Source organism: Mustela erminea, chromosome 5 (assembly GCF_009829155.1).
Source record: "Mustela erminea isolate mMusErm1 chromosome 5, mMusErm1.Pri, whole genome shotgun sequence".
Taxonomy (NCBI): domain Eukaryota; kingdom Metazoa; phylum Chordata; class Mammalia; order Carnivora; family Mustelidae; genus Mustela; species Mustela erminea.
The window spans coordinates 103,168,052-103,240,140 of NC_045618.1; the positions used below are offsets into that span (position 1 = coordinate 103,168,052).

The window sequence follows — 72,089 nt, forward strand, 5'->3', positions numbered from 1 at the left end:
TATGCTGTATATGTTTTTTTCTGTAATAAAGACTAAAATAAAGCAAGTGCCTCTGGAGGGCTGGAGCTATTGGGTATTTACACTTGGCATTGAACTCATCTACTGAGACTCCCTCTTCTCACCATCAGCAACTTCAGGATGAATCTAAGTTTGTACTGATGACATTCTCTCATACCTTTGGTGTTTGCAACTGCTCTTCCCATAAGTTAAAAAACAAGGAACTTGGTCAATCTTTTGTGAAAAAACTCAGGAGCAGCAACTCAGGCTTAGCTGAGCAGCTCATTGTTTTACTGACACCTATGAGTTGTGGTTTTAGGAATGTTTATACAATAAGCAACCCTAGTTTGGGTGACTAGATTCACTACCCAACAGTCTACGAAGTCCTTTGAGGGGCAGCAGGTCACTCCAGAGCCCTGACACCTGGGCGTGCTGACATCAGCGAGTGCAGGGGCCTCTGCCTGGGTAGAGCAGAGAATGGGCAGAAGAACAGCCCAAAAGAGGGACTGACGAGGTCACCAGCAACAGACAGAAAAGAGGCAGCAAAACCTTCGCATTTACTCAGAAGTCTTGTCCAGGTCAGGTTCTTCCCTAGAAGAAGGAGTGAAAATCTCTTCCATTTCCTGCACTGCCCGGCTCCCTGCCCCAGTCTGCTATTCCTTCTCCAATAGCTCCCACACAGATCAGTGCCAGTTCTCAGAAGGCTGCAGCTTCCCAAACTTAGATTTAGGATAACAGAGGCATGAGGGCCACTCAGATTCCTCACTCTTACCCCAGACCTCCTCGTCCTTTACCAGCCAGAGGGTGAGAACAGTAATAGCCAAACCAAATACCAAAGGAAGACAGAGAACCCCAGGTTAATTTCTACCACTACTGGGATTTACATTCTAATAGCTTGATGACCATCAGGGAAACCCTTATGATGGGTATCTTTGGTAAAAGAGAATACAATTAAAATAATCTAATTTATTGGCATATTTATACAAATGGTTCAAAAAGAAACTACTTCCACAAGAAACTAAGTTATAACACTTTAATAATTTCAATAGAACCAACTTCAGGAACAGATACACACACACATTAAATTCAAACAATTTAATTGAACAGTGTACTTAAATGCATCAACTTTTTAAAAATCTCCAAAATGGAGTCGAGGCCATGGATATGAAAAGGTAATTCTGAAGTACTACAGACTAGAGTAAAACAGACAAGGTTATTACTTTGTATTTACCAATAAGACGACAGCCTGCAGATACATTAGACCTTTATGAGAACACTTCCAGGCAATGTTAGAACAGAGACTCATTAAAAAGAAATACAATTGATCTCAGAAAGATGAATTTATAGCTAACAATTTCTTTGGTCCTCCAAGTCACATCTGTTTTTACTTTAAAATACCAAACATGAATAGAGTGTTTAATTCTACTTCTAAGTGTCTATTAAGCAGGATAATGTTTATATCACATTTGATTTTAAAGAGAACGCAAAATAAATTACCACTGTACTTCAGAAACTCCATAGAAAAATATAGAAATAGACGTAGGGAAGTTTAAAAAACAAACAAACAAACAAAAACGGCACTTCTGCCACCTTGTCCGCATCCTAAGGTAAATGACATCAAAATGGCAGAGGCAGGACTACCAAAGTTAGAGTAATCACTGTAGTTAGTTCTTCTTAAGGTAATAGCATAAATTTGAAGGATACAATGTCAACCAAATAAGAGACTTTTCCATGGAATGACTGTAGCTTTGTTTTTACAGGGAGTTGGGTTTGGTTTTTGTTTGTTTTAATTTGGCCCACACTGCCCCAGTGGAGGAAATTTTAAGTAGTCATTAATAAGGCAACAGCTTCCTGGACAAAAAGACTTGTGTATCACTTGAACAGTTACACTGAGGACGAGACCCATATGGAGCACAAGAGGAACCAGTATGGGGTTTCTAATAATTTCCAGTAATTCCAGAAAATTATAAAGCATTTTCACAGATACCAACAATGCAGCTTTCATTGGACATTGGCTATCACTCACAGTGCAGTCCACAGTTAGTTCATTCTGCATGCTTTCCTCTACACAGAAGCTATGTTTCTGCAGACCTGAAGTGATGAACATTTTCAAAAGTTTCTGGAAATACTTAGAAAAATATTTGTTAAGGTAAAAAAAAAAAATGTTTTGCGACATCTCCAAGGAATACACAAAGTAAGCTTGCAAGAAACTCCTAAAGGTAAAACTGTGAGGACTAGTTATTTGCAGGGTCAGTACTGAAGTCTCATAAAATAATGGCTTTTTAAAAAAGGCAAAGGTATCTATACTCTAAGTGGTGTGATATTCTCATCAAGGCACAGAGAGTTAAATGTCTAAATCCCTGTAAGTTCACATGAGAATACACTTGTAAACAATAGGAACCAATTCCCTGTACTTGAATTTAAAAAAGAATGGAAAATAGAAATGTGCCTTTTTAACTCACAAAATCAAAAACATAGATATTCCACCACCTTCCTTTGGTGACTAACGTCACAGCTGGAGAGTCAAAAAATAAATATATAAAAAATAAAGTGCCCTGGCAGTTTCATAAATTTGACTAAAGTGAAGCCTGTTGGACTCTGAGTTTGCAGAGCAATGCTGCACAGTGTACAAAAATTCTTTTAAGCACTACACCATTTTTGTTTGGGGAAGGAAAAAAATAGTATTGGTCATAGTTTTCCCCCATTCCCAACATTCCTATGCTTAGGAACCCCGTTACCATAGTATTTGAACAAAATACTTGAATTTTTCTTCCTTCCCAGCACCCTCAAGGTTATCCAAATGGCAGTGGTTTTGTACATGTAACTTACACGATGGGCAGTTTGTTTGATAGTTACCACTAAAAGGTGGCAAGAAGAAAGTAGAGGTCTCACCCCTTTGCTAATTATTTTTATTTGATTTGCTATAAATAATTATTAAACACCATTAGTGACAAGGAATAACGTTCACGTCTGAAACAATTGAAAATGCAATGTACAAACAATTAAGACCAAACAATGCTACTAGTGGCACAATCCTCAAAGCACATGACACACGCTGAAGTTCAGCTCTTAATGAGAGTTAGAAACTCTTCCCGAGTCTTTGGGTCTTCCCGGAACACACCCAACATCGTGCTGGTCACAGTTTTGCTGTTCATTTTCTGTACCCCTCGCATTACCATACACATGTGTCTACAAAACAAGACAACAGAGGTGGCTTAAAGGAATAGACAGTTACTGGTTTGGTTTTTGAAGTCAAAAGCAGCTCCCCAAATTAAATCTGGTTATATTGAGTTCACCGCTACCAACTGTACCCAAAGGTCACTTCTTGGACAAACGTGACCTAAAATGTTTTATTTATGTTTCTTAGTTCCACGGCTCTCATTCTCAGCAGTGGTTGAATCTTTGACGCATCTAGCAGAAGGGGAAACAGGGGAAATTTCTCCCTAGGTGAAAATAATACAAGGGGTCCATAGAGATAAAACAACTTTGGTATAAAAAGCAATTCAGAATTCTCACTTGCTCCATCTGTAAGACCCAAAGAGCACAATCTTAGCTTAGGTATTTGGAGAAATACTGAAGTATGTGGTATCACCAGGCAGAATCTAGAGAACAGTGGCCCCAGTGCACGTAAGCAAACTGGGGGAGCTAGATGGTGAGCACAATACAAAGCTCACGCCCTGTCAGAAGAATGGATAAGATTTGTGCAATTCTCGCAATTCATTCTAACTTAAAGAAGTGTCTTCAGATGCCCTTTATACCCAGTTTTTGCTCCATTTTTAAAAACGTGTAACAAAATATTAGGAAAAGTCTGCTTGGAGCAATGAAGAGCTAAAGAAGAAATTAAGAGAAGACATAAAATGCTTCTGGTTGCACACATCACTCCGCTTAGGCTGATGACTCCCGACATGGCCACCAGCCCCACAGAAAACAAAACAAAACCAGTCTCCCATTTGGTTCCTGTATTGGCCACACAGTCAATGTAAGAGGTCAAGAAAGCTTCAGGTCAGAGGCAGAAAACATGACAGTGTCAATGATGTGGCATCACAGGGTGCTGGAAAAACTGAGCAACGCTAAATACCACTTCCGGGCACCACAAGGACAATTGTTAAGGGCAAGCGTGGACTTACGTGGCTTCCACCACCACCCCGACTCCAGCAGGCCGCAAGGCTTCTGTGATTGCTACGGCAATTTGTTTCGTCAGCCGCTCTTGAACTGTGGGGGTGACAAGAGGCTCCGTTGAAGAGTCTGACACAAACAGCAGTCTTGAGAATATTTGTTATCTCTAGAATATTTGAAATCTTAAAAAGCAGACTTCTGTGAGGCTTCAGAACCCAGACGCACCAGTTCTTACAGGTCTGCTTTGTCTGCGGCCCACAGGAGGCCACTGTTCAATTCCCTCACCTGCAGATCCAGTACTGAAGAGCGTTTGGCACCTCCACAGAAAACGGGTGCAAGTGACAACTGTCCCAGGCGTGCAGGAAGACCAACTGATAATGAGCTCCTCCGCACAGATGAATAAATCGCTCGCAACAGGATTAACAGAGACACTAAACCCAATTATTGAACTGTACATGGAGCTCAAAGCCAACAATCTAACCTAAACAATGCGGTCCCTGTGCTGAATAAACAGCTCGTCTTTAAAGACATATAAAGAGTGTTCACTGCAGCATCGTGTTTATTTGAAAACTGACAAAAATCTCCAAATGTCTATTAGAGCAGGGACCGGTTAAATCAAGTCCCAGCACAGCTGGACAATGGAATGCTAAACAGCCAGCAAAATGAATGAGATAGTTACATGCATATAGGGGAAAAAAAAATGTTTGATTTGTTAAGTGGAAAAAAAAATAGGGGGGAAAAAAAGGCCATTACATACAATATGAGCCCATTAAAAAATGTAATATATTGATTTTAAAATGTTGGTAGACACACAAAATATGAAGGAATATGCAAATACAACAATGATTTCTTCTGGAGGCCTGAAACACTGCAGACTTTCCCTTTCTATATTATATTCCTATGAGGTTTTAAGTCATATGTATTACATGTGAAATAAGAACAACAAAAAATACTTTTTCCTTAAGAAGAAAATGTTTTTCTGTAAATAAAAGTTTAAAAGTTTACCTTGTAATCGTCTACTATAGATTTCTACAATCCTAGAAAAGAAAGAATTGTTTTAGTTAATCATAAATTTGTTTGAGAAATGGAATTGGCTTCCTCAAAGGGCCAAAAGGACTTTATTGAAGAAATCGTAGGGTGTGGGCAGGAGATCACTGCTTCTAAGAGGAAGAAAGATACAAAAACTACATGGAAATGAGAAGAGGGAGGGTCTTGAGGAAACCACCAAGAGTGACACAGAGTGCTAGTACCCTATGTCTCCAAAGAGAAAGAGAATTACAAGAATATTCACTAAGGTTGGGGCGCCCGGGTGGCTCAGTGGGTTAAAGCTTCTGCCTTCGGCTCAGGTCATGATCTCAGGGTCCCAGGATCAAGCCCTGCATCAGGCTCTCTGCTCAGTGGGGAGCCTGTTTCCCCACCTCTCTCTGTCTGTCTCTCTGCCTACTGTGATCTTTCTCTCTGTGTCAAGTAAATAAATAAAATCTTAAAAAAAAAAAAGAAGAATATTCACTAAGGAAAAACACAGTGATTTTAGAGCTCCCAAGTCATCAATTTTAGACCAAGTCTCAAGTGTTCTAATTAGTCATATTGTTTAACTAGAGCTTAAAGTTCAAGTTAAAAATAAAAAGTCTATTTGTTAATTAATAGCAGGCCATTGTCAGCTACTGTACCCACTAAACCTATTAGGGTAATCGGATTAGGACTGAACAGACTTCTTCAGACATCTCTTTATAAGCTACGTCTATATAAGCACTCTGTATGATTAATTCCCCAAAATAAGAGCCTCCTGATCTTGGCTTCTAACACAATCTGTCAAGTGACAGATTTCCCCCTTTTAACACCTTTCACTCTAGTTGTGAAATGTAAAGATGGTCACATGAATTACATATTTGAGGATAACAATTTACATTAAGGATTTTTTTCTTAAAATTTGGCCTTCTAGTCATGAATTTGGACTCAATTTAAGGATCACTTCACCGAGGAGGCATTTTACAGCTCTTCCTCTGCACCCCCCTCCATATGGTGCTCAGATAAAATTACAAAGTTGCTCCTTTATACTCATTATAACCAATAAAGTCAGTAACAGATACGGTGGCCTGTTTACCACTCAAACTGAAGGCAGGATGCATTCTGACTCTTCTTGTTTCTAGGAGATTTATAACATTGAATGAATACAATTATATATTTTTAATTTTGAATAAAAACCTGAAGAAGGATACTGTTCAAGCTCCTGGATAGGAAATATGTCTTATTTCTTCTGAGTCAAATCTCTATATATTACTTTTTATAGTTTTCCAGGTAATTAATTTCTGTTGTATGACCAGGAGATGCCATTGATTTAAAAATTAGTAATATTTTTTTTTTTCCTCATAGTCATCATTTCCTTCTCTAGAGTAGAATTTCAGGTACAACATTAGATAGCATTGGCAATAGTGGACACCCATATTTTGCTCTATACTTTAACAGGAATGTCTGTAACATTTTACTATTATCCATGATAACTATTTCTCATAGACAGCCACTCTCACACCAAAGGAAGGCCATTCACACATATCATTATTGAGTGCCTTCTACATATATGATTATGGGATAAACAGGATCCCTATGCTCAGAGTTTATAATCTATTCCTGGTTTATTCAGTTTTCCAAGTAAGCAGAAGGCATTGAAATTTTGTCTTCTCAGCGCTAAAGATAATTATATCGCTGAATTTAAAAAACAAAACAAAACAAAAAAACAAAAAAGCCCCCCAAACCTCAATTTTGCCCTCTTTCTTGAAGATAATGTGTTTAGAGGTATTTGTTGGAAATAGAATTCTAATTTGACACTAACATTCGTCTGCCTTTTAATATTGACATTGGCAAATAATCGTCAGTCTAATTGCTATTACTTTGTAGGTTATGTTTTCTATGAAGCTGCTTTTATGATATTTCAGTATGTGCACACTGAGGTTTTCTATGTCGTATCTAGGTGGGGATTTAATTTTTTTATCCTGTTCAGGATTCATTAGGGTTCCTAAATCTGAAGACTGATTTTTTTGCATGTGCTCCAGAAACGTTTTTAGTCATCACCTTCTCTAATACTGCACCTACTCCATGGCCTCTGTTACCTCCAGGAATTTCAATTAAGGACATAATAGAGCTGCTCAGTCTTCCACATCTCTTACATTCTCACCCATATATTCCACTGAGCTCTGAACACAATTGCTTCAGACCTTTCTTCCAGTTCACTATTTTTGGCTGTGTCTAACCTGCTATCTATCGATCTGTATTTATTTGTATTTATTTATTGGAGAGAGAAAAAGAGTGCACGAACCTAAGGAGAGGCAAAAGGAGAGAGAGAATCCTCAAGCAGACACCCCACTGAGTGTGGAGCTGGACTCGATCCCAAGACCCTGAGATCATGACCTGAGCCAAAGTCAAGAGTCTGCTTAACTGCCTGAGCCATCCAGGCGCCCTTCAGGATTATTATATTCTAACATATTTGTTGTATGTTCTGTATGTGTTAGCACCAGCCTCTGTCCTCTTTGACCATTTGTTTCAGCTGACTCTGCCTCATGGTGGCCTTTCTTTTACTTTTGGTGAATTCATGCTCCTTAGAATATCATTTGTGGGGGGGCGCCTGGGTGGCTCAGTGGGTTAAAGCCTCTGCTTCGGCTCAGGTCATGATCCCAGGGTCCTGGGATCGAGCCCCGAATCGGGCTCTCTGCTCGGCAGGGAGCCTGCTTCCTCCTCTCTCTCTCTCTGCCTGCCTCTCTGCCTACTTGTGATCTCTCTCTGTCAAATAAATAAATAAAATCTTAAAAAAAAAAAAGAATATCATTTGTGGGAATTCTCTGAAGTCAAAATAAAAGTGCATCAGAAAAAGAGCACTTGTTTCTGCTAATTGCTAAAAGGCTACCTCCTTGGCAACATTTTAAATTAAATTACTGCCCTGGGTGTTCTGAGGACCACCCATGGTGATATGAATTCTGAACCTAAACCCTTGTGAATTTATGGCTATGGGTTCTTTTTCCTGCTCTTCCCAGAACAAAGCTAACAGGTAATATCTCTTCCAATTTGGGATTGAATAGGGAGGACAGAACCCTACCTTTGACTCCAGTGGCAGCTAATTCTTGTAAATTCTCACTGGAATTTCCCCCAGTGTTTGAAATGTTCATACACTCTAACTTTGTATGCTATACTAGGAGGGATATCATTACCATCTAGTTGACCACGGTCCCAGAATCAGTAGTTCTTAATTTTAATCTAAGCCATTTCTGTATTCTTAGACTAAATCTCCCTGGGTCGTGATGGAAAGAGTACTTGTGCCTACTAAAGTAGGAATTGATATTTGGAATTCTGCAACTATATTAATAAGTGGGATTAGTCTATCATCTTTTTAGATGCTAGTTTTATCAGACTTTCATCAGGGATATACAGCTTCATCAAATTAATGGTGTAGCTTTTCAGGTTTGTCCATGCTCTTGAATAATTTATACAACACTGGAATTAGTGGTTACTTGGAAGTTGCCTCTTAAATTGACCATCCACCCCCTTCCCTCCCACCCCACTCCTAACATTAATTTGACTTTTTCCAATGGTTACTAATTTATCCAAGTTTTCCAACTCTTGGTTCATTCCCTTCTCTCTCCAACTTTTTAAACTAATTCATAAAGATTGAAAGTTCCTAAAAACATATTTTTAGTTACACAGCCTCTCATTTCTAGATGTATTTCTTCTTCAATCAGACCACTAAGCAATCTATGATATGTGATATTTTGGATTTATGTTTTCTGTTTTTTAAATTTTTATAATTTAATCATTTTATTTTTCTTTCTTCTTTCCCATTTGTCCTATTAAGCTTGGTTTTTCTTTAAAAAATATTGAAGTTTAGTTTACTTGTTGGGTTTCTTATTCAATAATGAAAGCATTTGTGGCTATAAATTTATCTCCAAAGCACAGGGGTTTTTTATTTTAAAATTTAAAATTTAAAATTTTTGAAATACCATTTTAATTAATTTAATTAAATTTTAATTTAATTTAATTTAATTTAAATCAATTATACCTTTACTGAGCTATAATTGACAAAGATTGTAAAGATAAAGAGGTATTATTGTAAAGATAAAAGGCATAATTGACAAAGATTATAAAGTATACATTGTGATCTAATATATGTATACATTGTGAAAAAAATCCCCCATCTAGTTAATTAATATACCCATCACCTCACATATTTATCTCCCCCACCCCACCCTAGTGAAAATAATAAACACTGAAGTAGAGCTATCTCTTTAATATCCTATCTTCACTTCCTCAAGATATATACCCAGAATTAGGATTGCTGGATCATATGTCAGTTCTAGTCTTAATTTTTTGAAGAATCACCATACTGTTTTCCATAGTGGCTGCACCAATTTATATTTCCACCTACAGTGTACAGGGTTCCCTTTCTTCCACAGCCTCACTGACACTTACATCTTATCTTTTTTATAGTACAGCAGCAGTAGTTGTGCAATGATATCTCATTGTGGTTTTGATTTGCATTTCCTTATTGATTAATGAAACTGAGCACCTTTTCATGTACGTGTTGCCCATCTGTATATATTCTTTGGGAAAATGTCATTCAGTTCCTCTGCCCATTTGGATCGATTCTTTGCTATTAAGTTGTATGAGTTCTTTATATTTTTTGCACATTAACCCCTTACCAGATATGTGATTTGCAAACACTTTCTCCCTTCTGTAGGTTGCCTTTTTATTTTGTTGATGGTTTCCTTTGTTATGAAGAAACATTTTAGTTTGATGTAGTCTCACTTGTTTATATTTTATTTTGTTGCTTTTATGTTTGGTGTCAAATCATCACCAAGACTAATGTCAAGGATCTTACCCCCTATGTTTTCTTCTAGTTTTATAGTTTAAGGTCTTATATTCAATCCCTTTTAAGTGGATTTTTGTGTAAAGTATAAGAAGGGAGTCTAGTTTTCACAACATAATTTTTAAAGTTTTATTTATTTTTAAGTTTTATTTATTTGAGAGAAAGCAAGCAAGCACACAAGCAGGGAGAGTGGCAGGCAGAGGGAGAAGCAGGCTCCCCACTAATCGGGGAGCCTGATGCGGGAATGGATCCTAGGACCCTGGGCTCATGACCTTACCTGAAGGCAGACGCTTAACCGACTGAGCCACACATGCCCCAAGTTTATTTTTTAGTAATCTCTACACTGAACGTGGGGTTCAAACTCATGAACCTGAGTCGACTACATCAGCTTAGTCACACACTCTACTGACTGGGCCAGCCAGGTGCTCCCCAACATCATTTACTGAAGATACTATCCTTTCCCTATTCTTTCTTTGTCATAAATTAATTGGCCATAAATGTGTGGGTTTATTTCTGAGCTTTCTATTCCATTCCACTGGTCTATGTATCTATTTATATGGCAATGCCATTCTATTTTTATTACTATAGCTTTGTAATTTAGTTTGAAATTAGAAAGTGTGAAATCTCCAGTTTTTACGGTTTTTCTCAAGATGGCTTTGACTATTTGGGGTTCTTTGTGGTTCTATACAAATTTTAAGAGTGTTTTTTCTATTTCTGTGAAAAATGCTATTGAAATTTTGAGGGGGATTGCACTGAATCTGTAGATATCTTTAGGTAGTATAGACAATTAAACAATATTCATTCTTCTAATCCAAAAACATGAGATAATTATTTTTATCTTCTTCAGTTTTTCTCATTAATGTCTTCAAGTTTTCAGTATACAGATCTTCCACCTGTTCGGTAAAATTTATTTCTAGGTATTGGTGCAATTGTAATTGGATTGTTTTCTTAATTTCTCTGACAACTTGTTGTTTAATGTATTGAAATACAATTAACTTTTGCATATTAATTTGTATCCCTTAACTGCATTTATTAGTTCTAACAGTTTTTTGATGGAGTCTTTAGGGTTTTCTATATATAATATCATGTCATCTGCAAGTATAGTTTTCCCTCTTCCTTTCTGATCTAGATGCTTCATTTTTGTCTAACTACTCTGGCTAGTATTTCTGATGCTATATTGAATAGAAGTGGTGAGAGAGGGTGTCCTTGTCTTGTTCCTGATATTAGCTGAAAGCTTTTCATTATTGGTATGATGTTAGCTGTGGGCTTCTCACATATGGCTTTTATTATATTAAGGCACATTGCCTTTATATCTAGTTTATGGGGAATTTTCACGTGACTGGGTGTTAAATTTTGCCAAATGTTTCTCTACATCTATTGAGATTATTGTATCATTTTTATCCTTCATTTTGTTAATGTGGTTTATCACTGATTGATTTGCAGATATTGAAGTATCCTTGTGTCCCTGCAATAAATTCCAGTGGATCATAATGTATGATCCTTTTAAAGTATTGTTGAATTCAGTTTGCAATATTTTGTTGAGAATTTTTACATATATGTCCATCAGAGATATTGACTTGTAATTTTCTTGCAGTTTCCTTTCCGTTTTGATATCGGGTTTAATACTGACCTCGAGAAATGAGTTTGAAAGTATTCCCTTCTATTTTTTTAGAAGAATTTGAGGAGGATTGGTATTAGTTTTTTACTTCAAATTATATACACTGACATACAGTGTTTGCCTTACAATGATTGTCATATCAAAGGAATTTAAAGACTTTAACTTTCAAAAAGCTAGTTTTTAAAAACAGTTTTGTATTAATTTCTAGTTTTCTTGTTACACAATAGCCTGTTCACTTTTTTTTTTTTTTAACTCTAAGTCTGTCTTTTGGCCAAAATCCTATTACTCTGCTTTGTATAACCTTTTGTCTGCCCCAATCGAAGGCTGAGAGGTAATTAGTGTTTCACTCATTTCTTTCAGGTTTGTCAGTTTGTCTATGCATTTAGCCCAGTTTCTGTTTTCTGTTTTAAACCAATCTGACCCAAAAAAAAAAAAAATTCATGACCACTTTTATTATACAAACTTCCTCAATATAAGAGGGCCAACCCAGTCTCCTTTGATAAACTTTCTTTTTTATTTTTAACTTTTATAATTTTTTTTAATAAAAGGGACATGATTAGGTATTGGATTTAACCACAGGTATTGGATTTAACCCAGTAGACGTCTTATTGGACTTGCCCACTTATTGGTCTTATAAAATCTATGCCGGGTCCTCTGTTTCCTGTATTGCATTACACTTCCTCTCCTCTTCTTCCTCCTCCAGTAGCTAGGAAAGTAATGTGGTAACTCCTTTGCAGGTGGATGGTATAATCTAACCCTTGCAAATCTTAATGGTAATTTTGATGCCTTCATATAACTTGACTTGTCACCAAGCTGCAAATTCTCAACTATGGTCATAGCAAAGAGCAAAACGCAGCAGCAGGTAGAGGTGGATCACAGTGGGACTTGTCGGGTAAAGTAAGGAGTTTGAACTTTATCTTAAAAGATATGGGGAGCTACAAAGGAGCAGCATCATCAAATCCACACTTTGGAAAGTACATCTTAGCAATGTACGAGAGCAGGTTTAAAGACACTGAGAAATTAGAGTCAAAGAGGAGTTCAGAGAATTATAATCCAGAAAGAACATAAGTAAGGCCCAACAGAGAGTGGCTGCAAGGAGAGTGAGAAGGCAGCATGGTAACAGGAAGGAACTGGGGGTGCTGCAGGAGGTCAGTGAGGATACAATGGCAAGGGATGGATTCCTCCCCACTCCTTGCACCAAATGCATTCCAGATGGAATAAAGATTTAAATATAAAAATAAGGCCATAAAAATAAACCAAAAACATGAGTTTATGACTACATAAAAGTTTTAAAACTTCTTTGTGGAAAAATGGTATTTTAAAACAAAACCAGAAGACAAATGACAAGCCTGGAAAAATTATTGGCAGCACCTGACCTAACTGGTTTAACATTCAAAGAGCTCATACAAATCAGTAATAAAAAGACAAGCAGTACAATGGGAAAATTAGCAAAGGTTAACTAAAAGCAGGAAGCTTCTATAAAGATTCAAATTCTATTAAAGAAATGCAAGTTTTAAAAGTGTGCATTAAAACACTAGGTACCCCTTTCCACTTACCAGTTTAGCGAAGACTGAAAAGTGTGATGAAACATAGTGTTGGCAGAAGTGGAGAAACAAACACCAGTTGACCATATAAACGGATATGCTTTTCTTTGTAGAGCAATTTGACAACATCAAAAATTCAGCTACCCTGAACCCAGCAATTTAATTTCCATAATTTACAATATGCAAAACATGTTCATGAAAGTATTTTCCTCTTTTCTGACAATAGTCTCAAAGTATAAAATATACTTCTATCAAAGACTGGTTAAATGAATTATATTGAACAATTAAAGAGATATATGTGGTCATTAAAATGGACTCAGACTTTTGGGATCTCCAAAAGATTTCAAAGTTTTTTAATTAAAAAAAACAAACTAGGGGCACCTGGCATGTGACTCTTGATCTTGGGATGTGAGTCTGAGCCCCATGATGGAATTATTTTTAAAAAATTAAAAATTAAAAAACAAGAAACATAAGGTTGTAGTACAGAATGTGGGTATGAGCTCCCTTTTTTGCTGTTTAGTTTTGCTAATTTTAAAAAGCTCCACGTTTGTGTTTGCAAAGAAATTTTCCAGAAGGACAATCTCCAGTCAAGAGACAAGAAATCTCTAGTTTTAACTATGGGGAATGGAAATAGAAAGGAAGGCTTTCCCTTTACTCACTCATTCCTATTTAAGCTTGATTGGTAAGTATGTTACATTTATAATAAAAGAGGAAAAAAGAATGTTCTTGTAATCTAATACCCACCCTATCTTTCCAACTATCTTACATTCATCCCTGCCTAAATCTCTTAGTTCTATCAATTAATCAGCTCCCCATTCACTGGAATATGCCTTGTGCCTACCCTCTTATTTGCTTTTGCTTATTATGTATTAACCTAAAGGAATTTCTCTTTTATTTAGAATTCTGCTCAGTCTTCCACTCTCAGTCTCTTCAACCCTGCCACACCACAGTCGTCTTAGCTCCTCTGAACTTGAAGCTCCAAACCAGGAATCTCAGTGGTACCTGCTGCCTTGTACTGTCCACCCTCCTTGACGACAGTGGCTGTGTCCTCTCTAGCAGTCACTGTAGCTGACACAATACCCTTTCACAGTAGACGCTCAATTGGCAGATGAACATGGCTACCCTGAGGCACTTCAGTTCTATATTCAAGATTTAATTATGTTCACTCAGTTATTCTAAGGCAAGAAAAGGAAGATATACTTAATGGATTTTCAGTAACAAAAGGAACTTTTTCTTAAAAATAACATTTTATTTTATTTTTTAAAAGATTTATTTAAGTAATCTCTACACCCAACACAGGGATCAATCGAACTCATGATACTGAGATCAAGAGTCACATGCTCCTCCAACTGAGCCAGCCAGGGACCCCAACAAAAGGAATTTCTATTCAAACTGCATTTACTCTGGACTTCTACTAGAGTTAAACCAGATCAACTCACTTCTGGCATTTTCTTGTTACTTAAGGCTTTACTGTTTGATATTTGACTTCCCTGGCACTGAAAGGTCATTCGTTTAAAGGCAAGCATATAACAAACTTCACATACAAGATTAAAATGAGCAGTGAAGTTTTGCTAAGACATCCAGCTTTCTTTATTACTCTTCATTTCCTAAATATTCCTACTTCTTATAAGAAATAAGCGGTTGGATAAAATCTTAGCCTCCTTTCCTGTTTAACACACACTTCAGTCAATTTTTTTTTTTTACAAATATCTGAAAGTAACATACACTCTGTACTTTGGTTTAGTGTTCCTTTTTTTAAAGTTTTAATCCCATTAGCATAAGGACAAATCCCTATGCTAATAATCAACTCCTTTGTATTGTTTCATAAAAGCTTAATTATTGGAGCTCTTCCCACTTCCCTAGGAAAGGAAGTAACCAAAGATTATTCCTTTCTACCCCTAAATTACCATTTATTCCAAGGTCTCACTGGATTACTCAAGAATCCATTTCCATAAAGTATTACCCATGGTCTACACAGTGTGGTCTTCTAGAGAAGGCTACTTATATTAAGACCAAGGCCTAATATGATCTATCAAGCTTCCTTATAATCTGGAAACTATCCACAACCAACCTCTCACATATGGACAGTGTGTTAAAAGCATCAGCGGTGCCAGAATTTCTACATAGGAAAGGCAGAGGTTAGCAATCTTGCAGGAAAGGAGCATGCCATGGGGCTGGGGCTGGCCTGGAGCTAGGTTTACACAGCAACCACACTGACTTCACTCAGACTGCGTCTTATAAAACAGCAAGAATAACCAATTTTAGTAAAGATGCTTCCATTCACTGTTGACATTACTTTATTTATTATTTAGGAGTACATTGTTAGGGAGGGGGTTGTTAATAGAAATTATAGTGGGATTATTTCCCTCCATCACCACCAATACCCTTTTTCAGCCACCCCTTGGCACTGCTGCTGGGTACAGATCACTGAAAAGCGGCAAGATGTTTCTGTATTTGTGTAAAGAGCCTTTCTTCAGTGCAGCAATTACAGCCATGATATAAAAACATCTTTTCATGGTACCAAGTAGCCCTGTCTGATGGAGAAAGTGCTGAGCAGGCATGAGGTCAGAAACTAGGGAACTTAAATGGCTCTCTTCTACCTACTCTCTCTTTAATTCATAGAGGAAATGAGTGAGAAAGCGGAAGTGAAAACAAAGTAAAAAGAAAAGCTGTGGAGAGCAGCTGTCAGATTGGCAGGGTGGTTTTTACAGATTCCAGCACAGAACTGAAAAAGATCTGGACCACCATTTCAGGACTGTAGTGAATCCTAATGTCTAAGTGAAGAAGCAGGAACCCATCAGAGCCATAGGATAGTTAGTCGGTCACCAAGACTCATTTATTCCAATTTTGATACAGTCACTACACCCTCAAATTATCCACACCTCGCTTGGTTTATTTTAAGGGGCAAGGGGCACTTGACTATATTTTCATCACCTGTTCCCTCATTTTGTTCTTTTTTCTTTAACATTTTATTTTTCTTTAAGATTTTATTTATTTATTTGAGAGAGAAAGTGAGTGAGAGTGCACGTGAGAGACAGAGCTCAAGCAGAGGGAGCGAGAGGGAGAAGTAGGCTCCCCGCTGAGCAGGGAGCCCGAGGTGGGGCTTGATCTTAGGACACTGGGATCAGGACCTGAGCTGAAGGCAGACGCTTAACCAAATGAGCCATCCAGGCACCTCTCCCTCATTTTGTTCTTAATTCTCTCCACACATACACATACACCTCCCATCATTTGCCCATACCTAGGACTCACTAACTCCATACAAAAAAATTACAAAAAAGAACATTTAGGGGCAATAAAGAATTGGTGACTGAACCTAGCAGAGATATACGAACACTGATCCTCAAGTTGATCTCCACTTAAATACAGATACAGATGATTGTATTTATCCATTACTTCTCCCTCCTAAGGCTGAAATAAAAATAGGAGCAAAGGAAGTTTTTAAAAGGCATGAACCCACAGAATAAAGAATGGAAAAGGAGACTGTAGTAGAAAAGAAAGAAATAGGAGAGTAAGTACTGTTTGGGAATATTGCTGAGAAAGCCAAGAAAGGCACAGTACAATCGTGGTCTGCAGAGGTAAAGAAACCAGAAGTGAATGAATGGCCCTGTAGGACCCCCCAAGAGATACCTGGAGAAACCCAGATGCAGTGGAAGACAGGGTTGAGACCCCAGTAGTAGTCTGATTAAAAGTCTGAAAACAGGGTAGTGCAATTAGATCCCTGCACAGATTTCCTTTTCCTACCCGCTAGCTAAGCCACCCTTAAATATGGGGGCTGGACTGAACGTACCCTTGGATCCTTTCCAGTCAAGAAAGTTCCTGCAGAGAAAGGTATGAGGTAAAACTTTTTAAGGAAAACACCAATGTGTTGGTGGAAGAGGAGTGGGAGGTGGGGGAGGAAGGCAGGGAGGGCTGAAAAGAAAAGGGATTTGTGTTTCAGCTCCTCCAAATCGGTTTGTCTCTGCAACCGTAAATTTTAAGTAGCAATGGGACTTCCAGGCTAGAGCCACACCAGTCAAGAAAGCCTTATGAGATTCTTGCCATATAGGGACAGGTCCTACAAATCTGTTTTCCTATTCACCACACAGTCATACTTACCTCGCAAGTTTGCTGAGGCCAAGGACTTGCTTGTTGGGAAGATAACCAATGTGGACCTTCAAAGAAGAGACAGAAATCATGAGAAATCATGAGTGAAAATCCAGTGCTTCTTTGTAACAAAATAAGGAAATAAGGAAACATAATACAGTATATGCACTATGTAATTCAACACAATGAAAATGTATCCTTAAGATACCTATATTAAGACTTAGAAAATGAAGAACTTACAAAAGCATTTAGAAAATTACACATATGCAGTAAAAGAAAAAATATGCATGAATGTTAATGAAATGGCAAATTTGAAATACAGTCATGGTATTTCCTGGTGAAGTTAAACTCTTCATATAGTTCTTCAAGTCCTTCTTCCATTGAGGGGACACACTCTAGTATCCTGTAGCAACATTAAAATATAGCCAGGAAAGCATCCTTTATTTTTTTTTAAAGATTTTATTTATTTTGAGAGAGAGAGAGTATGAGCGGGGGGAGGGGCAGAGGAAGAGGGAGAGAGAGAATCTCCAGCAGACTCAGTGGTGAGCGTGGAGCCAGACACAGGGCTTGATTCCACAACCCTGAGATCATGACCTGAGCCAAAATCAAGAGTTGGTGTCTGAGCCAAAATCAAGAGTTGGTGTCTCATTGACTGAGCCACTCAGGAACCCCAGGAAAGCTTCCTTTAAATGGCTGAAACTGTAACTATAAATATTGCCATTCCACCTTAAAAACCCCACCCTGTCACACAGAAAGAGGGTTTCCATACTCTCTGTCATGATTGGTGGCCTCATTTCCAAGCTGCTGGAGAACACTATCTTCCTGATGGGAGATAAAGGACACAGATACAAATGTGACTCATCAAGACCTGGACCTTAAGACCTAAGCTCTTACAGGACATACATAATGCCAAGCCAATTCTGTAATCTTAAATGTCACTAACTAATACCTCCTATGTCCATGTTAGCTCTCTTTGAGCCATGTATCAATTATAAGATATCATTAGTTCTAAAAAGCCTAGTAAAGTAAATGGTAATTTGCAGGCTATCAATTAGCCTAATATAAAATCACAGATTCATTTGCATCATGGTTTACCAGCATTTGTTGCATTTGTTCAGCTAATATTTATTATATATGTGAATAATCGATCTAGTAGTTATTAGTAACTTTTCATCTATTAGCACTTTGCTTTGAGAGTTTGAGAATAGTAATTCATCACCTTCCTGGTCAGCAGAAGGGGAAAATGAAGTAGCACCTGAACACCGGGTATTTCAAAGAAAAAAAGAGTTAAAACTTTCTGACAGAACTTAGAGCTTCTGTACCAACTTGAAATTTTTATACTTATATGCAAAGCCATCCTTTATTGCTTGTACTATTTTTTATCTTTCTGAAGATCCTAAGTCACTTAAATGTCAATTATAGAAAATCCTCATTGAATAATATATTTTTTAAAAAGTTAACAAGAACACAAACACAGAGATAATCATAGCAGAAGGTAACAGGATATAGTGGTGAGAGACTGAGTACAGACCAAGTCCTAGGTCTGGCCCCAACCAAATCACTAAACTCCCTCTGTCCTCTTGGACAAGTCATAGGCTTTCTGGGCCTAAATTCCCCATTTACAATAAAAGGTAATAAGATAAGCTCAAAGGTGCCCTCCTTGAAAAAACTAAGCCCTGATGTCACGTGGCTGGCATGATCAATTGTGGGATTGCCAATCAGTGCATACCTCTTGATGAGATGAAATACAGAGCCTTCAGCAACCCCATGAACTACTCTTATCAAAAATGTTTAGCCTTAATCTTAGGAAGTTTTGGATCTAGTCTAGTTTATAGGAAATCCAGAGGCTGAATGGAACAAATCTAGAAGGCGGGACACTCTACAGGACAACCAGCACCTTCTCTTCAGTAAGAGAATGTGGATATGGGAGGGGGGACCTATTTTAGAATAAGAGACTTAAGAAGCGTAACAACCCAAAGCAATACAAATGTGTGACTCTTATTTGGATTCTGGTTTATTTATTTATTTTTTAAAACATTTTATTTTTAAGTAATTTCTACACTCAACATGGGGCTCAAACTTACAACCCTGAGATCAAGAGTCATATGCTCTAACGAGCTGAGCCCGCCAGGTGCCCTTGGATTCTGGTTTAAACAAACCAACAGTAAGACAGTTGAGACAACTGAATAAAGGTAAATATAAGGGTTAGTTACTAGATGCTAGTTAGGAATTACTTTTTTTTTTTTTTTAAGATTTTATTTATTTATTTGACAGACAGAGATCACAAGTAGGCAGAGAGGCAGGCAGAGAAAGGAGGAAGCAGGCTCCCTGCTGAGCAGAGAGCCCGATGCGGGGCTCGATCCAAGACCCTGAGACCATGACCCGAGCCAAAGACAGAGGTTTAATCCACTGAGCTACCCAGGTGCCCCAGGAATTACTTTTATTTATGGTAGTGCTACTGTGGATAAGAAAATATTTTAGAAATGTGTATTAATAATTAAAAAAAAAATGTGGGGGCGCCTGGGTGGCTCAGTGGGTTAAAGCCTCTGCCTTCGGCTCAGGTTATGATCCCAAGGTCCTGGGACTGAGCCCCACATTGGGCTCTCTGCTCAGCAGGGAGCCTGCTTCCCTTCCTCTCTCTCTGCCTGCCTCTCTGCCTATTTGTGATCTCTGTCAAATAAATTAAAAAAATCTTTAAAAAAAAAAAGAAATGTGTATTAATAATTAGTGATGAGGAGTCATGCTGTCTACAACATACTTTATATTCTCTTATATGTTGAAAATTTTATTGCTAACTTTTCAGGCTGATAGATCAGAGTTACATTTCCTTAAAAATCCTTATCTTTCACAGACACATACTAGAAGAAGATATGGGAAAAAATAATATCATATCTAGGATTTTCTCCAAAATAGTCCAGTGGGAACTTATGTATAACAAGATTGGCCCTTTACCGATAACTACTGAAGTTGGTTTTAGGAAACATGGAACTTTATCATACTAGTCTTTCCATTCTTACATATGTTTGAACTTTTCTGTTATAGGAGGTTTAAAAAAGAGAGATACCACTATATCCGTATGAAAATATTAAACTTAAAAAGACTGAAAATGCCAAGTGTTGGCAAGGATGTCAAGTGACTGAGACTCTCCTTAGAGTACATGAAGTCTAAAGTGGTACAACTACTTTGGAAAACTCAAGTCAGTAATTATTAAATTGGATATGCATATATCCATGACCCTGTCAGTCTACTCCTAGGTATATTCCTAACAGAAATGCATGCACATATGCACTCAAAGAATGCTGATATCAGTATTGTTTGTAATAAGAGAGGGAGAGACTGGGCGGGGGGGACAATGTAAATACCTATCAAGAACAGAATAAATTGTGATATGTTTGTACAATGAAATAATATATAGCAATGAAAATAACCTACAATGACAGGTAATAATATCAGTGACTTTTACAATGTGGAACAAAAACAACCAAAAAAAGCCAGACACAAAAGATTTCATGCTATAGATTCTTACCATTTATGAGTTAAAAAACAAGCAAAAACACTATAGTGTTTGAAATTGATATACAGGTTACCCATGGGGACAAGGGATGGGTTAGGTATTAAAAAGGGCACAAAATGACCTTGCAGGATAGTAATAATATTCTAGTTCTCTACCTACAAAGCAGTAAGGAATACCTTTATAATTTGTGCATTTTTCTATATTTCACTTTATTAAAGTGAGAAAATAAAATACTTTTAACAAAAAAAGTGACACAAATGTTAACATATTAAATTTAGGTGATGGGTATATATGTACTCATAACACTATTTCCTGTAAGTCTTCTGTTTAAACACTATAATAAAAAGTCAAAATAAAATAAAATTATAATGGGGGGTAAGGACAGCACTACTCTTGGTCTTAAATCCACATGTTTTCAAAGAGATGTTTAAGTAAAACAAGCTAGATAACATTATCTAGTTTACATTAGATTCATTTTTCCTAATACAGACAAGGTTGAAAACAAATTAAATCCACTAATACTATGACCTCTACCATAAGAAATTCTGCAATCATTGCTGCTCAAGCCCTATTGCACAAAAGTAAACCTTGGATCAAACACTGTTTCGTCAAAATAAAGAGCAAAGGTTTTCAGAGCCTATAGCAACTACCTAGAAAAAAAAATGAAACCTGAATCTCATTATTTTAACCTATTAACTCGGTATTTACTATGAAATGTTTGCCCTGAGGACTTTCTGCTACTTTGTTTTTGTTTTGTTAGTTTTTTTTTTCCCCTCCAAGATTTTATTTATTTATTTGACTGAGCACAAGCAGGCAGAGGGAGAGGAAGAAACAGGCTCCCAGATATGGGGCTTGATCCCAGGATGCCGGGGTCATGACCTGAGCCAAAGGCAGGTGCTTAACCAAATGAGCCATACAGGTGCCCCTTGTTTGGTTAGCTTCAAACTATTAGATTAGACAAGTTGATAAAGAGTAAATATTTTTGTGTAACTCTACATATCTGGGATATTAGGAATTAGCAGGTAATGATTTTAAATATAATAATCTTAATTTTAAAACTTTTTTAAAAATTAAAATTTTTTAATTTTTTAAAAATTTTTTAAAAAATTAAAATTTAAAATTTTTTAAATGTGCTTTTTAAAATTACTAGGAAACAGAGACAACCTTACCTTTCCAACAAATGGAACTAGATGATGCTCGCACATAGAAAACATATCTATGTCCTTCACAATCACCATCTCATCGTGATCTTCATCAAATATAGCATCATTTAGGACATCTGAAATCAAGAGTTTTGCGTTAGTAACATTTCTGATTTTATAGAAAGATATGGAGTAGAAAAAGTAACAATCTCCATGGATAAACATAGACAGTCAATAAGGACACAACATTAATCCTAACTAAAATATTAAGGGCATACAAATTAAAACTAGTTATTTTTCTCCCACCAAATTAGCAAAGTCTTTTTTTTTTTTAAATGATGAGAAAAATCCTTAGGATATAGTATTACATAACAAATGAAGGATTACAAACAAATGTGTTTGCTGCATGACAGAAGGAGAAGGGAGAAATTATGCAAAACAAAAGAGTGGCTATTTCTGGTGATGGAAATGAGTTGCTTTCACTTTCTTCCTTACATTTTCTTGTACCTAACACTTTCTCTATAATAGATGTGTAGAAAACCATATCTGACTTCTGAGGCCAGAGGTCCTCAGCCATCTGACTCTAAGCCAGATCTAGATACCCAAAAACTTTATATGTTATCTATCCCCTAAATAATCTTCTACTCTTACAGAAATTTCTAGTTACTGTATGCAAGCATCAGACTTAAGCAGTTGCCTTCTTCCCTAAGGAAATAAATGCTACAATTTTTATGTATATGCCTGTTCAGACTGGCTTTTGACCTCCGGACTCTAGTACATATGGCCAGGCATATGACAGACATTTAGAAACAAAAAAGCTTTATTTTTAAAAAGCACACTGGCATCTGGACATCTTGGCAGCCTACACACATTCAAGACTCCAAGCTGTGTGATTTCAAGGATTTGGGGATACCCATCTACACAGTACAACGAGACGGAGCAGGGAGGCAACGCGCAGCAGTGTGCAGTGACCTACCGTTACTTCCCCTCAGAAAGGCAGGCTGCGGAGTGAGTCACAGGGAAGAAGTGCAAATGTCCACCCACACAGCCTGACCTTCAGCAGCTCCGCTGCTACTAGAATAGAGGCTCACAGATATTGAGTCATCGTTTAACTACCGTTATCATCCCCTGAGTCAGGCTATTCCGAGATACATGTGATTGTGTAGTGGAAAAGTCATTAGTGCGGTCAACGAAAGTGAACATGCAGGGTTTAGATAGCCACAAACACCGCACTCCTGGTAGGAGAGGCTGATAAAATCCAGGGAAGAAAAGTTCATTCTTTTTTTTCTTTTTTTTTTTTTAAGATTTTATTTATTTATTTATTTGTCAGAGAGAAAGAGAGAACTCAAGCAGGCAGAGCGGCAGGCAGAGGCAGAGAGAGAAGCAGGCTCCCCACTGAGCAAGGAGCCCGATGCGGGACTCAATCCCAGGACCCTGGAATCAGGACCTGAGCAGAAGGCAGTGGCTTAACCAACTGAGGCACCCAGGCGTCCCAAAAAATTCATTCTTGAAGTCAATACCTCTCCATAATCAGCTTTCTATACTGAATACTCTGCCCTAAACTTCAGTCATAATTCTGAAAGAAGCCCCTGAGTGCTCCCCGAAGTATCCTGGATTTCTCTAAGATTTTAAAGTAAGATTACTGTTATGCATAGCTTATTAAAATCTTTAGTCACCTAAGAAAAGGTCCTGAAAGGAAAACAAAGTTCTTTTCTTAAAGAACAAAAGATAATTATCAAAAAGCAGCATTCCTTTGTTTTCTCTTGCAGAGAATGAGGGCATCCCCATTTCTAAGCTCTGACAACAACCAAATGGCCCTTGATAAAATCTGGTCCTCGAGTAAGGCTAAGTTAACATCTGGGTCCATCACTAACCAGCTGTTGGACCCTCAGCAAAGTACTCTGTGCCACAATCTTCTAAGCTGTAAAATGGACATGAAAATAGTGCCTACATTTTTCAGAGGTATCCCAAGGATTAACTGAGATAATCCATATGTGTTTAGAAGTGTGGAGTGAGAGGTAGCTGTTGTTACTACTATTATTATAAGGTTGAGAGAGTCACTAAACTATGTGTCCCGTGCACACGAACACACATGAGAATTTAAAAAGTAATAATTTTCTTCTAAGAGACAGACCACAGAAAAGGAAAGCTATTAACTGCAGTGAGGAAACATGGCAAACACCACTTTATCCAACTGATCCAGGTTAACTTTACCAGTAATAAGACATATCGATACATGTAGCTCCTGGTATAACCCAATGAGAAATGCACATCACTTCTATGGTGTCCTTCCCCAAAGTGTGTAACGGTGGTCCAATCACTGGACAAATTGAGGGACATTCTGCAAAATACTTTAATAGGTACTCTTTTTATTTTTTTAAGATTTTATTTATTTATTTGACAGACAGAGATCACAAGCAGGCAGAGAGGTAGGCAGAGAGAGAAAGGGAAGCAGGCTCCCCACTGAGCAGAGAACCTGATGTGGGGCTCCATCCCAGGACCCTGGGATCATGACCTAAGCTGAAAACAGAGGCTTTAACCCACTGAGCCACCCAGGCACCCCAACAGGTACTCTTTTAAAAAGACATGGAAAGATTGAAAAAGTGTCATAGATTAGAGGAGACTAAAGAAACATGAAAACTAAATGCAATGGAAAAACTAAGATCCACAGAAAGCCTGTAGCTTCGTTAATAGTATTGTCCCAATTTTAATTTCTTAAGGGATGATAACTGTACCATGAGCCACATGAGATGTTAACATGGGAGGAAGCTGGGGCAAGGGCATATGGATGCTTTCTGTACTATCTTTGTAAGCATTCTAGACATCTAATATTATTTCAAAATAGTATTTCGAAATAAAAAAGTAAAAAAAAAAAAAGCAACAGGACAATGTCCACCAAGTGGAATATAAAAACAATAGAGCAATACCCAGCAATAAAGTGGAACAGCTACTAACACCTGTACTAATATGGCTGAATCTCCAAAGAATTATACAACGTGGAAGAAGTCATACACATACATACAAAAAACTATGTATGAAATTCTAGAAAAAAGAATAGAAAAAAGAAGTATAAAGAGAGAGAGCAGACAGATGGCTTACCAGGGACCAGAGGGGTGAGAGATGGGAATGACTGCAAAAGGGTGGAATGAAACTTTTTTGGGCTCTGGAAAGAGTCTATACCTTCAGGTGGTTGTGCAACCACATGCATTCGTCAAAATTCATATTGTACACACCTAGTTGGTGAATTTTACTGAATTTAAGGTAGCCCTTAATGGAGTGAGCTTTTTAAGATAATCTTAAAAGACTGTAGAATAGCCCCTTCCACACAATCACGCTGAGCTAGTACCCGCGCCTGGAATCGGGTTGCAACCTTAGCCGCGCCTGCCACCAGCCACTGTCTCTGGACCATGGACCCCCACAAAGTGAGCGAACTTTGGGCTTTCAGGAAAATGTGTAAGCAGGATCCGAGTGTTCTGCACACCGAGGAAATGCATTTCCTGCGGGAGTGGGTGGAGAGCATGGGGGGTAAAATACCACCTGCCACTCATAAAACTAAATCAGAAGATGGTATCAAGGAAGAAAAACCAGATAGTAAGAAGGCGGAGGAAAATATAAAGACAGATGAACTATCAAGTGAGGAGAGTAATCTAGAAATTGACCATGAAGGTGTGATTGAACCAGATACCGATGCCCCTCAAGAAATGGGAGATGAAAATGCAGAGATAACCAAGGAAATGATGGATCAGGCAAATGATAAAAAAAAGTGGCTGCCACTGATGCCCTAAATAATGGTGAACTATAGAAAGCCATTGACTTGTTCACAGATGCCATCAAACTAAATCCTCGCTTGGCCATTCTGTATGCCAAGAGAGCCAGTGTCTTCATCAAATTACAGAAGCCAAATGCTGCCATTCAAGACTGTGACAGAGCTACTGAAATAAATCCTGATTCAGCTCAGCCTTATAAGTGGCGCAGGAAAGCACATAGACCTCTGGGCCATTGGGAAGAAGCAGCACGTGATCTTGCCCTTGCTTGTAAACTGGATTATGATGGAGATGCTAGTGCAATGCTGAAAGAAGTTCAACCGAGGGCCCAGAAAATTGCTGAACATCGGAGAAAATATGAGCGAAAACGTGAAGAGCGAGAGATCAAAGAAAGAATAGAAAGGGTTAAGAAGGCTCAGGAAGAACATGAGAGAGCCCAGAGGGAGGAAGAAGCCAGACGACAATCAGGAGCTCAGTATGGCTCTTTCCCAGGTGGTTTTCCTGGGGGAATGCCTGGTAATTTTCCTGGAGGAATGCCTGGAATGGCAGGGGGGATGCCTGGAATGGCAGGAATGCCTGGGCTCAATGAAATTCTTAGTGATCCGGAAGTTCTTGTAGCTAATGCAGGATCCAGAAGTTATGGTGGCCTTCCAGGATGTGGCCCAGAACCCAGCGAATATGTCAAAATATCAGAGCAACCCAAAGGTTTTGAATCTCATCAGTAAATTGTCAGCCAAATTTGGAGGTCAAGCATAATGCCCTTCTGACAAATAAAGCCCTAGCTAAAGGAAAAACAACTTGGATCACCTAATGGATGTCGCAATAATACAAACCAGTGTACCTCCGACCTTCTCATGAAGAAAGCTGGGGTGCTGTGAAGAGAATCCCCAGCCCTCTGCTCCCCATGCAACTGAAACATTCTACAGTGGTTTGCCATTAGGGTATTCATTCAGATAATATTTTCCCACTAGGAACTACAAACTTTAAACACTTTTTAAACCTTAAAAATATTTAAAAACATATTAAAAGGATGTGTTAGTCCCTAGATTTTTCTTTACTAATCATTTCAGTTTTCTTCCTTTGGATTAATTGGGCAAGGAAGATATTTCAGTGTGGAAGATTCATTGCTCAGTTATAATGAGTGAAATAAAGGTTTATTAGTGGGAGTTAAAAAAAAAGACTGTAAAATAACCTACAACCTTTTGTGTAAAGAAAGTGGAAACGGGGAGATATGAACATATATACATTTACATGCTTATCTTTAAAAGAAACACTGGAAGAATAAATCAAAGAGCTAATAAAAATGATGACCCCAAAAGACAAAGAAAACAGGAGAGAAGAGATATGGATAGAAGGAAGACGTCTTTAAACATAATTTGTCACTCAGTTGACTTTGAAATCATGTAAATGTTTTACATACTGAAAATTAAATCAAAAGGAGAAAAAAAAAAAAACTAGTGACCCTCGTATGTCTTGATGCTTTGTGGTAATGGAGCAATATAATGTTGCCTATATCCCATTTCATAAAAGTGGACCCAGACTATAAACTTGACCTAGCCAAATCATTTTTCTTCAATAATGAAGTTTCCCTGCTATATTTATTTATGTTTTGCTCCAACGTATCTGAAAGCTACCATCTGTGGCTAATAAGAACAAAACACTATCACAGATTGCTTTAATTTCCTGCCTGTTATCAGCAGCAAGAGGTAACCCTGGAAACAAGGATTTATGGCATTCTGTTTCCTACTGTTGGTCATAACCAACAAAGGAAACTGAAGGGGCCTCCAAAAGTTAAAGGTTTGTCTATTACAATGCCCCACAAAGAAAAACGTAAAAGTACACCTTTCTCATGTCATTAATGATGATGCAATGTCAACAAATAGCCCTGCTGGCCAGCCATCCCTTATGTCTTAAGTCCTTTCCTTAAAGTACAGTAAGTCAGGTCCATAACAGGAGCCCAAGTTCCTATTTAAGCACTCTCTGAAGCACGGTGCTGTTCAGACTCCCCTAGTGGGCTTGTTAAAACACAAATCACTGGAGCCCAGTCACAAAGTTTCTGATTTCGTAGGTTTGGGTGGGACTGAGAATTGGCATTTCTAACAAGTTCCCAGAAGATAACGCCCCTGCTCTGGGAACCATATTCTGAGAACCCCTGTATTAAAGTTCTAGTCCATGTTTTGCGTTGCTACCAACATCTTCACAACTTCAACATGCTCCTACTCAAACACAGTCATATAAAAAACATGGGCCTACTTCTGCAAGGGTAAAAGGAGGCAGAATCTCTTCCCCGGGAGATTCTCCCCCCCACCCCCCCAAAAAAAGCTGGCTCATGGAATTTCTTTTGAATGAATGGTAATAGGAATTAACATAATCTAGGATGTTTGGTGATCAGCACTAAAAATTAGAGATCTCTGGGGGTGTCTGGGTAGCTCAGTGGGTTAAAGCCTCTGCTTTCAGCTCAGGTCATGATCCCAGCGTCCTGGGATCGAGCCCCACATTGGGCTCTCTGTTCAGCAGGGAGCCTGCTCCCTCCTCTCTCGGCCTATCTCCCTGCCTACTTGTGGTCTCTATCTGTCAAATAAATAAATAAAATCTTTTTTTAAAAAAAGTTAAAGAGCTCTGAAGAAGCCAGAATTCCACATCCCATGCACCTTCCTAGAGAACAGTGTTAGCAGACAATGGAAGAAAGCCTGGAACACTGAATGTGCATCCATCCTAAAGGATAGCGAAGGGAATGGGTCTGCCTACCAATTTTAGAACTAAGAGAGCAGAACACAGAGAGTGAGAGCTAAAAAGGCAAAAAAAACCTCTTTGCTCCTGGCTGGAATTAAATCAACTCATGGGGCTAACAAAGACAAGCCTACCCTGACTTGGGGGAGAAAGGTCTGAATCACTGGCCCAAACCCTCCAGCATCAGAGCTGCCTCTACCAGCATACACCCCTTACTTCATCACACCTCCTGGTACCACTGTCATGCGTATAATTTCTCCCAACCTTGGAGGCATTGTAGCTGAAGGCTTTAAAGCTTCCACACAGTGCCCTATATGCCATGCACAGAATCATATTTAAACACAGAACTTCCACTTTATCTAATTAATATGTCAGTCTTTACCCTGCCAGTTTACTTCCTTAAGATAGATTTCAAAGGGACGCCTGGGTGGCTCAGTTGGTTAAGCAGCTGCCTTCGGCTCAGGTCATGATCCCGGCGTCCTGGGATCGAGTCCCACATCGGGCTCCTTGCCCTCTGCGGGGAGCCTGCTTCTCCCTCTGACTCTGCCTTCCACTCTGTCTGCCTATGCTCGCTCTCGCTCACTCTCTCTCTGACAAATAAATAAATAAAATCTTTAAAAAAAAAAAAAAAAAAAAAAGATAGATTTCAAAGAAAGGACTCCAGAGAAACTCACATGGCCAAGAGCATAGAGGAATTATCAGTGCAACATAATTGGTAAGAGCAAAATTAGGAATTTAAATGTGCATCAGAAGAACAATTACACAATTTGGGTAGAGTCATATAACAAAATATGACCCAACAGTGAAAGTAAGTGTATCAAACCTGAATTATTTCCTGAAACAATGTTCAATGAAAAAAGCAAGTATTAAAAGCAATAGCAGAGGGGCGCCTGGGTGGCTCAGTGGGTTAAGCCACTGCCTTCGGCTCAGGTCATGATCTCAGGGTCCTGGGATCGAGTCCCACATCGGGCTCTCTGCTCAGCAGGGAGCCTGCTTCCCTCTCTCTCTCTCTGCCTGCCTCTCGGTCTACTTGTGATTTCTCTCTGTCAAATAAATAAATACAATCTTTAAAAAATAAAAAAAAAATAAAAGCAATAGCAGATATATACAGTATGATCCCTTTAAATGAACTAGAAGCAAAATTACATGTTCTTTATGGACATACATATGAAATAAAAGTATAATGATAGACATGAGAGTAGAGGTCAAATTGAGGAGAGCGGGTAACTCTGTAGAGGAAGGGTAACAGGATTAGAAAGAGGTATCTATCTATGAAACTCCATTTGTATTTTCAGAAGCAATTACAGCAAAATATTAAGAGTTGTTCAAACTAGATGCATGTTGGTTAAATAACTTCTTTGTACTTTTCCTTGTAGATTTCAGACCTTTCATTAATTAAAAAAATTTTATTGAGTTTTTCATGCATGTGCTGGTGTTTTGGTGTTTTTGCTGAAAAAAAAAAAAAAACCAAGATACTGAGGTTACCCTTGCATAGAAGATAATTGGCTAGAGGTCAATTACACAGGAAAGACAGAGCCTGCTTCATGCAATGTTGCAAACTCCTTCAGAAACCTCCCTAGATCACACTCTGCAATTAAAACAAAGGCTTCTGTCTGCCCTCATTGTGGTGATAAAACATTTTGTATTCTACCCCCTGTTTGAAAAATTTGTCCTACAAGAAAGTGTAGGTCACTATCTCTGCTTTCATGTCCATCATGATGGTACACCACTTATTAGCCCTTCCAACACTCACAACTTCTTGCAGTTAACAAGACAAAGCTAACATTTGTAAAACTTGGCCAAAATAAGCATGAATTCAAACATTCCACAGACTGATAGAACAGTGGAAACTAAGATGACTTTAGACAACCATTCACACCATCTGCTGGAGTAGACAGAGCTGTGGCACAGCTATGATAAGCTCCATGAACTTATTTCACAAACTGCAAGTTTGTCAGCAGGACAGATCTAATGCATTGCAGAGAAAAGTAAAAACTGGTTATTTTGGAAATTTTCATTCCTGTCATCCCTGGCAAAGATAAATTCCCATGTTGCTTGTAAGCAATTAAAATACAGCTAAGGGGCGCCTGGCTGGCTCAGTCAGCACAGCATGTGACTCCTGATCTCAGAATTGTTAAGTTCAAGCCCCACACTGGGTGTAGAGATTACTTAAAAATAAAATCTTAAAAAAATATAAAATTATAAAATAAAATATAGGGAAGACAACACAGATGGATCTTGATGGAATTATGCTAAGTGAAATAAGTCAGAGAAAAACAAATATTGTATGATCTCACTAACATGTGGAATCTAAAAAAAGCTGAACTCTTACAAACAGAGTAGAATGGTGATTACAAGAGGCTGGCAGGGTGGGAGGAATGGGGAGATGTTGGCCAAAAAATACACACTTCTAGTTAAAGATGAATACATTGCTGGGTTTTTTTTTAATGCACACCTTTTTTAATATCGTTAACAATACTGTATTACATATTGAAAGTTGCTAAGAAAGTAGATTTAAATGCTTTCATCATAAAAAAGAAACAGTAATTAGGTGATGGAGGAATCAGCTAACCTACAGTGGTAATTACATTGCAATATCAAGTGTATTTTATGTAATTGTATCCAATCAACTTGTTGTACACCTTAAACTCACACAATGTTGCATGTCAATTATATCTCAATAAAACTGTTTAAAAAAATGTAGCCAAGGATACTGAAATAAATGTACTGGCTGACCTCAAAATATTACTAATATGTATGTTTTATTCAGCAAATAAAATACTAGAGAACTATTCCCATCCTCTTAGCTGGGCTTGTCATGAACACAGTGTTTGTTGTTGAGGGACATATTTTCACATATGAAATTATCTTTATTAAACAAAAGTTTTCCCTCATTACAACAGTATGGTTTATTGTGGTTTATTTATAAGATACTGAAATGAGAAAATGGAAGTGCATATAATTTCTCTACCCAGAACCATTACTTAACTGGCTCTTTGAAAACCACACACATGGTGGTTCAAAAAGTAGAATGGCAAATGAGAAGAAATGAATTCTAAAAGTCCAAAGACCCATGTTCTCATTTGAACTTTGTACAGACTGTGACCTGAGCTACAGGCTCCTCACAGGTAAGAGGACAGTTTTAGAGAAGGAATTTAACAGGAATCCCAGGTTCCTCACTTGCACAACTCTAGGGGTGTTAGAAATCAATGCCAAATTACAACACAATTATTTCCCCACTGACCAGTTACCTTTTGAGATGGGCAAAGGCAATAGCTAGAAGCTTTCTGTACTGAGGTAGGGAAAAGCACCTGTTTTAAACTTCAGATTTTTTTTTTCATGGATAAAACTGAAGGCTGCCAATTCCGCACATTATTAACTCTCAAAGTTATCCAAGCCTCCTAAGTATTCCCAATCTGGTCTCAGTTTACTACTCTGAAAATTTGTGGTAGACAAAAATGAGAACCTTAAAAGGCTATCCAAGGAAAGAAAGAAGAGTTTATTCAAGGAGTCATTTAAAAAAAAGAGGCACAGTTGCCAAATTTAGTTTTTTAATTGGATAATTTTATATATCTTTCACAATCCAGCTGTTAAACTGTAAATGGAATTTACAAAACAGATGGTGGTAACAAGGTCTGGTTCACAGCAGTTCTAAAGAAAGAACACACCAATCTCATAAACTATCCATTTACTTCCGAAGCTTTTAATAGGCTCATCCCTTATCATCCTACATTCACTTATGCCATGAAATATCATACAAACGGATGTTATGGAACCATCTGTAATGTGTCTGACAAATAAATACCAGCATCAATTAAACTGAAACTAACATATCAATTGTTGAATCACTATATTGTACTCCTGAAACTAATGGAAAACTGTTAATTATATTAGAATTTTTGTAAAACAAGCCTCCCCAAATGGAGAGAAAGCCTAAAAGCTAGACTACAGAAGCAGTAGTAAAAAAAAAAAAAAAAAAAAAGGCAATTTTTACTGAAAGGAAAAATTACAGGCTAGGAAAAACATGTGACTATATTGAGCATAAAGATTTGATCCAGGCCTTAAGATGGATGGAAAGAAAGGAGGGTTTTCCAGAGGGTATAAGGAAGAGAGATACTGGGGCACCTCAGTGGCTCAGTCATTAAGTGTCTGCCTTTGGCACAAGTCATGATCCCAAGGTCCTGGGATGGAGCCCCGCATCAGGCTCCCTGCTCAGCAAGACGCCTGCTTCTCTCTCCCTCACTCCCCCTGCTTGTGTTCCCTCTCTTGCTGTCTCTCTGTCAAGTAAATGAATGAAATCTTAAAAAAAAAAAAAGGAAGAGAGATACTATAGGAAATAAAATACAGAAAAACAGGAAACAACAAAAAGTCAGGTCTGCCTGAGTGTCTAGAATTGGACAGAAATCAAATAACCTTCTATTTTTAGAGCATTTTTCAAATTAAAAATTACATTTTTGCTCATGTCTTCTTTCAGGCCCCGCTTTACTCTGCATTTGTCAAAAATAATTATCATCCCCATTTTACAGATGAGCAAACTGACGCTCTATTTGGAAACATTATGTGCCTGCTAAAAAGATCATATCAGTTAGTATAAGAGCTGGATTTTGACCCCATCTTCTGATTTCCACAGGACAGCCTGATCGCCAGCCACCAGAAATCTGAACCTGGCCTACAAGAACAATGAACTCAAGGGGGAAAGCCCAGAGGCAAGAAATCAGGAGTTGCTGTAGTTCACAGTCAGCCACAAGGTAACAAGCCTAAAGCCAGTGACAGCAAAGGAAACGAAGGGAAGAAATCTGATGTTTTAAAATAGAAGTTATATTAGTGATAAATACAGGGGCTGAAGGAGAGAAGCTATCCATCAGCTCAAGAGAGCAGAAGAAAGTGCAGCCTGATACCCAGAGGCTGTCAGAGCTCAGAGCTGGTGAACACTGTTTGCAAAAGACTGTTTTACCAGCTATTTATTTGGTTTGTATGAGAGAAAATTCAGTAATTTAATGCTACTTTGACCTTTACTTTTTGAAATGAAACTAGAACAGTTTCAGGGGAAAGGAGAATCCCATTAAATCTTCAAACTAATAAAAAGCCTTAAAAAAAAGAAAAAGGAACATCTCTGTAGAAGTTTATCCTAGGAAACCGGTAAAGAGTCACTTTTCAAACTAACTACAGACTTTAAATCTTCAAGATCCAAATATATTATGTCTCCTGCTGTGATATGGTATGAAGAAAGCAGCATTCTTGTTAAAAATGTTTTCCCTGAATTTAATCGAGTCTTTAGACCTAACTTCCAGTTCCAGGAATATGAGACGTAGAGAAACAAGTTAAATGAAAACAGGAAGAAAACAATCACAAATCTCAAAGGTGGAAGAGCTCATATGACAACTTACAATCTCTGATAAGTCAGTGTCACAGGGTAGAGGTAGGAAGAAATCTTCTAGATTAAAACCTAACAATAAAAAAAAAAAACGAAAATAAAAAATAAACTTTTAAAGAACTAACAATCAATGCAAATGTATGGATCTTGAGGGGGTCCTAGTTCAAACAAATCATGAGTCAAAGACATCTGGGACAATTGGCGGCATAGAATTAGGTGTTAACTCTACTATTATGAATGTAGACTAGGTATTAAATGATATGAAGAAATTAATAGTTAATTTTAGTAAAGGTAGTACAAGCAGTTAAGAAGAAAAACACTTTCTAGGGTGACATTTCACCTCTAAATAAATGTCTGACTTGTTCTCAGTAAAATAGACCATGTCAATAGGGCAAAACATTAATTTTGAATCTAGGTATTAAGTATGTTAGCTGTCCATATACAATTTTGTCCATTTTTGTGTGTGAAAACTTTATATAAAAAAATGAAAAGTAGGGAGGCACCTGGGTGGCTCAGTTGGTTAAGTAGCCGCCTTAGGTTCAGGTCACGATTCCAAGATCCGGGATGGAGCCCTGCACTGGACTTCCTGCTCAGCAGGGAGCCTGCTTCTCTCCTTCCCTCTGCTTGCCACTCTGCTTACTTGTGCTCTCTCTCTGTGTCAATAAATAAATAAAATCTTTTAAAAAATAAAAAGTGTAAAAGTAAAATAAAATGTCACAAGACACCTGGGTGGCTCAGCTGGTTAAGCCTCCAACACTTGGTTTCAGTGCAGCTCATGGTCTCAGAGCAGAGAGATCGAGCCCCATTTGGGGTTCCATGTTCAACATGGAGTCTGTGTGAGATTCTCTCGCTCTCCCTCCCCCACTGCCCCTCCCTCTGCTCCTACAAGTGTGAGCTCTGTCTCTGAAGTAAATAAAATCTTTTTAAAAATTTTTAAAAAATAATAATAAAATGTCACAATCCTAACAGAGAACATTAGTTTTTCTTACTATTACTGTGCTAATAGGCAATCCAACAATTCCACTTCTAATGGATAGGAAACCTTATTAACAGACTAAACCTCAAGCACTAGTATGACTAGCAAATGTTTATTGTTCCTGAGGAAAAAGTCCTTAAATAAAGGCTTTGTCTCACCCATGGGGCTATAGATTGGAAGACCACAGGCCCTAAAGAGCATATAGATGAAGAACATTTTCAAAAATCTGCGTCACAAGAAAAAAAGAGAGACGTGTTACCATAGAAACTATCTGTGTGGTTGAATGTTTCAAAGGAAAACAGCACCTTTAGTCATGAAAGAAGCCTGAGGTAGAACCTCACATGTCAGTGGAAGAAAGTCTTCAGACTGAGCAATGAAACAATTCTGACAAACGTGCCTGTAGTACAGACACCTGGGTGTGACGATTCCACTCCTAGTCCAACTGCCCCCTCCTGTAGACCAGATCCAGAAAGCCTTGAAAGGAACTTGTTATGGCTTAAATTAGTTAGTGGGCATGCTGTGACTAGTCCAGACTAGTTGTTCTTTCCATTATATCAGGATGAACTTGTTGACACACTAAAATAGTTTAAGAAACACTAACTGGACCTCATTCTATCAGTGAACAAAGTCTAACAGGCTAACTATAAAGCTGAAACAACTATCAAGCTGAAACACCTCTCTTAGAAAGCACTTCACTTCTAAACAGCCCCACCCTCAAAAAGCTCAGTTTATAGCAGTAGTGGAGGTATAGAAAGAAATGGGTATTAAAATGAAAGGAAAAAACAGTGTGGGATAAGCATGACTTATCTTGCTTATGCAGAGCAAGGGCTCTAACGGCTGGAGGCTGTAAGCTAATCACTCTGCTGCTGAAAGGCAAATTGTCTCTGGTGGCAATCAGTGGCACTTCCGTGATTGCCTGTGCATTTAGGGGAAAACACTTACATTTTGAAGGGGTAGTCAGTTAGCTCCTTGGCAAAGACCTCACTCTCAGCTGAACTCCAGCACCTAACACCTTCATCTCTGCTCATGAACAGCTTACCATACAATAGGCATAATTGCATTTTAATCTTTTTTTAGTAGAGAATTTCCTTGTTTGGGACATTTGTCAATGGCCTCTGTTGAAATGGGTCCTGATTCCTACTTAGAAAAATAAATACTCATTGATGTACATAAAACATATCATACCTCATAGAGAAGAGCCATATGTTCTGGCAAAGCTCTTCACTTGAAACAGTATTTGGACCAACTGGACCTCAAAAAAATTCAATGCAGAATTCAGCAACAGCCAATTTCCTCACCTAAATCTGGTTTCTTGTTTACAGAACTCTAGAGAAGCAATAGCTGTTGATAAATGGGTAGTGAGCTCCTCATGGTTAGCAACCAAAAAAAAAAAAAAAAAAAGACAATGAAAACAATTTAGAGGAAGAGAACATATAATAAGGGCCAAATATTTTGGAAAAACGAGCCTCAGGTAGAATGTCTGCCTTGATCTCCAGCTCCAGTGTGGAATGAGGCAGAGTGATTTTTCAAGACAGACTGTGCCCTAAATTAAAGGCCCTCCTGAGAGGAGCAATGATGGAACAGAAGGGGGAAAGAATGCAGTCGAGAGAATGGAACACAACAAAACCTCACAGCCATGGTGAGGAAAAACAAGAAAAAAATCAGGCAAGTATTTTCAGAAGGATGAGACCTGTTCAATTTTAGTAAAATTACAGTGGCACTAACAGCTAGGAAGTAAGTTGGGAAGTTAAGAAGTCACTGGACTTCTGGTGTGAGGACAAAGAGTCAGCAAGAGAAGATAAGACAGAGTCTAGAGATACTCAGGAAGTCCAAGAGTCAGGACTTGGAGCACAAGTAAGCAAGGAGGTTAACCAGAAGAATCACAGATAAAACCAACAACGAGATTGTCAAGACTAGACCAATTAAACCAAATAGGCCAACTAGCAACACGCATTCAGGTAAAGTTCATAGAAGGGCTGACTGGCCAGAATGGATTTTTAAAAGAGAAAGGAGCCCACTGATGCCTTCCATCCTGACCTTTAAAAAGTGGACAATATATTGCTTTAAAAGTTTCATTTAATTTTAACTCTATGGTACCAACAACTATGAATATTAGTATATTTTTTTAAGTCCAGAACACTTAGATGGTAGTCTTCTCTAAACCAGCATGGACAATTTCTGTCTCAACAACAAAAGGGGTGTCTGGGTGGCTCAGTCAGTTTAGCTCCTGCCTTCAGCTCAGGTCGTGGTCTGATGTGGGCTCCCTGCTCATTGGGGAGTTTGCTTCTCCCTCTCCCTCTGCTCCTCCCCACCACCCTGTGCTCTCTCGCTCTTGCTTACTCTCTAATAGATAAATAAACATCTTTAAAAATAAATAAATAAACAACAGCAGCAACAACAACAACAAAAACACTTGGGGTACCTGGCTGGCTCAGTTGGGGGAGCATACATCTCTTGATCTCAAGGCTGAGAGTTCAAGCCTGAGCTGGGTGTAGAGAGGACTTAAAAAAACAAAAAATTTAAAAAATTTTTTTAAATCCTCAAAATGAATTTCCTTCTACTTTCAGCTCAAAAGTTACCACCTCCACAGTAATCTGCAGTTTCAAGTCTCTCCACCAGAAGCATCTGCCTCCCTTCTGACCACACAAAACTCCATATGCTTCTCTCCTCAGGAACTTACTGTTTGGTCCCTGCTATAGACCCTGCTTTCTCTTTGCTAGCATTCAGGAAGAAAAACAGAATTCCTACATATTATGATCCTCACATACTAAGTAGGTCTTCATATGAAAACACAGGCACTTAAAAACTGAGGGGCGATGATGTCGATTAGAACATGAATGCTGCTGGGGCGCCTGGGTGGCTCAGTGGGTTAAGCCTCTGCCTTCAGCTCGGGTCATGATCTCAGGGTCCTGGGATCGAGCCCCGCATTGGGCTCTCTGCTCAGCAGGAAGCCTGCTTCCCCACCTCTCTCTGCCTGCCTCTCTGCCTACTTGTGATCTCACTCTCTGTCAAATAAATAAATAAAATATTTAAAAAAAAAAAAAAAAGAACGTGAATGCTGTAGTCACAGCATTGAGCCCAGGCAGAGCAGGTATTTCCATTCCACCCTTTACAAAAGGGGAAAAATGACAATTAAACTTTAGAAACATGCCAGTCATTACATGCATAGTTAAAAGAGAAGGTCGCATTCAAACTCAGTCTCTTTCTACATGCAATAAAGATCACAAAGAAGGGTGCCTGGGTGGCTCAGTCCCTTAAGCATCTTCCCTCAGCTCAGGTCATGATCCTGGAGTCCCGGAATCAAGTCCTGCATCCAGTTTCCCATTCAGTGGGAAAATCTTTAAAAAAAAAAAAATCACAATGAAGATCAAGCTCACAAATATATATATAAAATATATAATATATATATACATATACGTATACATATATATAATATATACTATATATATACATACACATGTATACATATACATGTATGTATATAATATATACTATATACATACACGTGTATACATATACATGTATGTATATATATAGTATATATATACACATATACATGTATGTATATATATTATATATATATATTTGTGAGCTTGATCTTTATTGTGATTTTTTTTGTATATATGTATATATACACACACACTATTTTTCTATAATTTCAGGGTAAACGTTTTTCAGTTATCAGATTTTTCTGGTTAGCTAGCCCTTAGGAAAAGTTGTATTTATTTTACTCCTAGATTTGAAACAACTTTGCCAAAATATTTTCACCTATTTGAAAATACATGCACATACTTCAAAAATCAAAAACTGGAAATAGTGAGAAGTATTGCTTCTATACTTATGTGCTATCGGCCCAGTTCATATTCTGATTAACATGGAATACCAATATAAGCAACATTTTATTGTCCCCCATATCCCATTTTTCCTACAAAATATAACTCCTCTGAGTTAGCCATTCTAAAAGCCTAGACATTGAGGTTACTTCCACATTCAAGGCTATAGTGGCTAACTTTGAGCATACGTATTTAATGTGTCCAAGTATCTATCTAAGATAAATTCCTAGAGGCTGGATTTTCAAGTAGCGTATATAACTCTGTATATGATAGATGTTGCCAAATTATCCTCCATAAGGAGAGCACCCTTTCAACAGTAATAGTTTTTGCCCTACACTTTGATAACATAATGCAGTATCAAATTTTTGGACTTTTGTCAATCTAACAAGGAAGAAATGTCTGTGTGCATTTCTCTTACTGGAAGTGAGGTCAAGCATCTTTCCAAGTGTTTAAGTCATTTGTATTTCCTGCCCCATGAACTGTCTGCTTACAGGTCTCCTCAATTTTTCAGCTCTGTTTTTGACCTTTCACATTAATTTCTAGCCTCTCTTTTTATATTAGTTTGATTACCCTGTTGTCTCAAGGGGAATTGTAAATATTTCTTCCCATTTTGTCATTTGAATTCATTCATGTTGGTATTTAACATGTGATAATTCATAGTTTTTATGTAGTTAAATTATTTCCTTTATTGCTTCTAGATTAAGTCATAGTAAGGCAGAGCTCTACTTTAGAATTAAAGAAATTAATAGTCATAATTTTAAGCTTTATTTTAAATACTTTTAAACTTACTAAATAGTTGCAAAGATAGTCTAAGACATTCTTCTATATCTTCTTTATAGAAATTCAGTCAATAAATTCAAAAGGAATTAAAGGACCAAACATCATTATTTTGCAAATTATAATTACTGGGTCTAGACAATCACCAATGGCTATTAAAAGTAGTAGGTGAAAGACTGGTGAGGCACTTTATAATGGATGAATAAGGCTGATAACACCTGACACTGATCAATTTTAATGTCACAAAAAGACAACTAGATATTTAGTTGCCTCCTGACGGAAGCATATGCCACCATTTATAAATTATTCTTTACTAAATTTAAGAGTTATTTTTGGGTGGGAGCAGGGAGGCACACCTCTAAACCCACTAATATTTAAGGAACATGTTAAACTAAATTATGAGAAAATAATGAGCAAAACCTAGAATGTGGAAAATTCTATAGGACAAATGACCCTGTTTCTTCAACAAATTATAGGGGATTAAAAAGGAATAACAAATTATAACAAATTAAAAGAAACTTAAGGACATTAATCAAATACAATGTGTGAATCTTGTTTGAATCTTTATCCAAAGAAACCAATTTATAGGAGTGCCTGGGTGGCTCAGTGGATTAAAGCCTCTGCCTTTGGCTCAGATCCTGATCCCAGGATCCTGGGATCGAGCCCCACATTGGGCTCTCTGCTCAGCGGGGAGCCTGCTTCCCTCTTTCTCTCTGCCTGCCTCTCTGCCTACCTGTGATCTCTCTCTGTCAAATAAACAAATAAAATCTTAAAAAAAAAAAAAAAAGGAACCAATTTGTAAAGAGACACCTGTGGAAAAATCAGAGAAATGTAAACACTGGATAGATATTTGGAAATAAGGAATAACTGTTAATTTCAAGCATAATATTTTTAGGTCTTTTTACTTGAGATATAGTGAAGTATTTATCAATGAAATGACACATTTGAGATTTGTTTTAAAACAATTCAGTGAGGGAATGTGAGGCAGAAAGGTTGAAATAAGATAGACCTATGTTTATGCTAACAGTTGAGGCTACAAGGCACACAGCAGCTCATTATACTACACTGTGTACATTTGAACATTTCTATGACAGCTTAAAAACTGATTGTAATCTTGACAGATTTTCTAGACATCCTTCCCCATAATTTTTATGTGCCAGGGAGCAGACCAGTCACTTCAGTGATACCTTGAAATAATATGTTGACTGACTCTAGGAGCTATCTCAAACAGGTGAGTTTCTGCAGTGCAGACTGTCTGACTCTACACACTTGTCTGAAAGATGACCTCTGGTCTAAAAGTATTCAGGAGGCCCATTTGGAATAACCTGTGGCTTTTTTTTCATAAAGACAAGTCCTCTGAATTTTTCTTCAGTGTATAAAACAAGTGGTATTTATTGAGCACCTACGCAGAGAGGATTGTGGTAGAAAAAAAGAGTTAAGAAAGGGTTTTTGTCTTTATGAAATTAATTCAAACACATGCTGGGAAGTTTGCTAGGGATGAAACAAGGAGTACAAACAGTTCCTCTTCTCTAAAAGGGACTGAAAAACTGTTAATGAGGCTTACAATCAGACAAAATTCCAGTGAGTAAATGTCTTCTCAGCCGTGAGTATAACACATTTACCTCAGTTCAGACAATCTTTGATTAACCGAATCCAAATTATCCCCAGATCTAACTGCCATAGATTCAAAAGAGAATGTAGAACCCCAGGGAATATATTCATTTATATAAACTGGAACATGATCCAGGATTCATAATCTAGCATTCGTCAAAGATTAGATAGTTGCCCTCTCCTGGCAAATTTTAGTACTGCAGTCTGACTCAACCTAATATGGGACTCAAATAACCGGAGTATATTGCAAATGAGCCAGTGGGTGAAAGAAACCCAGCCATGGAAGAGTTTCAAGAGCTGAACAAAGAAAACAGCTGAGAAAATACAAAAAGGGAGAGGAGGAGGAGGGAATCTAAATAAATCAGCACAGTATTATGATTAAGCAGAATGCCAGAGAGTATGACTCTCATCTTCTATCATCCTCCCTGCACTGCTGTTGTCAAGATATGACCTTGGCCAGGTCCTCTCTGTGCCTCAGTTTTCTTATCTGTAAAATGGGAATACATCACCTACCCTCTAGGGCTACTGTGAGGGCAACCGAGACGATATATGTAAAGAACTCAGCACCCAGTAAGTCATCAGTAGTGTCTGTTTTTACTCACATGTCAGCTCAGGCATCCACGCTCCTATCTCCCAGCACAGATAAATTCCTTTGTTAAGTGCTCTCATTGAGCTCTGCCCATTTTATCCTTAACATTTCTCAATCTGTAATCCCACACTCACTCATGTGATTTTGATGAATATCGGTCTTTGTCCAAGAGTCTGTAAATTCCGTAACAGCAGAAACCATATCTGGCGTTACTCATCCTGTGGTCCAAGCATTCGGTGCAGGGCCTGGCACTCAATAAATTTGTTACATGAAACTGTAAAGTTGCCAGTCTTATGAAGAATAGTATTTAGCCCTGGTATAGGTATAAGGTGAATTGTATTCCCTCCCCAAAAACATAAGTCGGAGCCCAAAACCCCAGTACCTCAGAATGTGACTTATTTGGAAATTGAGTAATGGCAGATGTAATTAACTAAAGCTTAGGGACATAGTGGAGTACAATAGACTCAGTCCTATGTGACTGGTGTCTTTGACAGAGGAAAATTTGAACACCAATAGAGACAGAGATTGGAATAATGCAGGCAAATGAACACTGAGGTTTGATACCTACCACCAGATGTTGGGAAGAGCAAAAAAAGGTCTCTGCACTACAATTGTCAGAGGGAGAATGGTTCCACCCACACCTTGCTTTTGGACTTCTAGCCTCTAGAACTGCAGGACAATAAAATACCTGTTGTTTAAACAGCCCAGTCTGTGGTACTTTACACCAACCCAATGAAACTAAAACAGGCACCAAACTGATGGTTTTGTTTGGTATTCCGAAGTTATCTATAGTGAACTTTTTGTCTCCCAGGCCAGAAAAATTGTTAATAGATAATATATTTTTAAAAGAAAACCTGAGGGGGCACCTGCGTGGTTCAGTCAGTAAAGTGTCTGACTCTTGGTTTCTGCTGAGGTCGTGATCTCAAGGGTCATGAGATCAAGCCCCAAGATGGGCTATGTGCTCAGTGTGGAGTCTGCTTCAGATGCTCTCCCTCTGCACCACCCCCACTCCCACTCTCTCTTTCTCTACCAAATAAATAAATAGATCTTTAGAAAATAATTTAAAAAATAAAAAGAAACCATTAGGACAAGCTGTTTTCCTCCATTCTCAATGGCTTAACAGCTTTAATCAACTTTGACTGTTCCTAAATTCTAGGCATGTACTTCAACAACTTCATTATTTTTTCTTCTTTACTCATAGTACACTTTCCAGCAGTAAAAAGAACTAAGTCCTATAAATTATTCATTAGCAAAATGATTTAAAATAAAAATTACTAGTGAATCAATATTTAGATGCACCATACACATCCAAAAATAGCACCTCTCCATGATGAGATTAACATTTCTTGAATATATTTAAAAACTTGGGACATAAACTCACATTTCATCCACAATATGGGAGGGATAGTAAATAATTTGATTCTCGTCCCCATTCATACCTTATAAATTGTTACAATTTTTAGTTCATCATTGGTCGGATTTGGTAAATCACAAGGATTTGTGATTCAAAAAGAGAAAAAAAACCTTTCGTGAGTACTAGCACATTTCAGCATGAAGTAACTAAGACTCAGTTTTGGATAAACAAAGTCTCTAATTGCTTTGTATTATCTTTCTTTCTTTTTGAGAATGAGAGAGTGCCCGCATGCAGTGGGGGTTGGGAGGGCACAGGGGGAGAAAGAGGATCTTAAGCAGGCTCCACACCCAGTGCAGAGCTCCACACAGATGATCTCATAATCCTGAGATCATGACTTGAGCCAAAATTAAGAGTCAGGGCCTTGACCAACAGAGCCACCAAGGTGCCCTGCCTTGTGTTATCTTTAAAGGATAGATACCATCTTGCAGTGAAAATTACTGAGGCAGGGCTCCGCAACCCTGGTGGGAAGACAGTCAAGAAGTCTATTACCTGTGGTACCCTCTCCTCATGCTGCCTTACACACATGCTCACGTGCTTCCTAAAAACTGATTTATGAAAACTGTTTTGACATCCTGGATAAGACAAGCTAAAACCTACATTAATTAGAAATACGACATAAGAGTTGTATGTTCCCATAAATGTATAAAGAGGACAATTGATGAAAAAAGGTACATGCCCTTAACATTTGGTAGATAATGTTCATTAAAAGGTTATTCCCAACTAAACCCAGGAGGGAACAGGGAATGGGAAATGTCAGACACAGGGACAAGAAGACCAAGAACCTCAAAGAACAGTAGACCCTCCAATTTATTTAAAGTTCTGAATAAGATATTGGAAATACAGGGAAGATTCCTTATTAGAAGGGGGACCTCACTGGAGGGCCTGGGTGGCTCAGTCAGTTAAGTACCCAACTCTTGATTTTGGCACTGGTCATGAGCTCAGGGTCCTGAGATCGAGCCATGTTGTGTCAGGCTCTGCGCTCAGAGGGGAGTCTGCTTCTCTCCTTCTCCCTCTGCCTCTCTCCAACCCCCTCTCTAAAATAAATAAACAAATCTTAAAAAAAAAAAAAAAAGAAGAGAGACCTCATCAAGGTAAAACTTAGAATATATAAGAGAACTATGATGTGTTAAATGGAAATAGGACAGCAACAGAGAAAGATGAGCTGGTCCAAGAATCAGGATGTAGTGGCAGATTCAAAGGAGAGCCAGTTCCTGGGAGAGGGCGCAGTGTCTCTTTCAGCATTTCCTCCTAACCCAGTGGTGAACAGTGACCAGAAGACTTGCACAACCCTGACATACACCATCACTGGTGATCATAGATGTACACATTAGAAAGTAGATGAAAGGTACGCTAAGCAAGGGTCATGCAGAGAAGGGGCAGCATAGGGAGAAATGACAAATTCCCCAGAATGCCAGAAGTTAGCATCAATCCACTAAGGAGAGAAGTAACAAAAAAATTATTTGAGGAATGTAAGGCACCAATTTAGTTTCTCTTTTACAACACTGAAGTCAACACCATTAACCATAAGAGATATGAAAGACACAGAGTATCTTGTTTACAAGTAAAGAAAAGTGAGAGTTTTAAAGCAGTTTGCTTCTTCCCAAAACAATTTATAGTGGTCACTAACTTATGCTCTCTAAAGAAATAAAAATTAGGGATTGTTCAGGATTGTTTTATTACTCTCTGCCATATTGACTACAGACTTAAAATACCCTTCCTTCTCTCTCCCACCCAGGCTGGGCTAGGGTCTAGACCACCACCATTTGAGGTTTACTCCTTTAAATTCAGCACTGTCCTTGTTGTCCTCTCCTGTCTTCTAACTATGTGCCTCTAAGAAATGTATTAAGCCCTTAAGTGTGAGCCCTTAGGTAGAGGCTTTCAAACTTTTTACCACAATCCACAGTTAATTACATTTACATCTGGAGCCAGTACACACCAAAAAAAAAAAAAACCCAAAAAACAACAACAAAAAAAAACCCCTACAAAACCCACACAGAAGCACCTCACAACTTGTAACCTTACTCCATGTGATAAACTAAACTTTTCAATTCTACTCCACTTTTTTTTTTTTAATGCTGCTAACCCAGCTGTGAGGTCATAGCTCACAGTTTGAAATATTTAGAGATAAGGTACACTGACACATAAAAATAACAACATGAGAAAGTAGGTAAGAGTTCCACATTCAGGCTGTCTGAACTCAAATACCAGCCCTACCACTTGAAGCTGTTAACCTCTCTGCCTCAGTTTCCTTGTCATGGGGTTAAAAGAACAGTGTTTACCTCAAAACTAAGGATTAACCAAGACTTTCCGCATAAAGCAGTTAAAACATAAAAAAGTATTCAGTTACCGGCTAGTATAATTCTTAAATGGCCTGTGGACTCTTTTTATTGTGGTAAGCTATACATAAAATTTATCATTTAAAAAAATTCATTTTAGGGGCGCCTGGGTGGCTCAGTGGGTTGAGCCTCTGCCTTCGGCTCGGGTCATGATCTCAGGGTCCTGCGATCGAGCCCCACATTGGGCTCTCTGTGCAGCGGGGAGCCTGCTTCCCCCACTCTCTCTCTCTGTCTGCCTCTCTGCCTACTTGTGGTCTTTCTCTCTCTCTGTCAAATAAATAGGAAAAAAATTTAATTTTAGCCATTTTGAGGTATACAATCCAGTGGCATTTAATATACTCACAATGTTGTGCAAACACCACTATCACCACTCTCTAGTTCAGAACATTTTCATCACCCCAAAAAGAAACCCATTAAGCAGCCACTCCCCATTCTATCCTCTTCCCCAGGCCCTGGCAACCCCTAATCTGCTTTCTGTATCTAGGTCCATGCACTTTTGAAGTAATAGGTTAACAGGTGTAAAACCATTTTCTAAGGTAGATTGAAGTGTTCTTTGGATTCATTAGCCTATAGCTCAAAAGACAAACTTATGCTCACCATTTGTTTAAATAAACCTTGTGAATCACTTTAGGTAATTTTGTGACCTGTCCAGGAGTCAGAAATACCTCTCTGCTGTGAATTTGGCCAAGATTCCCAAAGTCTGACCCATGTTATGAAGGAGACTGCATTCAGTGTCCACAAGAGGCAGAATGAGTAAGTCCCTAAAAGAGGTTTTTCATTATTACATTGTGGAATGTTACAAAATGATAGAATATTCACCAAATGAAGACTGCTTATTCTTCAGTCTTTGCAGCTTGAAATTTGGCTTTTCAGTCTCTGAACTGTTACCATCAAGAGGTAAAAAAGAGAACTTGGACACAGAACTAGGGCTTTCTTGGCTTTAGTGTGTAGTATTATTTCCTTTTGGAGCCCCACCCCTCTCACACTGATTTCCCACCCTTCCTCTGGGGTGTGGAAGACCGAGCAAAAATAACTTAGCTCTTCCCAGGATCTATAAGGGGAGTCGCCGGACACGCCATCAAGAAAATAACAGGGGCAGGGAAGTTACCTTGCAAAGCAACACTGTTCTTTGAGACACGATGAATGTAGAGGCTTCTTAGGCCAAATAACTAAATGTCACCAAGAGGCACCAAAGATTTAAGCTGGAAAACATCCTTGGTCCCAGTTGCAGAAATCAGAAGCTTTCGTTCTCTTTTTTTGTAAAGAACAGCACCATTCGCCCAGCAAATAGGCAGCTAAGTCCTCATTTTCCATTCTCCCTCCCCCATCCCCTACAGCTTTCCAACCTTCTGGGTGAAAGTCTGACCCGCCTCAGGCACGAATAACATTGGGCAAACCCAACTTAGAGGTATTCCGATTCGGGGTTCCAGAGCCCTGAGAAACGTCCCGACTCCCAGGGAGTCACTTTATTGCTTTTGAGCTTTTAGAATGGGGACGGGGGCTTCAAACAGCAAAACGTCACGCCTCAAACTCTGGGCAAGTCCATGCCCTGAGCTGGGCCAAATCCCGGGAAAGTCCTGAGATGAGAGTTAACTTACAGTGGACCAAAGAGAATTAGAACTCTCCCCAAAACCCCGGTGCCCTAGCAAATCAGCTGACCGTGCGGGTCTCTGAGTTTGCCACAAAGAATCACCCCGCGCTCCAAGCAGACCAAGCCAAAGCTTCACCCCAGACCTATCAAAAAATTAGACCTCGAGAAGAGGGACGACCTAGGAAGAGCTCCCTTCCACGAGCGCCAGGCGATCCTAATCCTGGCAGGTCTGGGTTCGGCATGTGCTTCAGGCATCCGGCCCTGGGCGCTCGGGCGACAGGGGCTCCAGCCTCCCACCTGGCACGTAGCTCAGTGACCGCGGTCCCCGCAACCCGAGGCTCAAGGAGAGGGCTGCGCGAGGGACCGGGAGGACCCCGCAAGGACCGCTGAGCCGGACGCCGCGCACAGGGCCCTCGCTTGGGCGGGACAGCGGGGCCAGGGCCGAAGGTGGGGTTTGGAGGTGACAGAACTCTTAACTTCTGCCAAGAGTGAGGCAACTCCGGAAACTTCCCCGAGCCGACGTGCGTCTCCCGCGGCCACCTACTCTGTGCCCGCAAGCCGGAGCAGCCCGCGCCCACCAGGCCGGCGGGCGCACTGACCTGAGATGGTCTCCTGGTAGCCCTTGGTGAAGAACTGCATGGCTGTGGCCGCCCTCCAGGGCGTCTTGAGCAGTCCCTGCCGCTGGGGGTCCTCGCCCAGCGAGCGCAGGATAGACGAGTAGGCGGCCGCCAGGTTGGGGAGGTTCAGCTCATTATCCTCCTCGCTGCGCGGCCGTTCGCCCTTCCAGCCGTCCGCCGGCTGGACGCTCTTGGTCTCCGGACGCGGCGGCTTCTCGGGCGGCCCGCTCTGCCCGGATCGCGGCGGCTCCCCCTCGGGGAACCCATTACTGCACCTGGCGCCCCGCGGCTTCGCCGGCGCCCGCACCGGACCCTTCTCCATGGACCCGCCCGCTGCCGCTCCGGAGGGACTCTGGGACGCTTCGGAGACTGACACTCAAGCGCGCCGGCGGCCGCAGGCAATAGGCTGTGGCCAGGATCACCTGAGGAAAGTAGGCGACCGGCGAGGGACACGCTCCTCCGCCGGGGACAGTGGCAGGCTGGAGAGCGCGGCCGTGCCTCCTTTTTATCTGCGGGCGGCTCGGCCGGCGCCGCGGGGCGTTCCCATTGGCCGGAGCCTCCGCGCGTCAGGCGCTCGCCCCGCCCCCTCGCCTGTCCGCGGCTGGGCTCCTCACGGGGGCGGCCCCGAGGGAGGGGCGCTGGGGGGGGGGCGGGGATGGACCCCGCGAGCTGCGGAAAGGCCCCCGCCGGGGGCGGTGAAGCGGCCTCGCAGGGGACCCCTCTGGCGCCGGCCGGGAGGAAGGGGTGGACCACTCCGGCTGCTGCAGTGTGAACCAAATCCGAAAGGAGGCGGGCGTCGGGTGCTGGAACCTTGGCGAGGGGGGCATGCTCTGCGCGCACCGCCAGCCCTCTCCTGGGCGAGGAAAACGCTGCTTCAGAAGTGCACTGGTCCCCTCGCTCTGCAAAAGAGGACCCAACAGGTGGCTTCAAGGGGAGAAGATTGTGGGTAAGGAAACCAACTCTTATGCTTTTGGGGCAAGAGAATAAAATGACACGAAACTCCTGCGTTGGTTAGTTAAAAATTGTCCCACGCACCTGCCACCTACGAGAACCCTCTCTCTGCTCCGAGGGAGAGTGTTACACCAAGTTGGTCCTCGCGTGAGTCTCTGTACCTAGGACGATGGTGTTTGTGAGAGTCTGGAGAAAAATTGATTTACAAGAGAAGAAAAGTTAGGACTTGGATTAGAAATTCATTTGTGCTGTGGGGTAATTTGGTACTGATCGTTTTAGAGTGACGTGCTAAGCTCGCTCCTTTCCCCTAGTGTTGGTACAAATTGTGAAACGTTATTGATCAGCTGGATTCGTAATCAGGGACATCAGCTTTGACTGTTTTCCTTAAGATTAAAAAGGGGGCTTTTTTTTTAATTGGCTGTTTTCCTCACTTGAAGAATTATTTCATAATGTCAAAGGTAAGTTTTAAAACAGGAATCAAATTAATAACGTATGATTTGCTGCAGAGGGTTTCTAATGCTGACTTTCTGACATATATACAGATATTAAAAAGCTTCAGATCATACAAACCAGGAGAGAAGCCCCTGAAATCGTTCCATACGAATATAGTCATTGTAATTACTAATTAGTATCTATTGTACCTATTAGTATCTATTGAATATCTGCTCCAGACATAGCCCTGTTCTAAGCATCAAGGAAAGAAATACGGAAATTCCTCGGCCACCTTGGCATCTTTACTCTAAAATACAAGTGTTCTGGGATCCTGGGTGGCTCAGTGGGTTAAAGCCTCTGCCTTCAGCTGAGGTCATGATCCCAAGGTCCTGGGATCCAGGTCCACATCAGGTTGCCTGCTCAGCAGGGAGCCTACTTCCCCCTCTCTCTCTCTGCCTGCCTCTCTGTCTACTTGTGATCTCTGTCTGTCAAATAAATAAATAAATAATCTTTTGAAAATAAATAAATAAAATAGAAGTGTTCTTGCCAATGTGTTTTTTAAAGATAGTTACTGAATTTCTATATGCATTAAATACCAAACTACATAAATCAAGAAATATGACCATCCCTTGGGCTCTTTGTTAGTCTGCTAACATTTTTGTGAGTTCCCCCCCGCCTCAGCAAGATCCTGCAACATTTTTTCCCTATAACTGCACTGTCCACTGTCCACTGGTATTTTCTGGTCAGAGTTATCCACTGGGTCTCAAACTGTTTCAGCATAGTTGGAGACAACATTACAGAATGGCCTTGTTTTAGCAAATGAAAACAAAGACACCAAGTGAGGTACTTTTAAAAGTGGAAGGATTCTGTAGAGACATTTTCAATAAGATTTTTTAGTGGCAATCTTGTGCCTACCTTTAAAAACATTTGTAAACATTAACTACTGTTCTCTAAAGACAATTTCTAATTAAATTTTTACCCTAAAAATTAAATTTTCTTATAAACACTGCCACTGAGGCATCAGCACTTTTGTTACCAAATAGTACAAAGTCTCTGGATTTGTTCTATGAAATATTTACTTGTTAAATGCAGGCAGTGCCTTTCAGCCAAATGCCCGAAGGTAATACAAGGAAGCTTTACAATCACCATTATAGACACAGTTTAACAGTGAAATGTAGGTTGTTGGTGAGGGTGGTTATAAGTAGAAATGAGAGAAGAGGGAGGAATAAACTAAAATAAGAGGGACATATTCCCCAGAATTTATTAACACAAATTATTTCAACAGTAAAACTATGAGCTTTCACAGTCAGAAATTGTAATGGTATCTAGGTTTTCTAATCCAGTAAGGGACCCATTTTCACCTTGGATCCAACCTGGGAATTGCTTTCTATCAAAAAAACCAAGGAATTTTTTTTTAATTCTCCCATTTTTAGGATAGTAGCAGAACAGAGAAGCAGATGAGTAAGATACACAGAGATTGAATATTGTAATGCTATAGAAATATATAGTCACTTACCAAGGGTAACAGGTAAACTAACCTTAGGCATTTGGCAATTTTAACTGGAAAAAAGTAAATTTCTTTAAATGCACTGGATGAAGATTTTATATTTGAGATTCTAACTTAAGAGGATATTCTTGATTAAGGTGGAAAGATGGACAAGAAAAGTGTCATCATTCCACTCCTAACTTCCAGAAGTAGGACTGTGAAGTCAATACGATCCTGAGATGTCTCACTAAATCCCCCAAATGTCAGGCGAAACAAACTAAATTGAGGCCCTTATCTTTTTTTCTCCTCTAACTGAGGAGGAATGGAACAACGTTTGGAGAGAAAAATGGAACATTGAACTGATTCTCTGAGATGGAAAGGAATGATCAATGGCTCGATACTGAGCTGAGGAAGGTGTCCACAGCCCAAAATTACCTCACAAGGGAAGGGTAGATGTACGCCAAATGTCACATGTCCCTGGCAGAGGATCTTAAATCACCTCAAAAGAACTAACATGTGCTAAAAAAAAAAAAAAGGGGGGGGATACTAATGAAGAGTGTGTTCTATGACAGATGAACACCATCCCAACCTTCACAATCCCTCAACCATATATCACAGTCATATGTCATAAGCATATATCACAGTCACCTCAACCCCCAAACTGTAGCAGAGTCAGGAAAGCAAATGAGCTTCCACAGCAATGGGAACACAAAGAAGTCATCCTCAATAATATTATGCATGGATGGAACAGAGAATCAGCATGGCAACCAGAGCAAACATACAATAGCCAAATAAACAAAACTAAACAATGGTGGAAATAATATACCATATAGAAGACACGAAGACAAAGAATGCACCTGAGTAAGAAATAAAGCTCATGGAACAGAAGAAAATTCCTCACAAATGTTTTATGCTACAAAACAACTTAAAAAATATGAGTTCAATATGATAAAAAAACTGAGATAATAGAATAATAAAATTGAAAAAGGAGTTACAGATTTAAGGAAATGAATTGAGAACCATCATTATTATGGAATTTCTTAAAAAGAACCATGTATAAAATAGATACTGCAGAAAATGTAGTTACTGACATGAAGAAAGCAGGTGAATGAATGCAGAATAAGAGAGAAAGATAAAAACTTTTAGAGAAGACAAAGATGATCCAGCATAAGAATAATTAGGGTTCCAAAGATAGGGAACACAACAAATGAGAGAGAATGTAGTCAAAGATATAATACAAGCATATTTCTGTACCAGAAAGAAACCCTTATATTTATATGCAATTGATTTTCAACAAGAGTATCAAGACAGTTAAATGGGGTAAAGAGTCTTTTCAACAATTGGTACCAAGGTAAGTGGATATCCTCTTGCATGTAGTAAAAAAAAAGAACCTGGGGTGGGGATTGGTGAAATAGGTGAAGGGGATTAAAAGGTATAAACTTCCAGTTATAAAATAAATCATTAAGACAAAAAGTATAGCCTAGGGAATGTAGTCAGTTATATTCTAATAGCATATGGTGACAAATGTGACTACACTTATTATGGTGAGTTCTCTATAATGAATAGAATTGTTAATTCACTATGTTATACACCTGCAGCTAATTTAACATTGTATGTCAACTATAATAAAAAAAAGAAAGAATTTGGATCACTATCTCACATCATATACCAAAATTAAGTCAATTAGATCAAATACCTAAACATAAGAGCCAAAATTATAAAACTCTTAGAGGAAAACATAGGCATAAAACTTCATGTCCTTGGATCACCCAATTAGATTTCTTAGAAATGACACCCAAAATGGAAGTAACTAAATGAAAGAAAAAAGAAAAGATAAATTAGACTTCATCAAAATTTAAAACTTTTGTGCTTCAAAGGACACTGTCAAAAAAGGGAAAATATAACACAGAGAATGGAAGAAAATATTTACAAATCATGCATCTGATAAGGGACTAGTATCTAAAATATATAAAGAACTCTAGGGTGGCTGGGTGGCTCAGTGGGTTAAGCCTCTGCCCTTGGCTCAGGTCATGATCCCAGGGTCCTGGCATCAAGGCCCACATTGGGCTCTCTGCTCAGAAGGGAGCCTGCTTCACCCCCACCCCTTCCTGCCTCTCTGCCTACTGTGATCTCTCTCTCTCTTTCAAATAAATAAATAAAATATTAAAAAAAAAAAAAAGAAACTCTAACAACTTAATAAAAAGACCAAGAACTGATGGGCAGTAATTCAGTGAATGGACGTTTTCCCAAAGATATACATTGTCAAGAAGCACATGAAAAGATTTTTAATGCTATCAGCCTTTGCAGAAATGCAAATTAGGGTATGAGTGAATACTGCCTCACAACCCCTAGGACAGCTGTATTAAAAAAGATGATAACAATTGTTTCTGAGAATGTGAAGAAATTGGAATTCTCATACACTGCTAGTGGGAATATTAAACACTGTAACTGCTTTAGAATATGGTCTGCAGTTCCTCAAAAAGTTAAACATAGAATTGCCATATGACCCAGCAATTCCACAGCAAGTAGAAACCTAGGAGTAAAAAAACCCACAAAACTTGTATATGAATGTTCATAGCACCATTATTCATAATAGCCCAAAAGTGGAAATAACCCGAATGTCTATTAACTGATGAATAGATAAACAAAGTGTGATACTAAGTGTGATATACATGTACACTGGAATATTATTCAGCCATAAAAATCAAGTACTGATATATGCAATAGCATGGATGAACCTTGAAAATATTATACTAAGTAAAAAAATCTACATGCAAAATGTCACATATTGTGTAATTCTGTTATACAAAATACCTAGAATAAGCAAATCCATCAAGACAAAAAGTAGATTAGTAGTTGCCATGTCACTAATAGGGTATGGTTTCTTTTTGGGTGGTGAAAATCTCCTGGAATTTGTGATGATATTTGTACAACTTTGTGAATATATTAAAAACTATTGAACTGTATAGTTTTAAAGGATGAATTTTATGGTATCTGAATTATATCTCAATAAAAAGGATATTTCTCTTAAAAACTAAAAATAAAATTTGCAGAATATATCTATAATTTTCCAAGAACAATATGTTCTAGAAAAAATTTGAGACAGAATGCTTAACGCCAAGCTGGATAAACTTCAAGGATAAAGACAGTTTCAAGGATAGAATTTTTCAAGCATCCACAGAAAAACAAAACAGAACGAAATAATAAACTGCCTAAAAAGGTTTGGGAATAAAGACACAAGCTATCCGCTGGTTTTTCCACAGCAACAATCATCGCCAAAAAAAAAAAATTTTTTTTTTTGGAGGAGACAGTTTTACAGCTTTAAGTAAGTTATACCTACTCAAGAGAGCATTTAAGTACAAGGGGACACTGTCTTAAACATGTATGAACTCAGAAAATACAACTCATATAAGTTCTTTATTGAGAAAACCATTTGATATGACGTCCTGCTAATTAAGAGATAATCAAAATAAAGAACTCAAGAATAAAGAAGTTACGGTAAACATTTAAATATAAAATCAATTTAAATTTGTTAAATATTAAAACAATTCTAAGAACAAAGCCAATACTAAATCATTTTGAAATCATTGTTACAGAACAGAATATGAACAGTATGAACCTGGACATTATAAGAATAATATGACTAACCAAAACCAAGATTTGGAGAAGGGAGATGGGTAGACTACACCCTTCATAAAAAGGAGTCAATAATATTATTTAAACTGAAACATATTAGGGGTACCTGGGTGGCCCAGTCAGTTAAGCATCTGCCATTGGCTCAGGTTGTGATTGTGGAGTCCCAGAATCGAGGAGCCCTGTGTCTGGCTCCCTGCTCAGTGGGGATTCTGATTCTCCCTCTGCCCTTCCCCAAGCTTGCATGCTCTCGCTCTCTCTCTCTCTCTCTTGCTCACTCTCGCTCTCTCTCAAATAAATTTTTTTAAAAATCTTTAAAAAAATAAAAATAGGCAGAAATATATTGGTAAAAAATCAAAAAAATTTTCATGGTTTTTATAATTTCTTTTTTTTTTTTAACTTTAGAGGAATTGTTAAAGAAATACCACAAAGAAATTTTGTGTCAACTTGACTGGGTTAAGTGTTGCTCAGATAACCTGGTAAAACATTTCTGGGTGCATCTGTGAGGTGTTTGCAGAAGAGAGTAGCATTTGAACTGGTGAACTGAGTCTAGCAGATTGCCCTCCCTAAAGTGAGTAGGCATCATCCAATCCATGGAAGGTCTAAATAGAACAGAAAGGTGGAGGCAGGGCAAATTCACTCTCTGTGCTTGGGATGAGACATCTATCTTCTCCTACCCTCAGATGCTGGACATCAGTGCTCCTGGTTCTCGGGCTTTCTCACCCAGGTGAGGACTTATACCATCAGCCCCCCTCATCGACCCTGTTCTCAGGCCTTGTGGACTCAGACTGAAAGTACAGCACAGGCTTTCCTGGCCCTCCAGCTTGTTGAAGGCAGATTGTGGGACTTCTTGGCCACATAACAAAATGAACCAATTCTTATAATAAATCTCCTCTTCTATATATCTATATATATTTTATTGGTTCTGTATCTCTGGAGAAATCTGACTAATACATATTTTTCAAAATATCTTCCTTCAGATTTGCTTCATATCCCTTTTCTTCCTATTACATTAAAATAAAATGAATGTGTTTCTATTAAAAATAGAATTGCTGATACGATGCCATTTGGCAAAGGGTTTCAACCAGCTTTTAGTGAAGAGCTGAAAATTCATATTAGAATGCCACTGCATGGTATTCATAGTTACCACTCCAATAAACTGTATGTGGTTCTCATTCTGTAGGGTGGGCTCAGTTATAAATTCCATTAAAATCCCAAGTATGGAATAAGTCACATAGACCCCAACTGAAGATTGGATCCCGAAGCCCAGAGTGGGCAGTCAGGTTAATGTCACTCTGGAAAGGCTATTGTAGCTGTGTTTCTTGTCTGTGTGAGCTACATGTTAATGACAGCACAGGAAATACGGTTAGAGAATGCAAAATCTAAGTTCCTATTTCCTGAGTAGATGTGAAAAAAGTCAGGCAACACATGCGTCACCACCCTAACTTGTGCTAAGATTGTGGAATTCACAGGGAGAGCAAGCTGTGAAGCATTCTTTGGTCTGCTTGACAATGTGGGGTGAGAGTGAGGCTTCAGTCCTGGGATTCCTTCCTTTAGTTACTGCTTTGAGTCAGGACGATCTGCACACTCACTATAAAATGCAACAAACCTCTTTCCATCCATGTTCCATTTAACCTTGTCAATGTCAGTAGGCACCAACAGAAGACCCCTAACAGAAGACCCCTAGAGACAATTTTCCCTATTCTGGATTGGATCCAAAACCAGATGTGAACCTTAAGGTTGAGAATCCAAAGCCAAGAAGGGGAAATGTCAAGTTTCATGAAATCGTCCAAATGCTTTCACTTTGAGTTGATTCTTTCAGGATTTTAGTCAATTTCTAGGTATGTTTAGGGGGCCCTTTTTGGTCTGAAATCTAGAATGTGCAAAATATTTGTGGTTTTGGAAATTACCAAAATTAAGCTTGCAATCTGCTCTAGCTGAGTCAATAAACTTCAGAGAAGGGTTCCATTACTATGGCCCCATTGGTCCCATCATGTCATCAAGATCAGGTGTCATTCATTCATTCAACCAACATTTAGTGAACATGTACTCTATGTCAGGCTCTGTGCCAGGGACAGGGAATGCAACAGTGAACAAAAAAGAAAATAAAACTCTATGCCCTCAAGGAGCTTACATTCATTCATTCAACAAGTTCTTTGTTGTTGTTACCTCTACAACATATCTGCTTTTTTTTTGTTATTGATTTCAGAAAAATTCTAGAGACCATTGCCACTTAAAAAGTAAAACTATGTATGGGGCACCAAGGTGGTTCAGTTGGTTAAGTACCCGACTCCTGACTTCAGCTCAGTTTACAGTCCTAGAGTTCCGGGTGTGAGATAGAGCTCCACCTTAGACTCTGCACTCAGTGGGGAGTCTGCTTGGGATTCTCTCTCTCTCTCCCCCCTGCCCCTCCCCCTACTCACACACACAATTTCTCTTTCTCTCTCAAGAATAAATAACTCTTTTTTAAAAAAAAGTCTAACTATCTAAGTTCACAAGCTAAAAAAATAAGGGTCATGTCATATAGTGTTTAAGAAAAAAACCTGTGATGTCACGCTTTCTGGGTTCATGCCTTGGATCCAACAGTTTTCAACTTGGTAACTACGGACAAGTCTCCTAACTTCTTTTTTTTTTTTTTTTTAAGATTTTATTTATTTATTTGTTAGAGAGAGAGCGCACAAGCGAGGGTACAGCAGGCAGAGGGAGAGCAGACAGACGGAGAAGCAGGCTCCCCACCGAGCAAAAAGCCTGATGCGGAACTTGATCCCAAGACCCTGAGATCATGACCTGAGCAGAAGGCAGCTGCTTAACCGACTGAGCCACCCAGGGGCCCCAAGTCTCCTAGCTTCTTAAAGCTTCAGTTTCCCTATCTGGAAAATTGGCTGGTTTAATAATAGAACTTCTTCATAGACTTGTTTTGAGGGTGGGAGACAATCCGTGTAGAGTTTTGCAATAGCACTGGACACATAACAATCGAGTGATAAATATTAGCAATTGTTAATGGTAAAGGCATTTAAAATGCAAAAGAATATTTTAACTATCAAAAGATCCCTTTGACAAGGAGTATTTAAGTGTCGATTTACCCAAGGAAATCTAAATTCAGAACAGAAAAGCTTAATATTATTTCATGATTAACTGAAAATCAATCAGAAGTTAAAATAACATAAGAATACTTGTTTTAAGTTTTTCAGTAATAGATTGTGAGGTAAAACTGTAAATACTGTAAGTTTGGTATCTTTCAAATGCACTTTGTACAACCTCTGATCATGGAAGTATAGAATTATACCTATTCACTGAGAAACATTTCCCACTAAATGCCCATACTTTGAGCTCCCAACCAGACATTGTGAAACATCAGGATTCAACAAGAAAGGCTGGCAAACTCATGTATGATGGAAAGAATGAGGAAGTGCTCTGTCATCTGAGACAAAGTTGATCTGGACACTGACCCATATATATCTACAAAGAGTGCCATCCCCAACACAGCCATGTTTGACGATCGGGCTGCACATCTCATCCTAGAATCTCCACTTTCCCCAACCTCCTCTATCAATTACCATGGTACTTATTTCTGGAGGATGCCAAGTTTACCCATAGTAGAGGATTTATTTTCTAGTCAACAGATGCTTTCAAGTGGTAATTTAACTGTCAACGAAAAATAAATAAAAGGTGTTGCAAATTCTGTAAGATCTTAGCCATTCATGGAAGCTCTGTTGTTACTGAATGTATCTTCCTCTCAGTTGCCTGGGGAACTGCATTTTAATGTCACACATCAAGCAGTTCTTTCCTGAATGTAATTGTAGTTTTTCTGATGCTATGGTTAAAGCTGTTCAAATGTTTGGCTTCTGGCAAATATTTCCTAACATCATTCATGACAGTGATGGATCTGAAGCAATTTTAATGCATTTTTAAATTCCACTAACTTGTTAAATAACCAGAGAAAGAATCCTATATAAATTGAAAATATCTTTATTACCCGAAGAGGTGTCTGGGTAGATACATTCAAATTTGTAATGATCTGATGCTTTCAAGATTGTGGTTGGTCCTTTGCAGAATCACATGCAGAGGGCAGCCGTGATCTCTCATCAGAGAGGTATCTTATGGCAAGAGGAAGCCCTGCACTGGCTTGACCGTTGGTTTCTTGCAGTCACTGCTAGATACCTACCCAATATTCTCTCTTGCCTTCTTTTTTTTAACTGAGAGATCTCCAGCTTAGTTCCAAGAGGCAATGTGGCTGGACTTGGCTAAAAACACATGTTTTCCAAGCTCTCTGCAGTTTCAATGGTCTTATGACATCATTCTACCCAAAGAGTTACCAGTCACTGGGTGGCATTTCTGAGAAAGATCTTTCTCGGCGTAGGGATTGGTGCTCAGCTGATAGGCACTTTATGTCCTTCACATTCTTTCTCTTAGCAGGAGTTCAGAAGCCTTGCTAGAAGTGGATTAGTCCTCTTTGCCCAGGAAACCACATACATGTTCAAGATGGCTGAGCAGAAAGATAGGAAGATCCTAAGTCCCTGATAGCTGAGCATAACCTCCATTCCAGTCTGGGACCACCTCCCTCCTGGCTTCCCACTACTTGAGAAAAGTGAAACAATTTGTGCCACTAGTGTTTGGGTCCCTATCATTAAAAGCCAAAAACAAATCTTACCTGATACAAAATTTATTACCTGTAAATGGAGTGCTGCAGGTAAAATTGGAAACTAAGTGTTTGGACAGAGGGCTTTAAAGATCCACCTGTTGGAGGCTGGAAAGCTAGTGGTCCTTGTTTTGGCAAGGCATTTGACTAAACTGTCTCTGTTATACCTTGCTTGCTGTGCCTCAGTCAGCACTATGGTGGCGGATTAGGAAGATGGATGGAATCTGGTCCATTGAGAACATTTTTTTTTTAAGTGCATTTTTTTAAAGATTTTATTTATTTACTTGACAGACAGAGATCACAAGTAGGCAGAGAGAGAGGAGGAAGCAGGCTCCCTACTGAGCAGAGAGCTCTATGTGGGGCTCGATCCCAGGACCCTGGGATCATGACCTGAGCTAAAGGCAGAGGCTTTAACTCACTGAGCCACCCAGGTGCCCCTGGTCCATTGAGAACATTGCCAAGTCATTCTAGACGAGCTCTGCCACCCCCAGACTCCTTATTGGATAAGAAGAATGGTCCTCTATATTTTCTTTGCATTTTATATTATAGAATCCATTCTAGTTAAAGCACATAAAAGAAAGGAATGACTCCAAGTACTTTGCATGGTGCCTGGCATATGAAAACTAAAAGGAATTTGTTAAACAAATGGGAAACTCTAACCATCTTATTCTTGTCTCAATTCAAAATGTGCATCGATAAGGACGTTGCTTTTGTTGGTTTTACCATTATCTGCTAGTTTATCATCCTTCCTTCAAGAAAGTGAATAATTTAAAAATTGATTAAATGGCTAGGTTGGAGAAGCACTTGGCTGGTTCAGTTGGTAGAGCATGTGACTCTTAATCTCAGGTTCATGAGTTTGAGCCTCATGTTAGACATGAGTTTTCTTAAAAAATACACACACACATGCATACATAAAGTTGGACTACCACACTTTAATGTTACTTCAGTATTAATTTTCTTCATTCTTCGTCATCATCCTCATTCTGATCTTGGCCTCTGTGATAGTTGCTATTACCTTATGAGTTTGGGATTTTAAAGTCTTTGGTTGACCTTGCTATGTATTTCTCCTTCTGTCCATCTGTGAGAAGGTGATTGGGTTGGACATCATGGCCCCATGGAGGCAGGCTCTCTGAAGGAATGACTAATGTGTGTACTTAATGCTTTTAAAAAAATTGTAAATTTGTTTTATTGTAACAGTAAGGCATAAACATATGCTGGTTACTATATTGACTGGGTAGCAAAGAATTCTAGATGTCTCTATCTCCATTCTCCCCTTCTTCTAAAGCAATAGAATCCTAATATTAATTGAAGTACATGGCTACCCTCAATGAAGGTACTTTCCTGACCCCTTCACACTTAGATGAGGACACTGATTTCTGGGGGTATGGATAGGTGCTCAGCTGGACAATGGGATGTTAAGAAAAAGAATGTATTCAACTTTCAGGTTGCGTCTCACTTCTTGTAGCCTGAAATGGGAACACAGGGGCTTAATGGATTATGTAGACAAAGCAATCCCCTAGAGATAATGGAAAAACCAGATAGATGGAGCCTGGAGACTTAATGACTTTGTGGAGCAGAACCACTATGTCAGTCCAGTCACATACTTGACAGAAAAATAAATTCCCCTGGTTTTTTAAGCCACTGGTGTTTTGGACTTCCATTATTGGAAACAAAACCTATGTTCTAATTACTACAACTGGGATATATAATTTAGACTTCAGAACCAGACCAAAAGTGATGCAAATGTCAGTCATATGATATTGGCATCCTGCATATTTATCTGATTTGTCAACATTTAACTGACATCATTGTTGTAGAACTCTGTATTGATTAGAGAAAATCCCACATTTTAATAAAAACAACTTTGAATCTTTCCTGGAATTAGACCCTTCCCTGATGACTTCTAATCTCAAAGCCTCCAGATCCTTTCTGTAGCTGTTAAGGACTGTTCACCACTATTAGAGAAATGGTCTTGCCATTCCCTTTGACTTTCTTTTTTTTTTCTTGTTTGATTCAGTGTATGAATGTCTAGATTTGCAACCAGGGTCTTCTGTAAGACGACACACATTCCAGTTTGCCTGGTACATCCCTAGTTTTAGCACTGAAGGCATAGAAAACCCCTCATTCTTGAGAAACCAAGATGGCTGTTTACACTAGTTATGCTTTAAATATGATACCCTGTTAACTTTTCCCAGAGCTTCTGAGTTTTTAATCTACAACTACCTTTCTACTTTTTTCCCTTTCATTCTCAACTAACATTTGTTGATTGTCCATTATAGGCCAAGTATAATGTTAGGTTTTGGAGAAGTACAAAGGATAATGGGAAAAGGACATCTACTAAAGGAAACAGATGTGTAAATCTAATTATAATAAAGTATAATAAATACAATTAAAGAGGTAAGTGTGAAATATTTGGGGAGTACAGGGGAAGCAGTAATTTGAAATAGTGTTTGAGTTAGGAAAGGACTTTATAGAGAAGGAAGCATTTGCTATGCATCCTAAAGATGGTTAGGTACTCATCAAGCAGGGAATTTGTTTCTTACCACGCAGTCCTTCCTTTATAATGGAACTTTAATCTGAACAGAAGTTCAATACAAAACAAACCAAAAAAATGGAAATGGATGATCATTATTCATTATTCAAACCATAAAAGAAAACAGGCCCTTTAATCACTAGGCCAGGAATGGTGTCCAACTAAATAAGGATCAAACACAAATCAAGAAATGACCAGGGGGTGCCTGGGTGGCTCAGTCGTTAAGCGTCTGCCTTCGGTTCAGGTCATGATCTCGGGGTTCTGGGATGGAGCCCATCAGGCTCCCTGCTCAGTGGGAAGCCTGCTTCTCCTTCTCCCATCCCTTCTGTTGGTGTTCCCTCTCTCGCTTTGTCTCTCTCTGTCAAATAAATAAAAGCTTAAAAAAAAAATAAAAAAGCTTTAAAAAAAATTAAAAGAAAGAAATGACCGGAAGGCAGAGAAACTCAACCATCACCCTATATCCCTGAGCCACACTCCCTCAAGCCAAAGGAGAAAGTCTAGCTACGCTCTAGGCTAATAGAGCCTTTACATGGAAACCTGTGAGCAGTGGCAGAGATTGAGAAGAAGAGCCTCCAAAAACCATTCATCCTGATTTGGGCAATTGTGTAGAGAGAAAACAGTTTGGCATTCAGACAAGCCTGTGGAATTACAGTTTAGCCACTTATTAGAAGCTCTGCCTTGGGCAGATCCCTTAACCACTCTACTGCATTTTCATTTTCTGGAAAATGGGACTAACAATATCCTCCTTATAAAGCTACTGAAATAACTTTTTAAAATATAACTTACATGATATGCTCCCATTGATATAAATTCTACAAACAGGGAGAACTCATCTGAGATGTTAGAAGTTAAGGTATTGGCTGTCTTTGAGAGAGGGGAGGGTCTTTGCTGAGAAACGGGAACAGTGATAACTGACTCAGCTTTCTGCTCATGTTTTGGGCACATTTCTGTATGTAAGTATATTCGACTTTTGTTAAAGTTGAAAGAAATGACCTGCGTAAGAGTCCAGTACTGTGCCTGAGAGATTCTAGGCCCTTGGTGAATGGCAGTTGTTAATTGTTGTCTGTTTTAGATGTTAAAGCCTGTTGAAAGGTATGCAGTTGAGAAATCAATAAGACTGAAGCCAGATTTTAAGATTCCAATAGTTTGGGCAGAAGCACAACATGTCATTAACAGCCCACATGGGCATTTCAGAAATACTGTTATTAGCACCAGAGGAGGAAGTAACTGCAAGGTGTGAAAAACTATATTTCATATAATTGAAGAGGATCCGTTGTACTGTTATACAGCTAGTTAAACACACAATTTTTCCATTGAAAAACTGGGGCAAGCCTTGGTCTAGTCAAAGGGGTTGATCTAATCAAGCTTTGATTGGTAGCCCTTCTTGCAATATAACAGAAGAAGGCATTTAAAATGAAATCTTCAGGGATGCCTGGGTGGCTCAGTCAGTTAAGCAGCTGCCTTCAGCTTGGGTCATGATCCCTGTGTCCAGGGATCAAGTCCCACATCAAGCTCCTTGCTCGGCAGGGAGCCTGCTTCTCCCTCTGCCTCTGACTGCCACTCTGCCTGCCTGTGCTCACTCTCTCTCCCTACCTCTCTCTCTGACAAATAAATAAATTTAAAAATAAAATGAAATCTTCATTTTTATCATTTCCTTTCACTATCACAATTTTCCCATCAGTTTGGATACAGGATCTTATCGATTTGAGCCTGCATTTATTTGGATGTCAGCAGTTGGAGGACTCAATAAATTGGAGTAGGGAATAACAGCCTTGAGTTACTTCCCCTTGACTCCTAATGCCTTCTTTCCCCTACCCCACAATCCAAGTTTCCCAGATTGTCACCCTTTAATGTGTCAAAATTAAACTGAAACATTAAGTATTGCAAAATAAATAAATAAATAAATAAAAACAGCGACAGAGGAGTGAAACGTACCTTTCATACAAGATATGAAAGTTCACTTAATTGGGCTTAGCCCGGACCCCGGGGAAAATTAGGATCAGATCTCTGTTATCAGCTGACAAGAACAGATCAACATGAGTTGCCAAGTTTAAATAAATGAACAGGGGTAATTGGTAGGAAAGAAGCCAGGGAAATTTAGCAGGAAGCAGCATTTCAGAGGTAAGGATTGTTATTCCCATTTTACAGAGGAAGAAACTGTTTTTTATTTGCTGAATGTTACTAATTTGTTCCGCTGGTAAGTATCATGAAGCCCCAACTGGACCAACCCACCTTTGAGCCTTTGTGGAGAAAAAAGGCAGGCCAAATGATCAGCAGTCTCTCTTCCAGATACAGTGCCTGCCCCAGGAGAAAGAGAATGGAAGACCTCCTCCTGTCTCCAATGACTCTTGGAAGACCCAGGGCTGACAACCAAGAGCCTAGATTGTCACTGGGACACTTTCTTCCACACACCATTTGTCTTCCATCTGTCGCCTTGCCCTAAGACCAAATTCCAGTGGGATGCATGGCCATTCCCCTATCATTGATGTCCCCCAGTCCTTGGATATCAGCCTGTGGCAGGTTTTTTTTGTCCCACTTCCTCTTCATAACCCCTGTCTGACTTTCTCAAAAGGATGTAACCCTCCTTAGGCATCACGCTATTTATCTATGATACACTGCAAAGAGGCAGTTAAGAAGGTTGGCATCTGTATGGTGAGATGCAAGTTGAATGGTTCTCACTTGTTTTCCTCTAGTATGTATTAGGAAAACATCAGAAACACTTTTCATTGGCAAACATACATCCAATTCCCACAAACAGAATCTAAAGCCATGTCCAATATTCTCTGAGTCCATAGAGAAGTTTCTTATTGTTTATTTTATTTTAGTATTTTCCTCTAACCACAAGGAAGATGATCACTTGGCAGCTATGAGGAGAAGAGTCCAGGCTGAAGTCTGACAGACCTAGATTCCAAATCTTCTAACTCTTCTCTATATTGTGTGACCTTGAGAAAATACTTAACCTCTCCTCTCTGGGCGATATTTTCCTCACATGCAAAAAGGGACAATTTCTTTTGAAAATAATAAATGCAAAACACCTTGTTAATAATTATTATGATTATAGCAAATAATTTTTTAAGATTTTATTTATTCATTTATCAGGGAGAGAGAAAGAACAAGCAGGGGGAGCAGCAGGTAGAGAGGGAGAAGCAGGCTCCCTGCCCAGTGGTGACCGGATGCAGGGTTTTTTTTGTTTGTTTTTTGGGGTATTTTTTTGGGGGGGGGTTGTTTTTTTTGCCAATAGTAGGTTATATCAATTTATTTCACATAAGAACAGCGGATTTCAGGCCTATGATTTCAGGTTTTGATCCCAGGGTCCTGGGATCATGACCTGAGCCAAGGGCAGATGTTTAAACAACGGTGCCACCCAGGCACCCAATAGCAAATAAATCTTTATTCTTTTTTTCCCTTAAAATCTTCCATCACCTTTAAACAAAATAAGAGCAAAATAATTGTATTTCTTATAATCTTTCATCTCTCTAAGAACAAAAAGCCTAACTGTGTGCGTGTGGCTGCACCTGTCTGTTCACTTGCATAGTGTCACCATTTCCCAGGAATCAATACAATTATTTGCCCCTAGACATAGTTTCCCAGCAACACACATCTTGAACCAATTCAGCTGAATTTCCTTTGTCATTTATTGCCACCTGGCTCCTGTATCAAATGACTCTGTAACCTTCCACAAACATTAGGAGTATGCCTACTTAAGGGAAATGAGTAAGTGTTATGTTTATACACTGTCTTTCTCTTGGGATTTTACGATACAGAGCAAAAAGCCATAGCCAAAGCCACCATAGTCTGTTCAAAGGCAGCTGGGTAGGTATTTTGGTGCCACGCAAACAGAGCAGAACAAATTCTCTCCCAGGGTTTTCTGACTGGGAGGAAAGGCAGGACTTGCAACAACTATTGATGATCAAGAGAGACCCAGGAAATAATCTGATTTTTCTGCACAAGAGTCTACCTTGACATTTTCTCTTTCTTTCCACTGGGAACAGGCTGACAAGTACCTTTAAGGCAAAACAACAGTCAAGTTATTGCCAAACAGTAATTTAGTAAATAGTATATAATTTTTCCATGTTTCAAGTGTAAATATCCTTCACTTTAAATTCTCTTTATCTTTCCAAATCAAATTTTTAAAAAATATTTTATATATTTATTTGACAGACAGAGATCACAACTAGGCAGAGAGGCAGAGAGAGAGGAAGGGAAGCAGGTTCTCCGCTGAGCAGAGAACCTGATGCAGGGCTCTATCCCAGGACCCTGAGATCATGACCTGAGACGAAGGCAGAGGCTTTAACCCACTGAGCCACCCAGGCTCCTCCCAAATCAAATTTTTAAAACTTTATTTTGTTTGGATTCTTGTAGGCAAGATGTTTACCTTGGTATTCACTATGTGATTGCTAAGCAAATTAATCATTTTAAAATAATAATGTACAGGTTTTTTTATTTGAAAAATAATGATAGATGTTTTTGATAGGGTTAAAATCTCCTATAACTTCACCACAATTGTTATCAATTTGCTATATTTCTTTTTAATCTTTTTATTTTCCTGTATATAGATGGTTATTTTTATTTCATATTGTTATATTCCATTGGCAACCTGCTTTGTATTCTATGAATTTTTCCATGTTACAACAAAATTTTTGTAGCCACTTTAAAAAAAATAGCTTACTATCCAGTTAATTTGATCAATCTCTTATTAACAATAGAGTACATCATTATCCACTATCACTCAAGGATAATCACTCTCAAATGACCTTTGCCAGGGTCTTAAATTTGTACCAGGTATAGATAAGTAAATTACTCTTTACTTTTAAGGTACTTTTCCTTAGCTTGTACTTGAAAAAATCTGTATTACAAATGATGTGAACTTGCATAAGTTATTTAGCTTCTAAACTCAGCCCTTTTATGTGTAAAAAACGAGGATGATAATAGAACCGCGTTCAAGATGATGTGATATTGGGCGCCTGGGTGGCTCAGTGGGTTAAGCCGCTGCCTTCGGCTCAGGTCATGATCTCAGGGTCCTGGGATCGAGTCCCGCATCGGGCTCTCTGCTCAGCAGGGAGCCTGCTTCCCTTCCTCTCTCTCTGCCTGCCTCTCTGCCTACTTGTGATCTCTCTCTCTGTTAAATAAATAAAATCTAAAAAAAAAAAAAAAAGATGATGTGAGATCAATTCCTCTCATATACTAAGCAATCACTGAATGCTACTGATAAATGCATGGTGTAGGTTTTTGTTGTTTTTTGTTTTGTTTTGATTTTAAAGATTTTATTTATTTGACAGAGAGAGACACAGCGAGAGAGGGAACACAAGCAAGGGGAGTGGGAGAGGGAGAAGCAGTCTCCCTGCTCAGCAGAAAGCCCGATGCGGGGCTCCATCCCAGGACACTGGGATCATGCCCTGAGCCAAAGGCAGATGCTTAACGACTGAGCCACCCAGGCGCCCTGAATGGTATGTTTTAAGCGAGATTCATCTCCAGTCAAAACAAATGGAAAAAGAACTTTGGGACTTTTAGTAACAGATATTAAATTAGGTTATGAACTTGCCCCAAGTGTAGGGGACAGCCCAAAGAAATGTAAGTCATACAATAAATGGACAATGTTAACTTCTGATCCAGCAGTGTCCAGCTTGCCTTCGTCAGGCACTGCCAGCCTGTCTCCTTGGTAGTCACAGACCACAACACAGCGAAACAGTGGCTCTCTACGCTGGCCAGCTCAGGGCCTCCAGGCAAGCTAAGGCCAGCTCCTCTCAATTGTCAAGCAAATCTTGAAGCTCTACCAGACAAACAAGATGCTTTCCTGCAAAGAGCAGCATGTATTATTTTTCTTTAGCCTTTAAATGTCTAGTTGTTATTCCAAACAAAATTTTATAATGGGGCCCACATTTGGAATTTACTATAAGGTATTTTCCAAAGATTCTAAAATGCCTTGTATGGGGTTGAAGAAAAAAAACTACTAGATTTTTCAGGTTTTTAACAAAGTTGAATTTGAATAAAAAAATTTTCATGGGCGCCTGGGTGGCTCAGATGGTTAAAGCGTCTGCCTTCAGCTCACGTCATGATCCCAGCGTCCTGGAATCGAGTCCCACATCAGGCTCTGTGCTGAGCAGGGAGTCTGCTTCTCACTCCTCCTCTGTTCCCCCTGCTTGGGCTCTCTCACTCTCTCTGTCAAATAAATAAATAAAATTAACTCAATGAAAATAAATTTTTTAAAAAGATGAGAAAAAAAAGAAAAATTCAAAGAAACATTTTATTTTGAAATAATTTTAAAGAAAATTTGCAAAAACAGCACAAAGTATTCCCATCTACCTTTCTATGAGATCCCCTAAATGTAAGCATTTTATTGTGCTTGCTTCATCATCCCTCTCCGCTGTGTTAAGTCACTGAATACTGTGTATGAGTTCAATGTGTGTTCTTCCTTTTTTTAAAGTAAGCTCTGTGCTTACTTAAAAACTCAAACTCATGACCCCAAGATCAAGAGTCACACACTCTACCAAGTGAGCCAGCCAGTGGCCCCTCAATGTGTTTTCTTTTCTTTTTTTTTTTTTAAAGATTTTATTTATTTATTTGACAGACAGAGATCACAAGTAGGCAGAGAGGCAGGCAGAGAGAGAGGGAGGGAAGCAGGCTCCCTGCTGAGCAGAGAGCCCAACGCGGGGACTCGATCTCAGGACCCTGAGATCATGACCTGAGCCGAAGGCAGTGGCTTAACCCACTGAGCCACCCAGGCGCCCCCTCAATGTTTTTTCTTTACAATCACTTCCTTCATGTGAACTGGTACTTGTTTCCTATAATTTACAACTCAGTGTATGATTTTAACATATATACAAAAGTATACACACACAAATACATACATTTATATTTTTTCAAAGTGATCAACACATATGGCCAAACAGTCAAATGGAAAAGATGGCTTTGTAATGGAAGGCTGTAGTTCTGCACTCAGCTCTGCTCCTCAGAGGCAATAAATATTTTAACCAGTCCTTTTTACTTTGGGTTCTTCCCCAGCCTACACATCTCTAAATCATACACTTCTACTGTTATTTTTTACTCATCAACTTTGGACATTTCCTTTTAACTTTCTACTTTGAAAACCAAGAATTTAGCCTACTTACTCCCTCCCTCCCATAGAGGTATCATTATTAAATACCAAATCAATTAAATACTAATTTAATAATAAATTACTATTTACTATTAAATACTAATCAATTAAATACTAAATCTCCACTTTTGTTCTATAGAAAGACAACTGCTCTCCCACTTTGTAATCAGAGGATATTAGCATTTTAATTATTTACCCTCTCCCCTTCATCTAAAGTCTGCCCCTTTACTTTTTTTTTTTTTTTTTAAGATTTTATTCATTTATTTGTCAGAGAGACAGAGAAAGCACAAACAGAGGGAGCTGCGGGCAGCGGGAGAAGCAGACTCTCTGCTGAGGAAAGAGCCTGAGCAGGGACTTGATCCCAGGACCCTGTGATCCTGACCTGAGCTGAAGTCAGGTGCTTAACCAACTTCTTGGCCATCCAGGCACTTACACTGTCAATTTATAACATTTTCATCTTGTTCCATAACCGCCATTCAAATGTCCATTATTTGTCTAAGTTCATCTTACGAAAGGGAAAACTAATATGAATTTACATTTCCATGATGATGTAAACATGAGTCATTGCAGAGCAAGTAGCATGCTAAGAGCCCTTTTCCACAAGGCCAAGATCATGACCCCCTGTCACTTAGTGGAGAATGTTCCCCATGTCAAATTGGAATGGGGATTCTACCTTTCACTTCCACCAAATCCCTTAATAGAATCTTCATGTTTTCCCAACTTTTTACTATTACCTGATCAGTTGCTGTCTGGGTATCTTTGGGCTTACCTCTTCTTTCTCAGGTTTTGTGAGCACAAAGGAACCCCTAAAATTCCAGAATGTGCTTTTCTGGTTCTCCGTGGAAAATTTTCTTTCTTTCTTTAGAGCAGCCTTCCATTTTAATTGGTTGCCAAGATTGAAACCAATTCAGAAGATTTCACGTAAATTCTAGATTTCTGTCTTCTATTGAAAAATTACAAGATCAGTTACGTGGACTCAGATTCTGCAGTAATGTGCAACAGCACTGTTTTCCTTCCCTTTCCTTCTGGCCCCTGAGGTCATGGGTTTTCAACTCTTGAAATACAGACTTCCACTTAATCTTCTTGGCTCCAGCCCCACATCTCACTCCTGCCTCTCTCAGGTTCCAGAGGGCAGGCCATGCCTTTCTGGAACTGTAGCACCTCCTTATGTATTCCCCCTAACTTACTGTGTGGTCCACAAACCAGAACAGTTTCAATGGTATCAGATGCAGAAGTTCATGCTCCATCCTAGACCTACTGAATATCATCTGCAGGTTAACAACATTCCCTTGGTGACTCTTAGGCAGATTAAGAAAAGAACTGGTCTAGACTGTAGTTTCCCTGTCCTTGCTTCCTTGGACATTCCCTCCCCGCCCCCTTTTTGTCTTCCTAGGTTTATTCAATTATCTCATACTTGAATGTTCCCCACCCCTTCCACTTCATCATCAATTTTGTAGATGTAGTTTTAATTTTCATTTATTTTCCATTATTTAATAGGATCTCTAGAGACAAGGGGGAAAAAAATCTGTGTGGTCAGTAATTCAACAATTTGATAGCTCTTAAAACACTAGAGCAATAGAAAATTTTGCCATGCCCTGTTTTTGTTTTATTTTCTTGCTTATGTTTTTTACCTCTCCTCTCAATAAGAGCACAGATGGGAGAGGTGATGGCAGATGTTTATGATCTTGATGGAACAGTTCCTCATGCAGGAGTCTCCTGATGCCCTCTGGTTGATTACTTTACACCTGAAAAACCGGTGGCCACCATTCTGCCAGAAGTACTGGCATTTAAAAAAAAAAAAAGCAAACAAAGGAAACAGCTTAGCAGAGACGTGCAAAACCATGTTTCTTTGTTGTTCTGGGTGTATTTTTATTTTTAGCCTCACAACTGCTACTGTACATTTGTCCCAGCCAGTCATCCAAGTATTTGTGGAAATTAACTGCAATGTTATGAATGTTTCACAGATGGATGAACCAAAGCTGATGAGAAAACAAACTGGTTCTGATCTTTTCACCATTTTGGGGATCTGAGTTTTATCTGGCTGAAAATAAATGTTTTCAATCAGAAACTGTACGGGAATGCCTGAATGGCACAGTCAGTTGAGCCTTGGACTCTCCGTTTTGGCTCAGGTCTGATCACGGGGTAGTGGGGTTGAGTCTCACGTTGAGCCCTGAGCTCCATGCAGAGTCTGCTTGGGTTTTCTCTCCCTCCCCCTTTGCCCCTCCCCACCCTGTGCACTCTCTCTCTTTTTCAAATAAATACAACTTTTAAAAAGAGAGAAAAAAGAAAATGTACCACATAGAGATTTTTTTCTTCCTGCCGGAAACTGAATATCCTACTAAAAGTGGCTTGAACTAGTGTCTCTCAAAATTGGCTGCACATTGGAATTAACTGGGAAACCTGGCTCCCACTGGCCAAGGTCTGATCTCATTGGTTGGGGTGTGACCGAGGCATCGAAAATGATTCCCAGGTGCAACCAAGGATGAGAACCACAGATTGAAACGATGCGGACACTTACTGTTTCATTTAACCAGAAGTCTGGAGATGGCACTGCAGGCAAGGCCCGGGGGTTCGGTAATGTCATCAAAGACCTAGGCTCCTCCCAACTTTCTCCTTAGTCATTCTCAGGGTCTCCACCCTGATACTGATGGCTGCTGTAGTTCCAAACACAGAGTGGTCAAACACAGCAGTAAAAGGGGAGGTCAAAACCCCCGGCCTCTCACTTGTCCCTCTAGAAAAACTGTCCAGGGAAATCCCACCCTGACCCCTTTGCCTCAAGAGATTTCTCCTTATTTCATTGGCTAGAAGGCTCTTAGACCAACGGCCAGTGAAGGAGAATGGCTTCTGTCAATTACCCTATTGCTTTTACAAAACAAAATGAGGGTTTCCTTAAACTAAGTAAAAAGAAGGGGATGACTATTGGGTGGGGAACTGACAGCATCTGTCTCTGTAACCTTGTTATCCCAAACAAACGAACAGTAACTCATCATTAACCTATGGATGCCATCAGGCTCTGTAGGACCCCATGTTAATCTTTATTTTCTTTTTGGAACAGTTCTAACTATTTATAAGAAATAATATTCCATGACTTTTAATTCTTTCTTAGAGGTCTTCCAAAGAACAAAGAGAAATTTAATTTAAAAACAAACAATAAAATTCATTCCATCTTGGTGGTTACCATAGGGGCTCATTGACACCTTTTTTTTTTTTTTTAAAGATTTTATTTATTTAGGGATGCCTGGGTGGCTCAGTTGGTTAAGCGGCTGCCTTCAGCTCAGGTCATGATCCCAGCAACCTGGGATTGAGTCCTATATCAGGCTCCTTACTTGGCAGGGAGCCTGCTTCTCCCCCTGCCTCTGCCTGCCAGTCTGTCTGCCTGTGCTCACTCTCTCTGACAAATAAATAAATAAAATCTTTTTTAAAAATGTAAAAACAAACAAAAAAAAGATTTTATTTGTTTATTTGACAGACAGAGATCACAGGTAGGCAGAGAAAGAGGAAGGGAAGCAGGCTCCCTGCTTAGCAGAGAGCCTGATGCGGGGCTCAATCCTAGGACCCTGGGGTCATGACCTGAGCCGACAGCAGAGGCTTTAACCCACTGAGCCACCCAGACGTCCCTGATTGACACCTTTTATAAATTTAAGATGCATTATGGGATTTTATTGATCTTATTTTCATTAGTTCATGTTTTGCCATTTCATCATTTAGGGAATTCTCTTATCATACCCTTCAATTTTTTCTATCTATATTTTAAAAGGCAATTAAATTATAAGAAAAGGGTAAAATAATGGAATCACCCAAAAGGATGATGCAAATCAGTGGTTAAAACAAACAAACAA

At 39.1% G+C, this 72,089-nt stretch overlaps 1 protein-coding gene and 1 pseudogene across 2 annotated transcripts; one reads left to right on the forward strand and one right to left on the reverse strand.

Moving 5' to 3' along the window:
- Positions 1-2,784: 2,784 nt before the first annotated feature.
- Positions 2,785-47,982, reverse strand: GCH1 (GTP cyclohydrolase 1). Of its 2 annotated transcripts, XM_032344275.1 has the most exons (6): positions 47,463-47,982; positions 21,896-22,005; positions 17,225-17,280; positions 5,119-5,150; positions 4,125-4,209; positions 2,785-3,186 (listed from the first exon to the last, which is right to left on the reverse strand). In XM_032344275.1, exons 1-6 carry the CDS (start codon positions 47,800-47,802, stop codon positions 3,060-3,062), a joined length of 750 nt encoding a protein of 249 aa, XP_032200166.1. In that variant the 5' UTR covers positions 47,803-47,982; the 3' UTR covers positions 2,785-3,059. The 2 variants fall into 2 exon arrangements, with proteins under 2 accessions (XP_032200166.1, XP_032200167.1); XM_032344276.1 differs by lacking the exon at positions 5,119-5,150.
- LOC116591412 lies at positions 25,276-26,545 on the forward strand (annotated as a pseudogene).
- Positions 47,983-72,089: the final 24,107 nt, after the last annotated feature.

Coding starts and splice junctions, on each gene's coding strand:
- GCH1 (XM_032344275.1), bottom strand. CDS start 47,802: ATGGAGAAGGGTCCGGTGCGGGCGCCGGCGAAGCCGCGGGGCGCCAGG. Junction 22,006..47,462: donor CTACCAGGAGACCATCTCAG/GTCAGTGCGCCC, acceptor TCTTGATTTCAG/ATGTCCTAAATGATGCTATA. Junction 4,210..5,118: donor CTATAGTAGACGATTACAAG/GTAAACTTTTAA, acceptor TCACCCCCACAG/TTCAAGAGCGGCTGACGAAA.